At 45.1% G+C, this 60,765-nt stretch overlaps 2 protein-coding genes across 12 annotated transcripts; both read left to right on the top strand.

The window, feature by feature from the left end:
- The first annotated feature begins 21,160 nt into the window (after positions 1-21,160).
- LOC122701318 (glycine N-phenylacetyltransferase) lies at positions 21,161-38,270 on the top strand. 10 transcript variants are annotated; one of them, XM_043914199.1, is made up of 6 exons: positions 21,161-21,649; positions 24,008-24,234; positions 25,813-25,908; positions 33,687-33,813; positions 35,054-35,225; positions 37,411-38,270. In XM_043914199.1, the coding sequence occupies exons 3-6, from the start codon at positions 25,831-25,833 to the stop codon at positions 37,811-37,813; spliced, it is 780 nt and encodes a 259-aa protein (XP_043770134.1). In that variant the 5' UTR covers positions 21,161-21,649; positions 24,008-24,234; positions 25,813-25,830; the 3' UTR covers positions 37,814-38,270. The 10 variants fall into 10 exon arrangements, with proteins under 10 accessions (XP_043770134.1, XP_043770150.1, XP_043770126.1 ...); XM_043914160.1 differs by lacking the exon at positions 24,008-24,234 and adding an exon at positions 32,040-32,147 and having other exon boundaries at positions 21,173-21,526; positions 37,411-38,269; XM_043914144.1 differs by lacking the exon at positions 24,008-24,234 and adding an exon at positions 32,040-32,147 and having other exon boundaries at positions 21,173-21,649; positions 37,411-38,269.
- Positions 38,271-43,953: 5,683 nt separating this feature from the next.
- Positions 43,954-55,564, top strand: GLYAT (glycine-N-acyltransferase). 2 transcript variants are annotated; one of them, XM_043914124.1, is made up of 6 exons: positions 43,954-44,246; positions 47,518-47,612; positions 50,730-50,837; positions 52,254-52,380; positions 54,470-54,641; positions 55,063-55,564. In XM_043914124.1, the coding sequence occupies exons 2-6, from the start codon at positions 47,535-47,537 to the stop codon at positions 55,463-55,465; spliced, it is 888 nt and encodes a 295-aa protein (XP_043770059.1). In that variant the 5' UTR covers positions 43,954-44,246; positions 47,518-47,534; the 3' UTR covers positions 55,466-55,564. The 2 variants fall into 2 exon arrangements, with proteins under 2 accessions (XP_043770059.1, XP_043770052.1); XM_043914117.1 differs by having other exon boundaries at positions 43,956-44,246; positions 47,506-47,612.
- Positions 55,565-60,765: the final 5,201 nt, after the last annotated feature.

The raw sequence follows: 60,765 nt of genomic DNA, 5'->3' as shown, positions 1-60,765 counted from the left end.
CACGTGGAACTCTGTTCAATACATGTGGCGGCTGGATGGGAGGGGAGTTTGGGAGAGAAGGGATCCACTGGGGTGTGGCTGAGTTCCTTCCTTGTTTACCTGGAACTAACGCAACGTTGTTTGTTCATCAGCTATACCTCAATACAAAAGAAAAAGTTTAAGAAGAAAAGGTGAAATCCCAAACAGACGGCTTCCCGAGGCTCACGTGACCCGTTCGTGCAGTTGTTAATAACTGTCATCACGACCACATGGACAGTGGAAACCAGGGAGCGGAGCCTGAGGGACTTGGGACCTCTTCAGAGGGGATGGTTGCTGCGACTCCTACACTTCATTAGTCGTCCGAGAAGCCTGGTGCTGGGCAACACATCTCCTGTAAATCTGGCTGTTTGTTCAGCCCAATGTGCTTGTGCCAGCAGTAAGATCTTTATTAGGAGGATTTGGGGAAGAAGTAACAACTATGGTGAGGACTGAAGATTGAGTATGAATGAGCCAGATTAAAAGAAAAAGTGATGGGAAATCCTAGATGAAGGAGAGAACTCGTTCCACACATGAGCCATTTCTAACCAAAAACTTGTATTATCCACTCAGAATCCCTGATCTTAAAAAAAATAATACACACTTCAGGAACAACACAGACATAGCAATGGCCTCTTTTGACTTTTTTTCCTGACACTGCAACTTCGGTCATTGTGGACATTGCAACTACTGCTTAAAAAAGAAATCTTAACTGAATTGGCTTTGGGTGATTAGCCAATTCCCATCTCTCTATGAAAGGCTTCCCAGGTGGCACTAGTGGTAAAAAGCCAGCCTGCCAATGCAGGAGATGAGAGACATGTGGGTAGGGAAGATCCCCTGGAGGAAGGCATGGCAACCCACTCCAGTATTCTTGTCCATGGGAGAATCCCATGGACAGAGGAGCCTGGTGGGATATGGTCCATAGGGTCTCAAGGAGTCAGACACGTCTGAAACGACTTAGCACATCTCTCTATAAAAAATAGTAAACCTCTATAGAATTTGCTACATTTGGTATGATCTTAAAGGATGAGGTTCCAGCAATTAAAGAATTATATCAGTTAACAAACTTTTTGTAAAAATTTCAAATCACCTAGAAGGCTATGGTAGGTTTGTCACTCACAGCATAGTATAAATCAGTCCACTCAGATTATTAAACTCCTAAGACCTGGCTGAATGTTATACTGACTGAATGAAAGCATACACTGAGAAAGAAAGGAAAGAGATTGTTTTCGATTTCGAAGGGTATAGAAGTCTTAGATTAAAAAAATAATAAATAAAACCAAGAAGTTAGTGCTATATGAAAACAACTATATTCTGGCAATCAACATTCAGAAAACATGGAAGGAGAAAGAAGAGAAAGCAAATAGGTTTTCTGTTTCAAAATGATGCCTCAGGCAGATCTTATATCCAGAGAATAATATTTATTCAAGGGTTTAGGCTCAGACCATCTTAGAACAGACCTGCTGACCTTGAATGGCTCCAGTTAAGACAGTGATTCCAAAACCAATCATGTGCCTGAAATAAACAGCAACAAAAAAGTGGGAAATGGAGTTTTTTTTTTTTTTAATATGGCAAAACTAAGCATATAATTATCAACTTATATATTTTAGTGTGTGTTAGTTGCTCAGTTGGGCCCAGCTCTTTGTGGCCCTGTGGACTGTAGCCCACCAGGCTCCTCTGACCATGGGATTCTCTAGGCAAGATTACTGGAGTGGGTAGCCATTCCCTTCTCCAGGGGATCTTCCTGACCCAGGGATCGAACCTGGCTCTCCTGCATTGCAGGAAGATTCTTTACTGTCTGAGCCACCAGGGAAGCCCATGATTATCAATAATCACAGTTAAAATAGATGAATTAATTTTCCTACTAAAAATGTAGGTCTCATATATTGAGTTAAAAACAAAGTCCAAGAAGCACATATTAGTCTGCTCGGGCAGCAGAATCCCATAGGCTGGGTAGCCTAAACAACAGAAATTATTTCTCACTGTTCTTGAGTCTGAAAAGTCCAAGGTCAAGGTACCAGCAAGGTAAATTCATGCTGAGCCTTTTCTCTTGGCTTGCTGCTGAATGCCATCTCACTATGTTCTCACGTGGAAGAGAAAGAGGAAGACAGAGAGGGCTCTGACCTCCCTTTTTCTACTGAGAAGGACACCAGTCCCATCATGGGGACTCCACTCTCATGACCTCAACTAAACATCCAAAAATCATCACATTGGGGGTTAGGGCTTCAACGCATAAATGCGGGAGGGGAAGGCACAAAAGCATTCAATCCACCCTACGGCACATCTGCAAGAAACAGCATGTGAGGGCTAAAAAGATGGAAAACAGACACACTAGGCAAATGTTAAACTGAAAGCAAGCTAATAACATCAATATCTGAAGGAGAAAAAAGAACTTGAACATTTGATAAACACAGAGTCCTCCCCACAAGATGGGTTATGAAATCCTCCTAACAACACAAGACAGCTATGGTATAATATACAGACGTACAAAGAGTGATTGGTAAGTTCACAGTCAAAGGGGGAGAATTCAGGACACTTTCTGCAGAAAGCAACGGATGGAGTAAATTTTGTTTAAGTAGGATTTATACCATACCATGGTAATTTGAATTTTTCATGATTTCTGGTTTTCTCCTGATGTGTTTGAGAACTGTTCATCTGCTCGTCCATCATAGCTGACCTCCAGGGATGCGTATCCACATGTAGAGCACTGGGCACTTGTTTCTAAGTCTTAGTTCCGGTCCCTGCTTGTGATCATCAACTATCTATTGAGCAAGATCTGTATCTGTAGTCTACTGCTGACAGTCGTTACTTTCACCTACAGATAAATGCTGCTTAGGAGAAACCTGGATGTGAGGATGAAGGAAAGACAGGGGCTTACTAGATATCCTAGGCCATCTCCCACCCAACCGCTTACTTCTGTCATGCCAAACGTGAACTTTGTCTTGTTTTTACAGGTCCTATCTCCACAGCAGTCTGCTCCTGTGAGTGCTCCAGCCTGCTGTTTCGTCTCTGCTCCACCATCTGCTCAAAATGTCAGACTTCATGGCGGTATGTTTTGGGGACAGATTATTGTCTTTGTCTCTTTTTATTTTTCCCATTATCTTATGTAATTATTGGTGTGAAGAAGACGGACATGTGTTCAGTTCACCACCTCGATCCCCTCTCCTGGCCTTCTCTCTCTGCACTCCTTCTCCCAGGCTGGTCCCACCCTCCACATCATACCAGTTCCTTTATATTTACCTTATACCACTGCCCTTACAGTCAGGTGAACCTGGGCCAATCCTGCTTTACTGTGGATACCAACTCCCCTGAAATACTATCTGAGTCTTGGCCTTTACATATGCATCTTCCCAAGAACTAGTGAACAATCTTTTCTTTTACCTTCAGGGAGTGCTTCAGCTTGGGAATATGGGGAGAAGACAGTGGACTATCTATGATACACCCTTTTAGAGTCTTTTGAAAGGGGAGAGGGGATAAGTTACCAGGGACCTTCCCACCTCCCTCCCTCTCCCTAAGAAGCACCCATTTTCACAGAGTTAAAATAGGGGCAGTCCAACATAAGTTCTTGGCAACCAAGCCTTATCTTGTCTCCATGGGATGAGTGGCCTGTGTGTGATGTGTTTAAAAATTTAAGAATGATGCCCAGCATTAATAATAAAAATATTTAAAATGGGTAAAGGATTAACCTTTTAATTTTCGAAAAAGTGCATCTGTTTGTTTGGGTGGAGCTGGGTCTTTGTTGCTGTGTGTGGGCTTCCTCCAGCTGTGGGTAGTGGGGACTACTCGTCCTTGTGGTATGTGGGTGTCTCATCGCAGTGGCTTCTCCTGTCGGGGACTACAGGCTCAAGGGAGCGTGGGCTTCCGTAGTTGCGACATGCAGGCTCGGCAGTTGCAGCTTGAGGGCACGAGAGCGTGGGCTCAGTAGTCGTGGCACACAGGCTCAGCTGCTCCATGACATGCAGGATCTTCCCAGACCAGGGATCAAATCCATGTCCCCTGCATTGGCAGGCAGAGTCTTAACCACTGGACCACCAAAGAAGTACCGGCACCAACCGTTTCAGTTTGTCTTCCCACAGACTACTCCAGGACCTGGAGATCGCAGCTCCTCACTAGCAACCTAACAGCTACCCACCTGTCCTACCTGAACACACGCACCTCTGCTAGCCTCTTTATCTCCTGATCTCATCTAAACTTGGTCTAAATATTTAGCTTTGTGTGTTCCCAAGTCATGCATTATAGAGATTTTGCAATTCCCTTTTTGGCAGAGTCACTGAATGTCTAAAAACTATTCATGACAAATATATCTAAGGTAAGACTTCATTTCCTGCCAGATCAGCCAGTCTTCTTATGTATGAACATTGAACTGCTCAGCGGCCATGAAATATGTTGAAAAGGAGTTATTATGCTTGTATAGTCACTGATTATCCTAGAAAAGGTAATGTCTTGAAAATGAATTTTATTTCCCCTGTATACTTTTTCTCTTTTGAAAATTGTACTCTGTGTCTGGAGAAGGGATGGGCTACCCATTCCAGTATTTTTGGGCTTCTGCTGTGGCTCAGTTGGTAAAGAATCCACCTGCAATGAGGGAGACCTGGGTTCGATCCCTGGGTTGGAAAGATCCCCTGGAGAAGGGAAAGGCTACCCATTCCAGTATTCTGGCCTTTGTCTTAGACTAATTGACCAGAAGTGTGTAGGTTTTCTTCTGAGCTCTCTATTTCATTAATCTGTGACCATTTGTGTGCCAGTACCATACTGTTTTGACTGCTGTAGCTCTGTCATATAGTCTGAAGTCAGAGTACTTGATATTTCCAGTTTTGTTCTTTTTTCTCAAGATTGTTTTGGCAATTCAGGGTCTTTTGTAGTTCCATATAAATTTTAGGATTGTTTATTCCAGTTTTGTGGAAAATGTCATGGGTATTTTCATAGGGATTAAATTTTAAATTTGTAGATTGCTTTGAGTAGTATGGCCATTTTAACAATACTAATTCTTCCATCCGAGGACGCAAAATAACTTTCCATGTATTCATATCATCTTCAATTTCCTTCATCAATGTTTTAAAGTTTTCAAACTATAAGTCTTTCATTTCCTTAATTAAGTTTATTCTTAGGTATTTTATTCTTTTTGATGTGATTTTAAATGGGATTATTTTATTGTTTTGTCTTGCTCATGGTTTATTATTAATATATAGGAAAGTAACAAATACTACCTCCACTAAGGAATCTTATTAATTTACCTATTCACATTCTCTTATTAGTGTTTTTTCAATCAGTAGTGCTCACAGTTGAAATTTCTCTACTGTTATATGTAAACAAAGTACCAGTATTCTCACTCTGCTCCCACTTGCATCCCAATAAGACAATAACTCCCCAAAGATTCATTCTCCTATTCTTGTCCCTCCTTTCACCCAGAAGAGTGTGATGGTAAGACAAAATGCCTCTACAGCTCTATCTGTGGTTCCCTTGAGCCCTACCCTGGCTGTTTCAGCTCCAGATATCCTGAAATTTCCCTTGCAGTCAATCACTTCCATTTAAAGACTCCTTCATTAAAAGTTTTATTACTCATTCCCAGAGAGTGTATCATTGTTCATTTAAAGTTAACTATACAGGCTTCAGCAACACATGAACCATGAACTTCCAGATGTTCAAGCTGGGTTTAGAAAAGGCAGAGGAACCAGAGATCAAATTGCCAATATCCACTGGGTCATCAAAAAAGCAAGACAGTTCCAGAAAAACAGCTATTTCTGCTTTACTGACTATACCAAAGCCTTTGACTGTGTGGATCACAACAAACTGTGGAAAATTCTGAAAGAGATGGGAATACCAGAACATCTGACCTGCCTCTTGAGAAACCTGTATGCAGGTCAGGAAGCAACAGTTAGAACTGGACATGGGACAACAGACTGGTTCCAAATAGAAAAAGGAGTAAGTCAAGGCTGTATATTGTCACCCTGCTTATTTAACTTCTATGAAGAGTACATCATGAGAAACTCTGGGTTGGAAGAAGCACAGCTAGAATCAAGATTGATGGGAGATATATCAATCACCTCAGATATGCAGATGACACCACCCTTATGGCAGAAAGTGAAGAGAAACTAAAAAGCTTCTTGATGAAAGTGAAAGAGGAGAGTGAAAAAATTGGCTTAAAGCTCAACATTCAGAAAACTAAGATCATGGCATCTGGTCCCATCACCTCATGGGAAATAGATGGAGAGACAGTGGAAACAGTGTCAGACTTTATCTCTTTGAGCTCCAAAATCACTGCAGATGGTGACTGCAGCCATGAAATTAAAAGATGCTTACTCCTTGGAAGGAAAGTTATGACCAACCTAGACAGCATATTACAGAGCAGAGACATTACTTTGCCAACCAAGGTCCATCTCGTCAAGGCTATGGTTTTTCCAGTGGTCATGTATGAATGTGAGAGTTGGACTGTGAAGAAAGCTGAGTGCCGAAAAATCGATGCTTTTGAACTGTGGTGTTGGAGAAGACTCTCGAGAGTCCCTTGGACTGCAAGGAGATCCAACCAGTCCATCCTAAAGAGATCAGCCCTGGGTGTTCATTGGAAGGACTGATGCTGAAGCTGAAACTCCAGTACTTTGGCCACCTCAGACAAAAAGTTGACTCACTGGAAAAGACCCTGATCCTGGGAGGGATTGGGGGCAGGAGGAGAAGGGGACGACAGAGGATGAGATGGCTGGATGGCATCACCGACTCGATGGACATGGGTTTGAGTAAACTCCGGGAGTTTGTGATGGACAGGGAGGCCTGGCGTGCTGCGATTCATGGGGTCGCAAACAGTCTGACACGACTCAGCAACTGAACTGAACTGAACTAATCCACTGAACTGACTCAAGTCGCGGGGTAGAGCACGGAAGCTGGGCGAGCCGCCCCGTGCTGCCATTGGCCGTCGTGACTGTCAGTCCGCGCTCAGCGCCACTTTCCCCGCCTCCTTGCCCCGCCCCGTCCCCTGGCTGAGGCTCACGCGGCGTCTGCAGGCCGCCGGCGGGTGTCCATCCGCCCGGAAGCAGTTTTGCCCGCCGCGAATAGTCGCTGGTCTTGCGCTAGTGCCAGGGAGGGCTCGGGAAGGGGCTGCCCGCGCAGACCTGGGTCACAGGCCCCGTGCGGGAGGGTCCCGCAGGGACAGGTTGGGGCAGCAGGAAGCTAGAGGTGCTGGGGTGGGCGGGGGGAGTGGAAGCTGATTAGAACCGCAGAGGATAAGCAAAGTGGGGGCCGCGGGGGATCGGTAAGGTCACGTGCCAGCTGCCCGCGTGCTTAGGAAGTCAGCCTGACTGCTGGTAGCTGTGTGTCTGCAGGCTTGATGTCGCTGGCCACAGTTTTCTTCTGAAATGGGGAATGACTGACGTTACTCCCTAGGGTGTTATGCGGATGAAATTACTTAATGCTTGTGAAGTCCTTAGAGTAGTTTTTGTTCAGTGAAAACGGATGGTCACCAGCAGTTTGAGAAATGCAGGTCACCCCACCCGGCCACACTCCAGCCTTATGGCCTCAGGAGCTCACAGGAGCTCAGAAATGTGTTTCGACAAGATCACTACAGGATCCCCACGAAGTGCTGATCTGAGCTTCTCAGGCAGATCTGTTGATGCCTCTACTGGTTAAAAGATGCAGATTACCAAGCCTCACCTGGTGAATTTACGCTGAGATTGAGTCCCAGAATCTGTGGTTTATTAAAAGCTACGCATGTGATTGAGTTTGAACGCAAATGGTTGGAGAATCACAAATGAACAGATCGTTTTAATTCACAGGTAGGGAATCAAGTCACCCGCCCCCCATACAACCCCCCCCAGCACCCCCGAAACGCAACCGTAGCTTGCCTAAGGTCTCTGTTCAGGGTCCTAAGAAACTGTGAAGCTCTAAGGTTAAACTCCGCCCCGACATCCCTCCGCCTCTGCCCCAACTAGTCCAGTGGGCTCAAAGTATCTTCTTTCCTAATCTGTGAAATGGGGGCAAAAGTCACACCTAGCTCAAGGAGTGACTGCGAAGATCAAATGCAACCCAGAAAAGTGCCCTCTGGGAGTATGGATTGGACAGAAGTGTTCATCCATGTCTGGCCCCAGAGCCTGCAATTCCTGTAGGTGCCTGGGACCCTGCCATTCGCTTGATAAAATAATCCTCCTTGGAAACTCAAGTCAGCAAGTGAGGGGCTTCGGGGAAGATATCCAGGTCTCTTAGTTTGGCCTGAGTCTGGTCCAGCCCAGTTCTGAGCCATCCCCAGAATCGAGACAGGAGCTCAGAGGATGGTTTCCAAGTCACAGTGCGCCTGCGAGGAGGTTTGAATAAAACCACCCAGCTCTCGCTTCCTCTTGGCTCCAGGCAATGGCCACCCCCCCACAGTTCTTTTGCTGGTGAGGAAAAACTCCCTGCTTGCTGACAGCCTCCTTGGAGCATCTGGTGTCCTGCGAGGGAGGGCTTTACTGCCCCCCAAGTGTGTTTTTTCCTAGGACAGGATGGACCAGGGGTCTCTGTAGACAGTTTAGCTGCCAGGCCTTCAGGGCTGACCCTAAGGGGCTGCTAGAAATTTAGAGCCCCCACAACCATCCTCTTTTAAGAAGGGGACAGGGTTGGAGGGGGAGGATCAAGAGGGAGGGGACATATGTATACCTCTGACTGATTCATGTTGACGTGGGGCAGAAAGCAGCATTGTAAACCAATTATCCTCCGATTAAAAATAAATTTTAAAATGTTAAAGTAAAAAAATAAATTGAAATAGATTCACAGACGTAGAAAACAAACTTACAGTTACCAGAGGGGCTGCATGAATGCTCAGTCATGTCCGATTCCTTCCTCTTCCAGGGGGTCTTCCCATCCAGGGATGGAGCCTCGGCTCCCATTTCTCCTGCGTTGCAGGTGGCTTCTTTACCTGCTGAGCCATCAGGGCACCCTGCCAAAGTGGGTGGTGGGGGATAGATGAGAAGTTTGGGACTAACATACACACACTACTACTATACAGAAAGTAGGTCAACCACAAGGACCTACTGTGTAGCACAATAGCCTATGATGGAAAAGAATCTGAAAAATAATATATATATATATATATATATATGTATAACTGAATCATCTTGCTGTACACTTGAAACGACCACAACATAGTCACATAATCCGGGAAGATCCCCTGGAGAAGGACACGGCAACCCACTCCAGTAGTCTTGCCTGAAGAATCACATGGACAAAGGAGCCCAGCGGGCTACAGTCCATGGACTCACAGAGTCAGACACAACTTAGTGACTAAACCACCACATTCACATAACTGTGAATTAATTATGCTTCAATTAAAAAATTAAAAGTTAAAAAAAAGTTTTTTTAAATAAAAGGGAGGGGGCAGCTTCTTAGTTGAAGTAGGCCCACGGTGAACTTATGGGAGACGAGAAGGAGACCATCCCAATGGGCTCTGGCATATTCCAGGACCAGCTCTGGAAGAGGATGTTCAGGCCTTCAACCCTGACTCTTCCCCAGAGGCCAGATCTCCAGCCCTTCACACTGTGTTGCCTTTGTACATCTGATGACAGTTCCCCTGTCAGTTCAGTTCAGTTCAGTCGCTCAGTCATGTCCGACTCTTTGCGACCCCATGAATCGCAGCATGCCAGGCCTCCCTGTCCATCACAAACTCCCGGAGTTTACTCAAACTCATGTCCATCGAGTCGGTGATGCCATCCTGCCATCTCATCCTCTGTCATCCCCTTCTCTTCCTGCCCCCAATCCCTCCCAGCATCAGGGTCTTTTCCAACGAGTCAACTCTTCGCATGAGGTGGCCAGAGTATTGGAGTTTCAGCTTCAGCATCAGTCCTTCCAATGAACACCTGCCAGGCCAGCCGGAAGATTTCAGCGAGCAACACTACGCGTTCCTTTAGGCTAAGAAATAAAGAGACAGAACAGATGGGGTCGAGAGGATCGCTGCAGTCAACGATGATTCTTTATTTATCAGGGTTACATATAAAGTAAAACAAGAAGAGAGGCATCCCAAAGAAAATTCTTCCCCATGTACATCATCTTTAAGATAACAATCACCAGAACTCTCTCATGGCGCCAAAGGCATCCTACTTATCTTAAGGGCAGTCGTGCAAAGCCATCTATCTGCACCTTGTGTGCATTCAAGGCTCACTAATGGTCTGTTAGGAGTTAACTCGGATAGTAAATTCCAGAGGGGTGGCGGGACAGAGAGCTATGTCTGCAAACAGACCCTTGATAATCAATCAAGGCAGCTCCCAGAGTCAGCTCTTTCAAGCCGCTCCCCGCAAACACCCAGGACTGATCTCCTTTAGGATGGACTGGTTGCATCTCCTTGCTGTCCAAGGGACTCTCAAGAGTCTTCTCCAACACCACAGTTCAAAAGCATCGATTTTTCGGCACTCAGCTTTCTTCACAGTCCAACTCTCACATTCATACATGACCACTGGAAAAACCATAGCCTTGACGAGATGGACCTTTGTTGGCAAAGTAATGTCTCTGCTCTGTAATATCCTGTCTAGGTTGGTCATAACTTTCCTTCCAAGGAGTGAGCGTCTTTTAATTTCACAGCAGCAGTCACCATCTGCAGTGATTTTGGAGCTCAAAGAGATAAAGTCTGACACTGTTTCTACTGTCTCCCTATCTATTTCCCATGAGGTAATGGGACCAGATGCCATGATCTTAGTTTTCTGAATGTTGAGCTTTAAGCCAACTTTTTCACTCTCCTCTTTCACTTTCATCAAGAGGCTTTTTAGTTCCTCTTCACTTTCTGCCATAAGGGTGGTGTCATCTGCATATCTGAGGTTATTGATATTTCTCCTGGCAATCTTGATTCCAGCTTGTGCTTCTTCCAACCCAGCGTTTCTCATGATGTACTCTGCATATAAGTTAAATAAGCAGGGTGACAATATACAGCCTTGATGTACTCCTTTTTCTATTTGGAACCAGTCTGTTGTCCCATGTCCAGTTCTAACTGTTGCTTCCTGACCTGCATACAGGTTTCTCAAGAGGCAGGTCAGGTGTTCTGGTATTCCCATCTCCTTCAGAATTTTCCACAGTTTATTGTGATCCACACAGTCAAAGGCTTTGGTGTAGTCAATAAAGCAGAAACAGATGTTTTTCTGGAGTCCCCCTGTAGTCCCCCATAAAACTCCTGCTTGTCCCTCATCCATCAACTTCAAATCTAAATCAATGTTTCTCTCTCCCTCTGAACTTCTCCCTTTCTCTCTTTCTCTCTCATACTCTCCTCGGGTAGAGGAAAGGTGCCATCTTGGCTCCTAGAACATGTTGTTTGCAACTCTAAATACAAAAGTCAGCCTGTGATGTTAAGGACTATTTGAGTGTGGGTGGAGCGTCCCAGGTGGTGCTAGTGGTAAAGAATGCGCCTGCCGGTGCAGGAGACATAAAAGACACAGGTTTGATCCCTGGGTCAGGGAGATCCCCTGGAGAAGGAGATGGCAACCCACTCCAGTATTCTTGCCTAGGAACTCCATTGACAGGGGAGCCTGGTGGGCTACAGTCCATGCGGTCGCAAAAAGCTGGACATGAATGAAGTGACTGAACGTGCGTGCATGGAGTAGAGACATCTTTCAAGGTGTGAGCAGTCTTTATCTCATTATGGGTTTGGTGGTGGTGGTTGTTTATTCCCTAAGTCATGTCCAATTCTTGCAACCCCATGGACTATAGCCTGCCAGGCTCCTCTGTCCATGGGATTCTCCAGGCAAGAATACTGGAGTGGGATGCCATTTCCTTCTCCAATGCATGAGAGTGAAAAGTGAAAGTATACACACTACTATATATAAAATAGATAACTAGTAAGGCCATACGATAGAGCACAGCGAACTCTACATGATACTTTGTAATGGTCTACATGGGAACAGAATCTAAGGAGAATGGATATATGTAAACGTCTAACACATTCACCTTGCTTACACCTGAAACTAATACAAGCTTGTAAATCATGTAAATCAACTATACTGCAATAAAAACTATTTAAAAAATTAAGTGACTTAAAGCAACAATTATTGCCTTATATTTCTGGTAGTCAGAAACTTAAAATGGGTCTTGAAAGTGAAAGTGTGAAAACATTAGTCGCTCAGTCATGTCCAACTCTGTGTGACCCCATGGACTGTGACTCTCTAGGTTCCTCTGTCCATAGAATTCTACAGACCAGAATACTGGAGTGGGTGGCTATTCCCTTCTCCAGGGAATCTTCCTGACCCAGGGACCGAACCCATGTCTCCTTCACTGCAGGAGGATTCTTTGTTTTCTGAGCCACCAGGGAAGCCCTAAATGGGTCTTACGGGATAAAAATAAAAGTGTTGGCAAAGCCAGCTTCTGGAGTCTTTAGGGGAGAATCTATATCCTTGCCTTTTGAGCCTGAAGAAGTTTTCCACATCCCTAGGTTTGTGATCCTACATCACTCTACCTTTTCTCCTTACTTCCATCATCTTTACATAGTCTTCTCTTACGTATTCTAATCTCCTTCTGTGTCCCTCTTACAAGAACATTTGTCATTGCCTTTGCAGGCTATTTGGTCCTGTCCAAGACATTCATAAGACATTTGGTCCATGCCAAATCCCAGGAGAAGTATCAATAGCCTCAGATATGCAGATGACACCACCCTTACAGTAGAAAGTGAAGAACTAAAGAGCCTCTTGATGAAAGTGAAAGAGGAGATTGAAAAAGTTGGCTTAAAGCTTAACATTCGAAAAACTAAGATCATGGCATCTGGTCCCATCACTTCATGGCAAATAGATGGGGAAACAGTGGCTGACTTTATTTGGGGGGGGGCCCTCAAAAATCACTGCAGATGATGACTGCAGCCATGAAATTAAAAGATGCTTACTCCTTGGGAGAAAGGTGATGACCAACCTAGACAGCATATTAAAAAGCAGAGACATTACTTTGCCAACAAAGGTCCATCTTGTCAAGGCTATGGTTTTTCCAGTGGTCATGTATGGATGTGAGAGTTGGACGGTGAAGAAAGCTGAGCACTGAAGAATTGATGCTTTTGAACTGTGGTATTGGAGAAGATGCTTGAGAGTCCCTTGGACTGCAAGGAGATCCAACCAGTCCATCCTGAAGGAGATCAGTCCTGGGTGTTCACTGGAAGGACTGATGCTGAAGCTGAAACTCCAATACTTTGGCCACCTCATGCGAAGAGCTGACTCATTGGAAAAGACCCGGATGCTGGAAGGGATTGGGGGCAGGAGGAGAAGGGGATGACAGAGGATGCGATGGTTGGATGGCATTAGTGACTCAACAGACATGAGTTTGAGTAAACTCTGGGAGTTGGTGATGAACAGGGAAGCCTGGCGTGCTGCAGACACGACTGAGCGACTGAACTGAACTGCAGATCAGGGAAGATGGAAGAAGACTTGAGGAGCTGTGGGGACTGCAGACACGTTTATTCTCTCCAGGCAGCAGCAGCGGCGGCGGCGAGTCTTCAAAGACTACTGATACACTAAGACAGACCAAAGTGGCCCGTGGCCCAGTGGGCGCGCAGGCCCAGTGCTACCCAGGTCAGCAGTATCGTTGTTTACAGAACATAAACATGCAGTGTGAGGCTGTGAGACAGTGGGGCAGGAGGGCCCGACTGAATCCATGTTGTCAGGTCATTTCTCCACAACATTCTGTCTTTAATTAATGTTATCCCACTTCACATCGAATGCAAAGACAATTCCATTCGCTCCCTTTTGTGCCATTGTTACAGTATCATCTTCTGCATTTACTATAACTCTGGTATACAGCTATTACGTTCTTATTGCTTAGTCTCTGAGTTGTGTCCGGCATTCAGTGACCCTGTGTATTGTATACAGCTATTACGTTCTTACTGTTTAGTCTCTAAGTTGTGTCCGGCATTCGGTGACCCTGTGTATTGTAGCCTGCCAGGCTTTTCTGTCCGTGTGATTCTCCAGGCAAGAACACTGCAGTGGGTTGCCATTTCCTGCTCCAAGGGCTCTTCCCGACTCAGGGATCAACCCTGTGTCTTCTGCTTTGACAGGTGGATTGTTTTACCTCTGAGTCATGAGGGAAGCCCCATACAGTTACTATACTTGAATCTAAAATAGTCAATTGTTTGTAAAGAATTTAAGAAAAGAAAGAAACACAGCTTTAAACCACTTTATATTGTCAATAGTCTCTCTAGCTGCAGTTCCAAAATATCACTGAATTTATTTATTTACTTTTTTCATTTATTTTTATTACTTGGAGGCTAATTACTTCACAACATTGCAGTGGGTTTTGTCATACATTGACATGAATCAGCCATGGAGTTACAATATCACTGAATTTAATTTCCTTTTGGTTTCCAGACTATTTTTTTCTTGTAGAGCAGATATGCCTTGTTTATCTGTAACTTTTTTTTTTTTTTTGCTTGTGTTTTGCGAAGACATTTGTTTGATGTGAAATTTCAGGCTTTCAGCATTTTTAAAATGTCATTCTATTGTCATGGGGAAGAACCTTTGTATTCTACTGCAAGTTAATCACTAAAGGGATGTTGCTTATAAGCTTGATTTATACATAATGGCCCATCTCTGGGAACCCAGCCTCTCAGGTAGGGAGTGTTAAGCTAAAATACCTTTGTCCAGCTCATAGGAAGCATCCCTGACCAGGCCCTCCTGTGAGTGGCTGCGGGAAGGAAGAAATTAACACAATCCTTCTAAGTCTGATCTGAACCAGGAAATGTTTGACTTGACTCCCTTCCCTTTTAGTATAAAAACAACCTGAATCCTCACTCAGGAAAGATGATTCTTTGGGGCCTGAGTCCATCATCGTTCTGGTTTGCTGGCTTTCTCTGAATAAAGTCATTCTTCCTTGCCGATTTGTTGGCATCCCGTGCTAGTGAAGGAGGAAACACAAAGGCTCCATCATGAAAGCAGGACGCCATCTCGGGCCGCACTGTGGACTTTGAGTTTTAGGCCCAGTATCTATAGAAACGACATACCACCGCCAGGCGCCCGAAGGAAGACTCGACTCTCCGTGGCCTAAAAGAATACCCTAATGATCTGTGTAACTGAAGAGAATCATAATTTCTTATGAATGCGTGGCTACAACACGGCAGGCAGCGCAAGCTTGGACTGGGCAACAGATTTCGGGAGCCCCCTGGGGCCTTGCTGCCTGTGGCCAGATGCCCCGGTCCCGTTGCCACTGGGAGGTTTCTGGGTGAGACCCTCTTGTAGCCACGCGTTCCGGGAAACAAACTCACCCATTGGGACAATGCAGATCGTGGAGCGCAGTTTATTCACCGGCAGGCCCAAGGCAGAGTCTCCTCTTCGCCAAGGACCCCGACCAGTTTTTGTGAAAACCTTATATACCCTAAGTGTACATGCTCAAACCCACCTCCTCAAATTCCCTGAGACTAGTCTGGACAACGTAAGAGAGATACAATCAAAGTTAACCCATGATTCATGTGTCACAAGACTAGATAAACAGTGGATATTTATCAATAGGCCTGTGGTCATATCCCGATAAACATAATGGAATATACCACTTTGTTCTGTTACAGAGATAATTAGCATATTCTTTAGGCACCTGAGCATCCCAGCCCAAGTCCTGAGGCTCTCTTACCCGGGGTCTGGTTTTCCGTCGGGATGCCGTTTCTATAGACACCGGGCGCAGAGTTCAGAGTCCACTGGGAGGGTGACCACGCGTGTAGCCGATGTTCGCAGCCTGGGCGAAGACGGAGTCCAGCTCTGTCCAGGTCCGCCTTCAGGCCTGGCCGCTGCGGATACCACTCGTCGCTTCAGAATTCCCCAAGGTGGCGCTGGCTGTCCCAGCGCTTGGCAGTTGGAGGAAGGAATCGAGATTGGGGAGAGGACACACTCCCTACAGTGGGGCGGGTCGCTCCAGTGTTTACACCCAGAAGCTTTCCTTCCTCTCTGCTAGGGGCTTTTTCTCCAGAATAGGTCAGTGTGTTTTGTATTCGAGGAGGGGTACCCCGTTGGAAAGAGGAAAGCGTTGTTGAACTTTTACCCACTTTGTGGACCAGTTCTCCGTTTTCTTTCTGAGGCTAGCATTTGTCTGCCATTTGTGTTTGTCTCTCTGGAATGTGTCTTTGAAAGTGGGGAATGTTTCACTGTCCCTAAAGAAGAGCCCCCCAGGCACACGTTGGGTGGGCGAGCTAATGACAGCCGTGAGCCCCTGACTCAGAGGAAGATGTCTGATTGTAACAAGGTGAGGCCGCATTCCTGGGAGGATCTGCATGCGGGCTGTCAGGAGGGCTCATCACGGGATGCGTGTACCGTGTCCTGTCCGCCTCGCTGGGTTACCTGCAGAGTTTGTGCTCTCCTGTGTTGTCGGTGTTTGTAAAACCACAAGACCAGACCTGAAGGTCTCTCTAGGATTTTCTGCTTATCCTTTAGAGGGTTTTGTCTCTTTTCGTTTGGTACCGTTTCTCCAGGGCTTCTTGGGTGGCCCAGTGGTGAAGAATCCGGCTGCCAGTGCAGGAGAGGCAGGTTCAGTCTCTGGGTTGGGTAGATGCCCTGGAGGAGGACATGGCAACCCCTCCAATATTCTTGCCCCTGGAGAATCCCACGGACAGAGGAGCCTGGCCGGCTATATAGTCCATGGGGTCGCAGGAGAGTCAGACATGACTTAATGACTAAACAACAACGTTTTCTCCATTTACAGCCAAATCAATTTTGTGATATTCAGAACTTTTACTGATGTCAAATGAAGGAAAGGTACAGTGGGGGAAATGCTCTTCTTGTCCAAGAGTGGGAAGTTCCCAGGGAAAAGAGAAAGGTTCCATTTAGTTCTTAAAATCACCAAAAGCCCCATCCTCGAATTTTGCCCAGCTGCTTGGTGTCAAAGCAAAAGTGTATCCTTTTAATGGTTAGAAATGACCAATGGCTATTTACAGTTTTACAGATTTTTCCCCCCCTATGGCTCTTTTGTGAAGAATCAAGGAAGAATAATGAAATCCTTTATGTGCAAGCATATGGGCTATTACATCAGGGAAAGTAAGACAATGAAGGAAATGAGCGTGAGGATACGGCGCTTCCAACCTTAACTCCTCTGGTTGAACTAGATGTCTTAGCCGCTCCTGCTGCTCTGCTAATACATCCACCCCTCCCAACACCTTTCCTTCCTATCCTGCCCCAGTTCCAGACACCAGGGCTCAGGACTTCCCCTCCTTATCGGGATCCCTTAGAAAACCCTATGTTAGTTTCTGGGGCACAGAGAATTGGTCTGGTATGACCATCTAAGACCCAACAGGGCAGCCAGTTTGGGCTAAGAGCCACTCCTAGGGCAGGACTGTCTCCTGGCTTTTATCTCAAGCGTGCATGCTCAGTCACTTCAGTCGTGTCTGACTCTTTGCAACCCGATGGACTAGAGCCCACCAGGCTTCTCCATCCATGGGATTCTTCAGGCAAGAGTACTGGAGTGGGTGCCATTTCCTCCTCCAGGGGATCTTATCTCATCAGTTCGGTCACTCAGTCAGGTCCAAATCTTTGCAACCCCACGAACCGCAGCATGGCAGGCTTTCCTATCTATCACCAACGCCCAGACTTTACTCAAACTCACGTCCATTGAGTCGGTGATGCCATCCAACCATCTCATCCCCTGTCATCCCCTTCTCCTCCCACCTTCAATCTTTCTCAGCATCAGAGTCTTTTCCAGTGAGTCAGTTCTTGGCATCAGGTGGCCAAAGCATTGGAGCTTCAGCTTCAGTATCAGTCCTTCCAGTGAATATTCAGGACTGATTTCCTTTAGGATGGACTGGTTGGATCTCCTTGTAGCCCAAGGGACTCTCGAGAGTCTTCACCAACACCACAGTTCAAAAGCATCAATTCTTCGGTACTCAGCTTTCTTTATAGCCCAACTCTCACATCCATACATGACTACTGGAAAAACCATAGCTTTGACTAGACGACCTTAGTCAGTAAAGTAATGTCTATGCTTTCTAATATGCTATCTAGGTTGGTCATAACTTTTCTTCCAAGGAGCAAGCATTCTTTTAATTTCATGGCCACGGTCACCATCTACAGTGATTTTGGAGCCCAAGAAAATAAAGTCTGTTACTGTTTCCACTATTTCCCTATCTATTTCCCATGAAGTGATGGGACCGGATGCCATGATCTTAGTTTTCTGAATGTTGATTTTTAAACCAATTTTTTCACTCTCTCCTTTCACTTTCCACATGGTGGAGAGCTCTGAGAAAACGTGGCCCCTGGAGAAGGCAATGGCGAACCACCTCACTACTCTTGCTTGAGAACGCCATGAATGTCATACAGGAGGCCGAAAGCAGACGACAGCCTGCTGGGTTTCCAGGGCACCTTTAAGGGCTGAGATCACAGCAGGCCTCATAGGGAGGGTCCTCCACACCTCGGGCAAACTTGGCAGTAACCACAGCTGAACCACACTCGGGCCTGAGGAGGGAAGATTGCCCTCGTTAGGGCACCACGTATTAGCACATTGGGGCAGGGCTTTGAAAAGGGAAATCACAGCTAAAGAGTTTGAACAATGTTCAAGAAGTTCAGCAAAACCAATGAAGACCCCTCTGAAGCTTTAGGAAGGATTTATCAACTAACCACAGGGCTTCCCTGGTGGCTCAGCCAGTAAAGAAGCTGCCTGCCCGTGCAGGAGACACACGTTTGACCCCTGGGCCAGGAAGATCCCCTGGAGAAAGAAATGGCAACCCAGTCCAGCATCCTTGCCTGGAGACGCTCAGGGACAGAGGAGCCTGGCGGGCTATAGTCACGGTGTCATGGAGTCAGTCAGGCCTGGGTGACTAACACACAGATGCCGCACGAACGCAGATCCTGAAGCCCCTGGAGATTTTAGAATGGTAACTTTGACCTTTTTTTGAGCAAAGTGCCTTGATCAGGAGAAAGTTGCAAAGATCAGGAGTTACATTTAGAACAAACACTTCTCAATTGGTCGGTGTTGCATATGAAGTGTTCAACAGGGAACAACAGAAGAAAGATGCAAGCAAAATGCCACTTTCCTGGGGGGCAGCATTGAATATCCGAAAGGCAAGTCACCTGGAGGCAGGGAAGGCACTCTTGAGGAAGGAATAATGCACTTATGGCAAGAAAGACAACATGAAGAAATGATTGCCCTAGGCCAAAACATAAGAAGAAAAATGATAAAAGTAGAGAGCCTCTCATACGGTAGAGATGATCACGGTGATCAAGGACAAGGCCCAGGGCTCATTTGGACTTGAGGTGCCTAAATCCCCACAGGACCCCGGGATAAAACGGTGCAGAATGAGCTGATGAACTTTCTGGTGATACACCTCGTCCTGAAGTTTTTCACCAAGACAGCTTGGCGTCAGAGTCACACCAGAGCACGTTTTAAGCCTACAGATGGCACTCATGAAAACCCCAGAAACGGAGACAGAGATCTTCCCCGCTTCACCGACCACCCTCCCTCCCGGGTCTGTGAAAAGATAGCCACTAATATCTGTGGACATTTTTTTCAGTGTGGGTGAAAGCATATATCACTTGGTGAGAAAGTCTCTGAAGAGGATGCCTGGGTCTTGAACAGACTGAAAGCTGAACGCAAGCATAGTATCGCCATTGATATCTGCATGTGGACGTTTGAAACCAGCAAGTGCCTTCACTGCCGCCCCAGGACACAGAGACCTTATCAGAAACGTGGCCACGGGCATCCGAGACTGAAGCTGCTGACCTGACTGCTATTGCAGCCGCTGAATGTGAAGGAGGTGTCTCCACGAATGGGCAGATCCTTGGGCATGCCCTTCTAGCTTCCACTCGGCGTGACTAGCTGCTGGACTTAATGACAGATCCCTCTGAGCCACCTAACAGCCAGGAGAGACGAGGAAGCCACTAGGAAATTCAGCTCCTGCGTTAAGAAAATTGACTCCAGCCCTGACACAGTAGCATCCATGAAATTTCTGGCTAGAACAGCGACAGCGTGATGGAGCCAAGCACTAGCATGCCTTATTTTGAGGCTTGGAAAGTCATCCCTAGAGATGGTAACGCCAGTGGGACAAAGTGCTAAAAGGTTTTATCAGATTCAAACAGCTGTAGATAGAGAAGCAAAGAGGATTTTTACTGCTGACTGAAGATTCTAAGTTTTTTGAAAAGACCCTGATCCTGGGAAAGAGTGAGGGCAGGAGGAGGAGGGGACAACAGAGGATGAGATGGTTGGATGGCATCACCGACTCGATAGACATGAGTTTGGGTGGACTCCAGGTGTTGGTGATGGACAGCGAGGCCTGGAGTGCTGCGGTCCATGGGGTCGCAAAGAGTCAGACACGACTTAGTGACTGAACTGAACTGAAGACTAAGAAACATTCCTCGCCCCATTTGGCAGGAAATAGCCAGAGTGGTCTTAAGCCTTTTCCCCACAAATTTGTGGAATGAACGTTGACAGTGGGAAAACCTACCAGGGAAGAACATTTGTATTCTATTACAAGTTAATCACTAAAGCAGTCCTACCTTTAAGCTTAAACTGTGTCTCTGGGAATGAGAGATGGGGCATTATATATAACTTGCATAATACCCTATTATCTCTGCCTCCCAGATAATGAGCTGCAAGCTAAAAGACTTTTGTTAAGCTCACAGGAAGCATCCTGACCAGACCCACCTGTGAATGACTGTAGGAAGGAGGAAATGAGCACATCCCATCCAGAGGCTGACCCAAACTTGGAAATGCTTGATTTTAATCCCTCCCCCTTAAGTCGAGAAGAAGCCTGAATTCTGCCTCAGCCAGGATGGTTCTCTGGGACGCAGGCCCACTGTCATTTTGGCCTGCTGGCCTTCTGAACTGCTCCTTGCCAGGACTGTGGTCTCTTGATTTCCTAGACTCCCGAGCTGCCAGCAGGCAAGACTGCATCAGTGACAACGCCGTCTCCGACCGTGTGTCCCGACCTTGTGTCCCTTCTGAACGTCAGCCGCTGTTTGTGCCTCTGTTCCCTCATGTGTCGTGCCTGCTTTTCTGTGGCTTCCTGGAAGGTTATCCTTTTATCTGGGATTTTCAACAGTTTAATTATGGTATGTCTGGGGGTGGTCCTCCTTCTGTTTATTCCGTTTGAGGTTTACCGAACTTATTCTAAATGTGGGGGTGGGGGCACTTTCTAGGCCCTTTAGTCTTTCCAAGGAAGTAATTTCTTATGGTTAAAAACAGAGCTCTGCTTCTCTACATGAGTTCTAACAGTGGCTATCTCTTGCTTTTGCGGCAGGTATTCATGAAAAGGGAGGGGATGCGGCAGGCAGGCGTTGCCGGTAGGGATCCTGCCTGCCTCCGGGATCTCAGAGTTCAGAGTTGCTGAGCGCTGGAAGGACTGAAGGACCTCTGGGGTCAGAAAGCAGCTCAGACCTCTGGAAAAGCGAGCCTCAGGGTCAATCTGCCAAGCGCAGGGCCCGGGGGAGGGACTCCCTACGCCCAGCCCCGGAAGAGCAGCCTGCTGCCCGGGTTCAGGCAGGACTCCCCGCTCGGCAGGTTGGGGCTCGCCTGTACGCACACCTCCAGGACCACGGGAGCCAGAGGATACCTGGCTTCCTCTGCAGTGGCCTTCTGCCTGTTGTCCCTGGGGGCATCTCTGCAGAGACTCAGTGGGAAGACAGTGTCACAGGTGAGAGCCACGGGGGATCGCTGCTCTGCGACGCCGCAGCCCCTGGCTCCTCACGGAAGCAAAGGAAGCAAAATGCTGCTGTTGGCCGTGGGTGAGAATTCCTGAGCCCCTCAGTGCTGAGAGGTACGCCGGGCGGAAAGGAGGTGGCTCCCTTCGAGAAATCTGCGGCAGGCATGCACTGTGTGCGGGGCAGTGTCCTGATTCTGTAAGACGTTCTCCCTGGGGAAGGACAGGCTTCTGTTCTGAATTTACATAAATGTGGAGTGATTTGGGAGCTTCCAATAGATGAGGTGCCAGAAAAGGTAACAGCTTCTGGGAAGAAGTATGTGGGTTTGGGTGATGTTTGTGTAACAGTTTGTAGACATGCTGGGCAAACATGATCTTATTCAATTCCCTAGTAATGTTATATGGTAGTCAGACGTTTTTTTCCGCCTTGGATAAGTGATGGCCAGGGAAATTCAGTGCCCTGTTTAAAGTTTCCAGTAGATGAGGTAGGTTGTAGTCAACAGACTTCAATCCAGATGAGATTAATGTTAATGTAAAACCATAAAAAAGAAATGTAATTTTAAAATCTCAGTCATAATGCTCATATATAATTTGGTGTTTCCTTCTAAATTTTCATTGTCTGTGATTTATGTAATATGCACACAAAAAGGCCTCTAGGATTTTTACAGTGTCATGTCCATCCTTTTCATGTTCATCTTTAAGACTCTCATGTGGCCACATATAACCTTCATGTTAAAATGGGTTTTAGAGTAGTAAAATAGTGATAGATCATGTTTACATGAATTATATTTATAGCAGGACACAGAGATTGTGTCCAGTACATCCCTGTGAGTTAATATTGTATTGCTTTCAACCTTTTTCAAAGTTTTTTTCTTCATTTGAACAGTTTTCTTTGGATAAATTCCCAGTACTGGAATGGATTTGTCAAACGTCTCAAACTGTGCTTCACTGGACTTTGGCTGTTATCAAGGCTGGCAACCCCCTAAAATGAGTCTCCTCAGTTTTAGTCAGCTGCATTTATTGGACATTATATTTGTGTTCAATTTGTGTGTGTGTACATATATGCAAGTGCAGAAAGCTTTCCCAAATGTACTTGTCAGAACTTTAATATTCTATCCCCAGTGATCTGGCATCACATTCAGCTTATTTTATTCTCATGCAATCTTTTTGTGAAATGCTCCTCGCTGCTGTCTGAATGGGCTTCCCAGGTGGCACTAACGGTAAAGGGCCCGCCTGCCGATGCAGAGACGTAAGAGACAGGAGCTCGATCCCCGGGTCAGGAAGATCCCCTGGGGGAGGGCCTGGCCGCCCACTCCAGGATTCTTGCCTGGAGAATCCCAAGGACAGAGGGGCCTGGCGGGCCACAGTCCATAGGGTCGCAAGAGTCGGACACAGCTGAAGTAACTTAGCATGCAGGCGATGTCTGATTAATGTTTAGAAATGATACACTTCTACTGTCTTGATATTTTCCAAGATATGGCACAGGTACTTCTATTCTGGTCTGAGTCTTTTTTCAAAGAAACATCTGGTAGGCATGCCCAAGCCCAGAATGTAGTTGGTCTTCTACTGACACCTGTTGAATGAAAGAATGAATCTCTTCCCTCGCTAAGCAGAGTGACTAAAGAGCTCGCTATGTTTAGCAAGCGCGTCGCACACAGAATCAGGAAACTTTCAGTTCCCACTGCGCACCTGAGGTGTTATTACATTAACACATGTACAATTAACATTGTATAACATTGAGAATGTAGAGTAAATTATTTAGGGCATTGCCCAGAGGACTGATAGTCTAGAAGGCATACTGTAAATTGCTGTAACAAGTTTTGACTGAAATGTGTCCATAATCTTTGCGGAGTACAGAGAAGGGAGTGATCTGTTCTGTTTGGATTGAGGAACTAAAGGGAGTCCATAGAGAGAAAAGGGAAATTTGAGTAAGACTTTGAAATGGGAACAAAAGCTGGATTTTGAAGGTCTTCTGGAATTAGGGCCTAAACAAAATGAAGACAGGCCAGAGCTGTTAAATCAGATACTGAGTTAAAGACATATTCTGTGGTCCTGTGTGGGAAAGCAGGACAACAGAGGGGACCAGCACACTTCACCTTATAGTAAAGAAAACATATATTTACAGGACTTAAGTCATTCCTACCAGCCTCCGTGACTGCCCACAGCAGCTACAATCAAGATACAAAGACCACTTCAAAAAATTAACCTAGAATGGATTAAAGGCTTAAATGTATTAGGACCTGAAATCATAAAACTCCTAGAAGAAAACATGGGGGGAAACCTTGAGCGTGGTCTTGGCAATGGTATTTTTGGATATTTCAACAAAAGCTCAAGTATTGAAAGCAGAAAATAAACACGTGGGGCTATATCAAACTAAAAATTTCTGCCCAGCAAAAGAATCGACAAAATGAACAATCTATGGAATGGGAGAAAACATTTGCACACCACTAAGGGGTTACTATTTCCCTGTCCCAGGTGACAGACAGTCTGAAGGCAGACCCAGGGCAGAGAGGAGCACTTGCCAGCCCAGCTACGACCTTACATCTTCAGTTATTGTGCCACGTCCAACTTTGTGCAAACTGCCCGGCTCCTCTGTCCGTGGGGTTTTCCTGCAGAAATACTGGAGTGGGTTGCTATTTCCTCCTCCAAGGGATCTTCCTGACCCAGGGATTGAACCAACGTCTCCTGAGTCTCCTACATTGGTACGCAGATTCTTTATCACGGAGCCACCTGGGCATCCCTGACGTCAGCGGCAGAATGCCCGCTGCTTTAATTCTGCTCTCCGGGTTTTCCACTGGGAAAGACTGGAGGCAGGAGGAGAAGGGGGCAGCAGAGGATGAGATGGTGGGATGGCATCACTGACTCGATGGGCGGGAGTTTGAGCAAACTCCGGGTGATCGTGAAGGACAGGGAAGCCTGGCGTGCTGCCGTCCATGGGTCACAGAGTCAGACAGGACTGAGCAACTGAATGACCACTATCAGATTTTCCAAAGGAATCTCTCCATGCTGTCTGCTTAGCCGCTCAGGCGTGTCTGACTCCGTGTGACCCCGTGGATGGTAGCCCGCCAGGCACCTCTGTCTATGGGGATTCTCCAGGCAAGAATACCGGAGCGGGTTGCCATTCCTTCCTCCAGAGGATCTTCCCAACCCAGGGATCGACCCAGGTCTCCTGCGTTGCAGGTGGATTCTTTACCAGCTGAGCCACAAGGGCAGCCCAAGAATACTGGAGTGCGTGGCCTCTCCCTTCTCCAGGGGATCTTCCCAGCCCAGGAATCGAACTGACCTCTCCTGCATGGCAGGCCGATTCTTTTATCAGCTGAGCTACCAGGGAATCTCTGTGGTCCACCCTAAGTGGAAACATAAAGGGAAGGGAATTCTGGGAAATGTAGTTCAGCCTAGCTGACCTCATTTGTTGAATACAGTTAAGTTCTCAATAAATATTAACACTTAATGAGTGATTGAATAAGTGAATGACTGCATAGATGAATAAATCAATACTTAGAGTCCAGGCTAGTCACTAAAGTCTATTTCAATTATAATGAAACTATACCAACATACCCTGAAATAAAAATCAAAGCCAGACTTTGGTAAGGAGAGACTTTATTTGAAAGGATTATTTCCAGAGGGGAAAGGAGTGCTGAAATAGGAAGAGGGTATTATTTCAACAGAAGAACTCTCAGACGGTAAGATCTACAACCATCTGAAAGGTGAGGCAGAAAAGGGTTATTTTATGGAAAGGAGTCAGCAAAGTTTCATGGAGGATCATTCTGAATGCCAGTGTTGGCTTGGGCTGAGAGTGGATCACAGTGCGGAGGACTGTGTGCAGGAGAGAAGATGATTAATGCTTTGTCAAGCCAATAACCTTTGCCAAGCCTTTAGAACACGTTGTTGCCATTGTTCAGTGGGGATAAGCCGTCCACCTAAGCGTGTCGGAAGGGAGAGCAAACAGAGTCAGAACGAATCCAGTTCTTATACCCTTTCAGTGGGGTGTTTGCCTGTTTGTTTGAGGTTTTTTTCGTTGACTTGTATGAGCTGTTGAAGATGGGGAGTCTGAAGGATTAGTACCTGGCCTTGTCACAGATGACGTGAGGGTCATGGTGAGGCTTAAGCCCAATGGGAGAAGGGCAGCTCCTTGCAGGAAGACACTCAGAAACACGAAGGGAGTGGAGGGGGTTTTGTTTTGGTTTTTAACCGTTGCTGTTTCCCAGGAGACAGGGCTGTGGGCGTCCTTGTGTGTCTTCCAGCACTTCTCATTCCTTGCTTGCTGATCCTCTCTTTAGATTAAGGGACCTGCCAAGATGCTCCAGTTACAAGGCCCCCACCTGCTGAAGATGTTAGAGAAGTCCTTGAGGACGAGTCTCCCTGAGTCCTTAAAGGTGAGAGTGGAACGTCCTTAAGGGACAAGGGCCAGGAGCAGCTTAAGGAGAGGCAGGAAAGGGAACCCCTGAGCGCCTACTCCATGCGAGCTCACTCACCCGGCTGCTCGTTAGTTCACCTCACCTGTCTGCCAGGCAGCTGCGTTGTGTCTGCAGAACCCAGGAGGAAGGGGGGGCTCAGGTAGACGACCTGACCAGGCTCATCATGCCAGCAGTGAGTGGCGACGCAGTGGCTGGAGCCCATCATCATCTTTGCTGTGTGATGACGCCAAAGCTTCCCTCGCGCCCCTTCAACTCATGTTATGTAACCCTGGAAGGTTCTGTTTCCCCAGAATTGGCAAAGCCAATGTTTATTCTTATCAAACAATCAAGTGCCTGATGAAAAGCTATCGATTATTGCCGGAGCCTGCCAGCAAACGAACTGGTCGAGAACACAATTACCAGAGTACCTAGGAAATAAGACTCAAAAAGATGGGGTTGAGAGGGTCGGAGTCAGCTTGCGTCTGACTCCGACAACTTTACTGAAGAATACCACACCTATATATATGCTAACAGGAGTTACTAAGAATAGATCGAGGGTTTGCATATGTGCAGAGCTACAGATGTTTTAAATTCCTACACTTAAGATCAGTAAAGCATTACCCTAGCGCCCAACATGATTAAGATCAATAGAACATTAACTAGATAGAAAACAGGCTTCATCAATAGAACATTAACTAGATAGAAAACAGGCTTCAAGCCTGACGAGTTTATCAGCACCAGGAAAACAGGTGAAAGGTCACCAGGGTGTTTTTTCCCTGAAGGAGACAAATACCAGTCTATACTTTAACAAGAAGGGGAGGCAGGACAAAGAGAGACCCTTTGTTCTCTCTTAGGGCCGTAAGGGGCCTGTACGTTCAGGCCAGCTCCCTGCAGATTATGGTTCTTCTTTGTAAATAATAATCTGTCAAATTCTGTTTTTGTCAACCCCCAAGGATTAGGTTTAACTTCGAATGAGACAGAAATTATGTTTAAGGAATGATCTATGCACAGCAGACACCTAGATCATCACATGTGCCATAGAGAAGTGGAGTGTTTTTTCTTGCAATAATATATATTACAAAGGGAGGAGGCCTTTACTAGAGATAAGGAGTGCCCCTGCATTATGATGAGGGAATCAATGCACCAAGAAGATACAAGAAAGCCTGAAATGTATACACCCAGCAACAGAGGCTCACAGTACATGAGACCAAAACTGATAAAACTGAAAGAAGAAATAGGGAAGCACACAGGGATAAAGAGTCCAACACTTCTCCCGCAGTAATCTGTAGGATAGGCAGATAACCTATAAATACATATATGAACTTACTGTGTATGAAATGAACCAACTTGAATAAATCGACATTTATAGAATACTTCCCACAGCCATGGCAGGGAACTTAATATTTTCAAGTGCATATAGAATGTTTAGCAAAATAGACCATATTTTTAAAATTTTCAGAAGAATTGAAATATAGCAAGTATGTTCTTGAACAATATAGACTTAAACTCAAAAAAAAAAAAAAAAAAAAACCCAAAAACCCTGAAAGGTATCTGGAAAATACCTGAATTTCTAAAAGTATAAAACACACTTCTAAATAAGTCATGCTTTAAATTGCAAGGAAAATTAGAAAGCATTTTAGTTGAATGAAAATAAAAATACAATGTATGAAAAGCTTTGGGATGCAACTAAAGCAGTTGATAACAGAGAAGCAGATAGCATTAAGTGCTTAAACTAAAAAGGATAACAGTCTAGGGGCTTCTCTGGCAGTCCAGTGGTTAAGACTAGGCACTTCCAGTGAAAACAATTTTCAATACTATGAACTTTTTGAAGTCCATTAATTTCACATTGTATATTCTGTGAAAAGCATGACTCACCAAAGGTCACTGAAGAAGAAATATGCAACCTAAATTGCCCTGTATCTATTGGAGAAATTGATTTTGTAGTTTGAAACCTTCCGACAAAGAAAATTCCATGCTCAGATAATGTCAGTGGCAATTTCTACCTCACACAAAAGGAAGAAATAATATCACTTCCACAAAAACCCTTGCAGAATGGAGCAGAGGAGAAAACACTTCCCAAATCATTCTATGAGTCCAGAATTAACCTGATACCAAAAAGAAAACTACAGAATAATATTCTTTGTGGACAGAGATATCCATTAACAAAATAATATCAAGACAAATCCGTCAACATATCAAAAGGATAATACATCACAACCAAGGTAAGTTCATCTTGGAAAGGCAAGGCAGATTCAGCATTCAGAAGTCAATCAGTGCAATTCAATGTTATCAACAGACTGAAGAAAAGCCGTAGATCTTCTCTCAATAGATGCAGAAAAATGTTTGACAGAATGTAATATTTCTGATAAAAATAAAACTATCAGCAGACTAGAAATAGGAGGGAATTTCTTCAACCTGATAAAAAGTGTACTGGAATAATCTATACCTAAGATTATACTAAATAGTGAAAGACTTAATGTTCCTCCTACGGTCAGTAGCAAGGCAAAGATATTCATTCCCACCACTCCTGGTGGGAATGGTACTAGATATTCTAACCAACACAGTAAGATAAGAAAAATATATATTGGAAAAAAATAAAATAGTGCTTATTCACAGATGGTATAATTGTCTAATGAGAAAAACCTTAAGGAATCTACCAAAAGGAAACACAGATTCCCAAAGCTCCTAGATGTATAACTAAGTTTAGCAAAGGCTTTAGGGTGAATATACGAAATACAAAAATTGTTTTTCTGTGTACTAGCAATGGACAATTTGAATTAAAAACCAATACAATTTATACGATACACAAAAACAATAGACAACAACAACAAAAGCCTTAAGTATAAGCTCTGTTAGCATACAGGGCTTGTCTCTAAAATAAATGCTTTTTCTTTTATTGATGAATCACAGCTTCAGACTTCTCAGAGCAGCATGAATATGACGTATAATTTAGTAGAGTTGATTATACTGATCATGCTGATGGGAAACACGGAAGGGATAGCATCATACTACATCCTTTTTTGGCCAGGGTGGGTGAGGTTGGGGGTGGGGGCTTCCGCTGTGACTCAGCTGGTAGAGAATCCGCCTGCAATGCGGGAGACCTGGGTTCAGTCCCTGGGTTGGGAAGATGCCCTGGAGGAGGGAACAGCCACCAACTCCGGTATCCTGGCCTGGAGAATCCCATGGACTCTATAGTCCAAGAGTCACAAAGAGTCGGACACGACGTTTTCCCTGGTGCCCCGACATGTTGGTCAGGGTCTTGTGTAGACTGAGCCACAGGCGCCTGGTGTAGCCCAGGGCACACCACACCGAGGTGGAGGGCGGGGAGCTGTTGAGAGGACCACAGTCAGAGTCAGGCGGCTTTGATCCCACAGACTCATTGTTTTCTGCGTAACACTGCATGAACCTCAGTGGTCTTGCGTGTACAATGAGTAAAACGAGGAAGTAAATACTCTTGGTAGACAGTCCTCAGCCTTAAACGGGGTTGTGTGTGTGTTAGTGACCCAGTCCTGTCTGACTCTTTGAGACCGTGTGGACTGTAGCCTGCCAGTCTCCGCTGTCCATGGGATTCTGCAGGCGAGAATAACGGAGTGGGTTGCCATTTCCTTCTCCAAGGAATCTTCCCAACCCAGGGATCAAACCCAGGTCTCCCACATTGCAGGCAGATGTTTCACCATCTGAAAGACCAGGGAAGTCCTAAGCAGGGCTATCATTACCTTGCAGAGATGTTTGGAGGATTAAATAAGATATGATAAAGTTAATAGCCAATACTTCTTGAACACTTACTGAATATCAGGAATTACACCACGTATTCAACATAACCTCAGAAGTATTTTCTCAGGAGGAGGAGGGGGGGGCACTAAATCAGTTAGGTGCCTGAGTTATTTCTATCTTAAGTGCCTGCTTTGAAAAATTTTCCAAGTTAGATTGTTTTCTTTTATGCTCTGTGTCTGGGGTTTGAATTGTTATTTACTTCGTGTGTTAAGAGGATCCCAACTTTTTGGAGATAATTCTTGGCACTACTAATCTTAGCCCAACTCTACTGTAAGGCAAAATAACTCAATATGAGATCCTCAGTTTTAATGAGGTTCTTTTCCTCTCTACTCACCTGGTTCTTTGATGACATAGCTTTTTTCCCACAAGCAGAATTCCAGGATATTTGTAAAATTTATTCTTGTTACAAATGTATGACCTAAAACTCATTGACTACTTGCTAATAAGTCTCAGATGAGAGAAAAATTTGTGTATTGCAGCCTGAAGGACTGCCCATCTATTTCCCAAGCAGAGGAAACCGAGTAGATTCACCTCACATGTTAATTTCAACTCCTTCACTATGTAGTGGCTACCTGAGTCACTAGGTTCTGGTTAAATGACACTATCATGCACACAGAAATGTGTATATAAATGCCACTGGTTCCAAACGTCACGTTGAAAAACATGTATTTTGTTTTCCTTAAAACTGCATTTAATTTCTATGTTGTGCACCTGCTGATGGCAGAAACCTAATTTATAAAAACTCAGTTGAGTCAAAGTTTGAAAATCAAAGTCAGAGTTTGCCCCCTCCTCTCTCCCCTTAGTCTGACATTGACATTTCATGGCAAGAGTACGGAAGCACAGGGTGAGAGGTGGTCCTTTGTCATTCAAATAGTCACCTTTCCTTTGGGCACTGGTCTTTGGCATTCTTCCGTGCCATCTGCTAAGGCATCTTGTTTCAATGCATCTAGGTCCTACGGTCCACCCTTGTATGGATTGCTGTTTTTCCTCTCCCCAACCACGTGGCTCATTCCAGTTTGGACAATCTCTTTCTCAGCCTCTTCAATGTTGTGAGGGCACCAATGTTTGAACAAGTGGTTGCAAAGATTTAAAAAATTGCCCAATAGGCAATGCCCTTGGACCTTGGCCACCAAAGCTTGTGTTGTTAACACAATGCTCTGTCTCTACTTTTTACATAGATGGGAATTCATTGAACCTTTATGGAGGGTAATTCGGAGGCATGTGCAAGAAAAATAAAATATTTAAACAACAGTTGATGTTTGACCCAGAAATTCCCCTTGTAGAATTTGAAATATCAGACATATTTACCAAGATTTATGCAGAAGCAATGTTCATTGAAAAATAAACTGTTGAAAATTAGGAAACACTGAAATGACCAGCAATAAGGCAGAGTAAACTTGAAGTAGTCCTTCTATATAATGGATATTATGCAACCATTAAAAATGATTATATAGATTTGTGTTTATTGATGCAGAAACATGCTCATGGTATAGTGTGTATGTGTATGTGGCGGTGGGGGGAACAGATGTTAAATTAATATGCATTAGGTAATTAATTTCATGTTTAAAAACTGTGTGTATGTATTAGTCACTCAGTCGTGGTCCGACTCTTTGTGACATCATGGACTGTAGCCCATCAGGCTTCTCTATCCATGGAATTTTCTGGGCAAGAATACTGGAGTGGGTTGCCATTCCCTTCTCCAGGGGCTCTTCCTGACCCAGGGATCAAACCCGGGTCTCTTGCATTGCAGGCAGTTTCTTTACTGACTGAGTCATCAGGGAACCCTGAAGACTATGTGTGTGTGTAAATAAATGGAATAAAATGGAAAGATATGACACTAAATTCTACAATGTGTTAACAGATGATTTTAACTTATTCATTTTATATATCTGGATTTTAAAATATAACAATAAAACATTTGATCTTCCCTGGTGGCTCAGATAGTAAAGAATACGCCTTCAAGGCAGGAGACCTGGGTTCGATTCCTGGGTTGGGAAGATCCCCCAGAGAAGGAAATGGCAACCCACTCCAGTATTCTTGCCTGGAGAACTCCACAGACAGAGGAGCCTGGCGGGCTACAGTCTATGAGGTCAGAAACAGCTGGACATGGCTGAGCAACTAACACACACACACAACATAATATTCTCACTGTTTGACCCAAAGTCTATTTCCATTTGGAATAATAAGGTAGAACCTGAAGACCCTTAAGACCAAAATAAAGGCCCTTTTGGGTACTTAACCTGATTTCATAGAAATGAACCTTGTCCTGACCAAACAAGGTGCTTCACCACCCCTTCCTGATAAGCTGACCCTCTCACTTTCTCGGGACACTGCAGGTTTATGCGACAGTCTTCCACATGAACCAGGGAAACCCCTTTGGTCTAAAGGCCCTGGTGGACAAGTGGCCCGATTTTAAGACAGTGGTTATCCGCCCTCAGGAGCAGGTAAGGGGCCAGGGGTAGAATGAATGTGCATCTGTGTTTGTATTGGCTATGTGCCTGGCAATGTCGTAGACCCTGAGGATACAGAAACGAACAGGGCCCTGTGCTCAAGAACTTAGAGTCTGGAGGGAAACAGACAAGCAAAACAAATACAACAAGGTGTGAAAATATACTGTGAATATTTGAGATACAGGAGTAGCACTGGCCAAGAGATAGACGATTGATGTCAGGACGCAGGGCAAGGACCAGAGAGCTTTCATGGAAGACATTTTGCCAAAAGTGAATTTTGAAGAATAATAGTTTTTGACAGGTTGACAAGAACAGAGGCTGTGTTCTAAGCTGAGAAAGGAACATCCCAACATGTGTGAAGGTAAATATAATAACGTTGTGTGAGAAGCCGCTTCAGTCAAGTCATGTCCAACTCTTTTCGACCCCACGGACTGCAGCCCACCAGGCTCCTCTGGCCATAGGATTCTCCAGGCAAGAACACTGGAGTGGGTTGCCATTTCCTTCTCCGATGATAATGTTAAGGAAATAAAAAGAACAAATTATGATGCTTGTATTTGGGAATATATTTTCAGTACTAGACTTTTAAAAATCACTAAAACTAAGTTGCTAATCTGTTTCAAATATAAATATGTTGTAAGCATATTGAAAATAAAGTATAAAAATTCCCACATGCAAAAATATGTAACTGTATAGTATCATTTGATGAATTATTTGGAAGTAAAATTTAAATGTGTAGTGATTTTTTTTAAAAAGTACCAAATTAAACAGAATACATAAGTAAAGATACTTTAATTATTGAAATCGAAAAAGAATAACATTCACTTTTTTATGTAATCTTTAGAAAACAAATTGCTGGTGCTATGAATGGGGAGAGCATTTCTGGTCAACGATTTCCAGCTATTCTGTCCTTGTTGGGTAGATTTCTCTGGTTTCTTCTCTCAGCTTCAAAATAGTCTCATTTTTTATTTGTTAATTTTGAGACAATCTTTTTGGGCAAATTTTGTGTTTCAGCTTTGTTGGAAATATGAATTATTTTTTAAACAGTGCATTGCAGTTTACATTTTAAAGGCATCCTGGGTCTTCATTCTGTACAGCTTTATGACATGTGAGAATTCTAATGCAAGGTTACCTGTGTCTATTTCAATATGGTCCTCATAATGCATTTGTTCCAAGGCTTTGAAACAGAGTAACTTTTACTCTTGTAACAGAAGCTTGTCTTTAACAAAAATTCATTCTTTCTCCTAAGGATTGTAGAATCACTGAAGAATGCACTCTAAACTGGTAAGTGTTTGGTTGATTTGAAATTGTCATGCAATATAAAAATACCTTCATCAAGTTTTCCTTACTTGTAAGTGGAAGCATTCATTAAATCCCTGACTTAGTTGTGTGGTGAAAATGATTCAGGAATGATGATAGCACACCAAGAAGAATAGCGATATTTAGTTTGTAAAATAGCACTGTATAATGAAATACCAAACAAGTATTCCAATCACTGGATATGAACAATTTGATTTATTTATATTACCCAAACAGGAGATGGCAGATGACTTTGATCACTACACCAACACCTACCAAATCTTTTCTAAGGATCTCAAGAACTGTCAGGAGTCCCTTACCACATCAGATGTCATCAACTGGAAACAACATTTGCAGATCCAAAGTACGTAAGGGGTCTGGGATCTGTCCACTGCAAGGACTGCTCATAGCTATACCTGGAGCGTCACTTTATCCTGAGTACAATCCCCTACGGTCAGTATTTCCTACTAGACCCCAGACACTCAGCTTGATGGTCACTCCCTGTGTCGGCTGACACCATCTCTTCAGTGGAGTTGAATTCAAGGGGATCCTCCCGACCCAGGGATCAAACCTGAGGCTCTTGTGTCTCCTGCATTGGCAGGTGGACTCTTTGCCACTGAGCCACAATCGGAATGATAAGTTCTTGTGCCATAGACCACGTCCCCAGTCACAGGAACATCTGTCACTGTTGGAATCAGACTCCCTTGGGTGACATCCCTGTTCTGCCTATTGCTTGCTTTGTGATCTTGAGCAAGTAGTATAACGTATCTATTATTCAGTTCCCTCACATATAAAAAAATGAAGATAATAGAAGTACCTAAAATTGTGGCTGGGCTTCCCAGGGGGCACAGTGGTAAAGCATCCGCCTGCCCAAGCAGGGGATGTGGGTTCGATCCCTGGGTTGGGGAGAGCCCCTGGAGGAGGAAATGGCAACCCACTCCAGTATTCTTGCCTGGAGAATCCCATGGACAGAGGAGGCTGGCGGGCTGTGGTCCGTGTGGTTGCAAAGAGTTGGACATGACTGAGCATGCGTGCAATACATATGGGTAATGTAAGGATTAGATGCGGCATTAGACCAATAGGGCATGTCATCCGTACACAAGCAAGGCTGGCCACTATTTTTTGATTTATTTTGCTGCGCTGGGTCTTTGCTGCTGTGGGCCCATCTCTCGCTGCAGCAAGTAGGGGCTGCTGTCCGTTGCACTGTGCACGCTTCTCATTGCAGTGGCTCCTCTTGTGGGCCACAAGCTCTAAGAGAGCGGGCTTTGTTGCTCCGAGGCACATGGGATCTGCCCGGATCAGGGATCGAACCCATGTCCTCTGCAGTGGCAGGCGAATTCTTAACCACTGGATGACCAAGGAAGCCCAAGTTTGGCTACGATTTTTTTAAATACCACGTGTCCTTGATTCCACAGTATTTCTAGTCTTATCTCTGTATTGGGTAAGAGCAAACAGCTTTAGGCAGTGATGTGGCCACGGTCTCACGGTCACTTGCAACACCAGAAGCAAAGTTGCTGACTTTAAATCCTGGACTTGTCTGTTGGGAAGCTTCCTGAAGCATCTACAAGGGCAGTTACTCCTCTCCTAACTTTACCCCTCTCTAGGTTCACAGTCCAGCCTGAATGAGGTGATACAGAATCTTGCAGCCGCTAAATTTGTTAAGGTCGAGCACACACAGTGCATTCTCTACGTGATGCCTGAGACAGCGAGGAAACTGCTTCCTTCCCTGCCAGAGACAAAGAACTTACCTGTTGGATATGGTGCACCCAAAGCCATGTGAGTTTGCTGCAATCCATTTCCAGAGCGATGCTTTCAGCGTGTAATGTGGATTACGTCCATTCACCTGCTGGAAAGCCACTGAGGTGGCTCAGCTTGCTGTTCTTGTTCAGTCCCTAAGTCGTGTCTGACTTCTCGACACTCCACAGACTACAGCACGCCAGGCTTCCCTGCCCTTCACCATCTCCAGGAGTTTGCTCAAACTCATGTCCATTGAGTTGGTGATGCTATCCAACCATTTCATCTTCTGTCGTCCCCTTCTCCTCCTGCCCTCAATCTTTCCCAGCATCAGAGTCTTTTCAAATGAGTCAGTTCTTCGCATCGGGAGGCCAAAGTACTGGAGTTTCAGCTTCAGCATCAGTCCTTCCAATGAACACCAGGACTGATCTCTTTTAGGATGGACTGGTTGGATCTCCTTGCAGTCTTAGGGACTCTCAAGAGTCTTTTCCAACATCACAGTTCAAAAGCATCAATTCTTCGGCACTCAGCTTTCATTATAGTCCAACTCTCACATCCATACATGACCACTGGAAAAACCATAGCCTTGACTAGATGGACCTTTGTGAGGAAAGTGGTATCTCTGTTTTTTAATATACTGTTTGGGTTTGTCATAGCTTTTCCTCCAATGAGAAAGAATTTTTTTTTTTTTTTTTTTGGTGACTGCAGTTACCATCTATAGTGATTTTGGAGCCCAAGAAAATAAAATCAAAGTCAAAGTCCTTTATGGACTTCCAAGGTCCAAAAGACCTGGAACGCATCACCTCCTGGACTTTATCCTGTCACTCTTGCTTACTCCTACCAGCAGCTCTGACCCTCTTTATGCAACTTGATCTCACACACCCACACATGGCTTTGGGCCATTGCATTTTCCCTTTGTCTTCCCACAATGTCCTTCCCTCTGATCCTCATATACTTGTCTCTTTAATGTCATTCATACTCTCAAATGCTGTTTCTTCAGAGATGCCCAGTCGTGTGGCCCTCTGTGTGTTAAAATGACTGGAAAAGCTTCACTCGCAGTATCATACATTACTTCCCATGGAGTTCTCCAGGCAAGAATACTGGGGCGGGCTGCCGTGTCCTTCTCTAGTGGATCCTATTTTGTCAGACCTCTTCACTATGACCTGTCCGTTTTGGCTGGCTCTGCACAGCATGGCTCGTAGGTTCATTGGGTTACATAAGCCCCTTCGCCACAACAAGGCTGTGATTCATGACGGGGTGTGGTGGCGGCAGAGGATGATGGTTAGACAGCATCGCTGACTTAATGGGCATGAATTTGAGCGAAATCCACAAGACAGTGGAGGACGGAGGAGCCTGGGGTGCTCCAGTCCATGGAGGCACTAAGGCATGTATGTGACTTAGCGACTGGGCAGCAATCCCGTTACACCTGGACACACCTCCACATCCACAGTCTCACTGGATTCTGCTGTCACCCCGAGGTAGACGAGATAGGAGATCTTATCCTTATTTTCCTGACAGAAACAGGCTCGGATGATGACATAGCTTGTTCGGGTCACATGGATAGTTAAGGGTGTGATGGGATGAGTACAGATCCCCTCGTTCCCCATCAGGAGACCCCTCCCAAACCCCTTTACAGCCTGAAGAGGCTTCAGGTTCAGTGTTCTGTGCCTCGGGGGCTGTCTGCACTCCACACCACTTCCCCTCTCTGGACTCCCGCCCCCACAGTGGCCAGGGCCCTCTGACACCAGCGGTCTATGATTCCATGGTCCCTAAGCTCCGGTTTTACCCGGGTGCTGGCATGTGCTTTCGGGCAATTGTCTTTTCCGTTTGCCTATTTTCCTTATCGCTAAAATGGGGTGTTATCAATTCCCTCTTTAAATGCTGAGTCACTGCTTTGCCGACAGCAACCATACTTAACTTTTAGGTACTTCTTACTGCAGGTAGGCACAAGTCCTGGGTTCTTATGGTGTAATTGCTCTTATATCAGTTTTTGAGGAAGGTGCAATTAATAGGCTCACTTTATAAAGGAAGGAGGCAGAGAGACATTATGTTGCAGGGTTAAAGTCACACGCTTTTGAATTATGAATCTGGGCAGCCTTGCTGCAGAATCTGTGCCTTTGCCTGCGCTCTCAAATGCATCATCTGAAGACAATATGGGGGCAAAAGAATATATAATACTTCACAGTATGTGTGACTTATGAGGGTTTTTTTTTCCTCTTCTCAATAGTAACGAGGAGATGTTTAAGCTCTCATCCATGGATCCTACACATGCCGCTTTGGTGAATAAATTCTGGCATTTTGGTGGCAATAAGAGGAGCCAGAGATTCATCGAGCGCTGTATCCGGGCCTTCCCCACCTTCTGCCTGCTGGGGCCCGAGGGGACCCCTGCGTCCTGGTCCCTGATGGACCAGACGGGAGAGATCCGGATGGGGGCCACCCTGCCCGAGTACCGGGGCCACGGGCTCATCTCCCACACGCTGGCTGTCCACACCCGGGCTCTGGACCAGCTCGGCGTCCCTGCGTATAACCACACAGACAAAACCAACAAAATCATACGGAGAATCAGTGACAACCTGCGTCACATCGCCATCCCCCGTGGTTGGAACCAGTGGAACTGCGTGCCCCTGTGAAGCGGGCCCCCACCCGAGACTGCGCTGGGTGGGCTGGACACGTGGCCAGAGAGGCAGAGGGCTGCGTGGGAAGGAAGACAGACTCGTCATCAGCGGGGAGGCAGCGTGGGCTGTTTGGGGCTGGGCAAGCGGTGAGCGACCCGCAGAACCCCAGAGTCCCTGCTCCCTGCTCACCCGCGGACTTCCCTTCGGGTCCCGCAGACCTTCCTGTTTCCCCCACATTCCAACCCTGGCAACCTCCACTCTACTCTGTGCTTCTATGCATTCAACTTTTTTTCTTTTTAAGACCCCATGTAGTAAGAGGGAGGCGACCTGTGTATAATTATGGCTGATTTGTGCTATTGTATGGCAGAAACCAACACAACGTTGTAAGGCAATTTTCCTCCAATTAAGAAATAAATTTAAAAAATAAAGTTAATGCTTTGAAGAAACGTTAAAAAAACGTCTAAGTGATGTCATCTGGCAGTATTCCTGTTTCTGTCTGGCTTATTTTACAGGCTCATAAGTCTCTTGTAACACATATGGCTGGTAGGAAAGTACCCACAAACAATACAGGATGAACGCAGCTCCCTATTCTAGCGGTGCCCTATTGCTTCCAGCACTGTCGTATTTATCTCTGTTTAGGGTCTATACGGGGCTTCCCCGGTGGCTCAGTGGTAAAGAACCAGCCTGCCAATCCCTGGGTCGGGAAGATCCCCTGGAGAGAAAAGGGCAACCCACTCCAGGATTCTTGCCTGGAGAATTCCATGGACAGAGGAGCCTGGCGGGCTATAACCCATAGGGTCGCAAAGAGCCAGACACGACTGAGTGACTATGCACAGCACAGCACAAAACTTTAAAACAACAAACACATCTCTAGTGAATCAGTGTAACACAGATACGATTATCGGAGAAGAAAGATACTGGGGATGTATCAGTGGTAGAAAAAAAAAAATTCTCCAGGCCGATACATCGAGGAAGAAGTACTTCCTCATTTCAGGAAGATGAACTGAAACTCTGCTGATCTACGACAGGATTTCTTTATCACATCTGTGATCATCATGGCATCACTGGAATTTTCTGAGTACCGAAGACATAAAACAGCGCAGATTCCAGTAACAAATTACATTAACTGCTTATTTTGAAGGATATTTTCACTGAATGTAGAATTTTTTCAGTGTTTCTCCTGAAGCCTTTTTTATGTTGTCAATCCAGTGCTTTCTTTTGTAGTGATAAGAAGCCAACTGCAATCCTTGTTGTTCCCTCAATGAAATATGTCTTTTGTGTCTCTGACTGCTTTGTCCCCCTACTTTTAAATTTTATGTATTTATTTTACTGTGGTTGAAAAATAATATGAGATCTTAACAAATATTTCAGTGTATGGGGCAGCATTGTTGTCTGTGAACACAGTATTGTAGAGCAGACCTCTAGAACTTTTTCATCTTACACAGTGGATGCTCTATACTCAGTGGTAAGCAGCTCATCCTGTTTCCCTCTGCTCTTAACTACCACGCCACTTCTTGTTTCTATGAGCAGCAGGACTTGAGATCCCTCATATAAGTGGAGGCATGCAGTATTTGTCCTGCTGTGACTAGCTTACTTCACTCAGCAGAAAGTCCTCAAGTTTCATCCACATTGTCATATATTGCTGCATTTCCTCCTTCTTTAAGGCTGAGTCATATTCCATTGTAGGTATATGCCACATTGTCTTTATGCATCGTCCTGACATTTAGGTTGCTTCTGTGTCTTGGCTATTGTGAATAATGTTGTAACGAGCATGGGAGCAAAGACAGCCATTCCAGATCTTGGGTCCAGCTCTTTCGTCTGTAGACTCAGAAGCAGGACTGCTGGCTCGTGTGATAGCTCTAGTTTTACGTTTCTGGGAAACTGCTGTATTGCTTTTCATGGCGTCTGCTCTATTTTGCCTTCCTGCCAACAGCGCACAGGTGGTTGGATCTCTACGTCCTTGGGAACACTTCTTAGTGTTTGCTTCTGAGCAAAGCTGGAATTTGGGGTTTGGGGTGCCTGCTTGGCGTTAAACTGTGGGGCGGCCCAGTGCACTAGCGGGAGTGGTGTGGTGGGCCAGTGAGTGTGCACTGGCTCCAGCCAGCGCCTCGTCCTCAGGGTTCCGAACATGGGGCTCTTTCCTCTCGATACTCAGACTCAGGCAAGCTGCAAAGAGAAGTCCCTCCGACTGCTGCTGAGAAGTCGGACCCCTGGCTCTGTGGTCCGGCCGTCTCCTCTCCCCAGGACAGGCGGGGAGCCGGGTCTTCCCCCAGCCCGGGGTGCTGGGCCGCCCGGTGGGGAGGCGATGGCGAGAAGGTGCCGCGTGTCTCTCTGTTGGCCTCAGCGTGCTGGTCTCCCCTCCCCTGGGGCGCGGGACCCTGTCGACTGCTCTCTGCGTTCCTCACAGGGGAATCAGGCTGTTCTTAGCTTCGAGTTGGTGTGTCTACGGTTGGGAGAGTACTTTATAAATAACTGCATTTGTATTGTATCATCTTTATTAGATTCCACGTATAAGCAATATCATATTGTGCTTGTCTTTCTCTGGCTGGCTGACTTCACTTACTGTGATAATCTGCAGGTCCATCCATGGTGCTGCAAATGGTATTATTCCATTCCTCTTATGGCTGAGTAGTACTCATATATATGTATTCCACATTATATGTACGTGTGTGTGTATATACATGTATACTCCACATTATATGTATGTGTGTGTGTATATATACATATATACTCTACATTATATGTATGCATGTATGTGTGTATATATATATACTCCAGATTATATGTATGTATGTGTGTATATATATACATATATACTCCACATTATATGCATGTATGTGTGTGTGTGTATATATATATATACTCCACATTATATGTATGTATGTGTGTGTATATATATACACCACATTATATGCATGTATGTATATGTGTGTATGTAAATACTCCACATTATATGTATGTATGTGTATGTGTGTGTATATGTATATACTCCACATTATATGTATGTGTGTGTGTATATATATACATATATACTCCACATTATATGTATGCATGTATGTGTGTATATATATATACTCCACATAATATGTATGTATGTGTATATATATGCACTCCACATTATATGTATGTATGTGTGTGTGTGTGTGTATATACACACCACATTATATGCATGTATGTATATGTGTGTATGTAAATACTCCACATTATATGTATGTGTGTGTATGTGTGTGTATATGTATATACTCCACATTATATGTATGTATGTGTGTATGTGTATATATATACACTCCACATTATATGCATGTATGTATGTGTGTGTGTATCTATATACTCCACATTATATGTATGTATGTATGTGTGTATATATATATATACTCCACATTATATGCATGTATGTATGTGCATGTATATGTATATACTCCAGATTATATGTATGTATGTGTGTGTATGTGTGTATATACATACTCCACATTATATGCATGTATGTATGTGTGTGTATGTGTATACTTCACATTATATGTATGTGTATATATATATACTCCACATTATATGCATGTATGTGTGTGTATATATATATATATACACTCCACATTATATGTATGTATGTATGTGTGTGTGTATGTATATGCTCCACATTATATGTATGTATGTATGTGTGTATATATATATACTCCACATTATATGCATGTATGTGTGTGTATATATATATATATACACTCCACATTATATGTATGTATGTATGTGTGTGTGTATGTATATACTCCACATTATATGTATGTATGTGTGTGTATATATATACACCACATTATATGCATGTATGTATATGTGAGTATGTAAATACTCCACATTATATGTATGTATGTGTATGTGTGTGTATATGTATATACTCCACATTATATGTATGTGTGTGTGTATGTGTATATATATATACTCCACATTATATGCATGTATGTGTGTGTGTATATATATACACTCCACATTATATGCATGTATGTATGTGTGTGTGTGTATGCATATATACTCCAGATTATATGTATGTATGTGTGTATATATATACATATATACTCCACATTATATGCATGTATGTGTGTGTATATATATACTCCACATTATATGTATGTATGTGTGTGTGTGTATATATATACTCCACATTATATGTTTGCATGCATGTATGTATGTATAGATATACTCATTATATGCATGTATGTGTATATATATACTCCACATTATATGTTTGCATGCATGTATGTATGTATAGATATACTCCACATTATATGCATGTATGTGTGTGTATATATATATATATATATATATACACTCCACATTATATGCATGTATGTATGTGTGTGTATATATATACTCCACATTATATGCATGTATGTATGTGTGTGTATATACGTATATATATACTCCACATTATATGCATGTATGTATGTGTGTGTATATATGTATATATATACTCCACATTATATGTATGTATGTATGAGTGTGTATATACATACTCTACATTATATGTTTCCATGCATGCATGTATGTATAGATATACTCCACATTATATGCATGTATGTATGTGTATGTGTGTATATACATACTCCACATTATATGCATGTATGTATGTGTGTGTGTGTATATATATATATATACACACTCCACATTATATGCATGTATGTATGTGTGTGTATATGTATATACTCTAGAGTGTATGTATGTATGTATGTGTATGTGTATATATATATATACTCCACATTATATGCATGTATCTATGTGTGTGTATATGTGTATACTTCACATTATATGTATGTGTATATATATATACTCCACATCTTCTTCATTTCATCTGTCAATGGACATTTAGTTTGACTCTGTGTCCTGGATACTGTAAATAGTGCTGCCATGAACACTGAGGTGAACGTAGCCTTCTGAAGTAGAGTTTTTGTCTTGTCCGTGTATATGACCACGATGGGATTGCAGGATCATATGGTGGCGCCATTAGTTTTTTTAAGGAACCTCCATACCATCCTCCATGGTGTCTGCATCAATTTACATTCCCACCAAAGTGTAGGACGGCTCCTGTTTCTCCACATTCTCTCCAACGTTTATTTGTAGACATTTTGATGATGGCCATTCTGAGACAAAAGAGCTTCAGTGGCCTTCAACCTTGGAGGAAGGGTAACGAATAATTTAGTAAACTTCAACCCCAGGAGACAAGATGGAGCAATAATATTCTAGGAAGGCAGAGGTAACCATGTGTAAACTTGTGCTGTGCTGGTCTATGGACTGAAGGAGTGTACAAGCTTTTCCGACTTCCTAGACATTAATCACCCTTGTCCTTGCTCCTCTGATCAGAGCGACTCTTTCCTTCCATAAAGAAAGTGTCCATGAACCCATAAACAAGGATAAGAGTGATGAGGACAAGGACCCAGACAATGTCAAACGTCCTTCCCTGGTTGTTTCAGCCAGGGGACTCTCTTTTCTATGAACCCTGCTTTCCTTCCTGAGGATGGTAGGACACGTGTTCAGGTGGGATCCAGGGCACTGTGGAGGGAAAGGCTCTGGACTCACATTCCATCTCACTCAGCCACGCTGAGCCTTCGTGTCATTTTCTATGAAAGGGAAACTCAGGCCCGAGTTGAACCATTGTGGGGATGTTCAAGTGTAGCCTCAGCATGGAGGGGGAAGAGAACACAGCTCATCCTAGGAAAAGGATCCTAACGGCTTTAGGATTCTTGCAAATGATCTTCTGCTCTGCATATATGTAAAGAGAGAGACCAAATTATGCAAATCCCACTGGAGCCCTGTCTTTCCTAACATCTTACTCACTGCAGGTACTTCAGAGTGGGAAGGGCTTCCCTGGTGGTTCAGGGGTAAAGAATGCACCTGCCGATGCGGGAGACGCAGGTTCGATCCCTGGGTGGGGAAGATCCCCTGACGAAGGGAATGGCGACCCACTCCAGCTTCTTGCCTGGACAGAAGAGCCTGGCGGGCTGCAGTCCATGGGGTTGCAGAAGGGTCGGACACGAGTTAGCAACTGAACAACAGCCACAGCAGAGCCCGGGAAGGGGAGGAGGGAGGTGCTGTCTCCTGAGTGTGACCCGGGATCTGGCCTATTGGCTTCATGCAGCTTGGATTTCAGAGTAACTGCAGGGCCTGAGGGCAAAGAGCAGCCTGGTGTTTCAGAAAGAGGAGCTCACATGCACATTCAGAACCCCTTCCTGCAACAGGAGACCCAGAGAGCAAGGGCTGGGTTTCATGAGCACTACACCTAACTGTTTGCCTCAGTGCCAGGTCCACATCGCAAGCCTCCGCTCAGCAAGTTCTGGAGAAAACGTCCCTAAAGGCACTCAGCAAGACACCGCTGAACTGACTGCATCAAAGAGAAATTTCATCGTCTAGAGAGTGCTCCTCTTCAGTTGTTCCTGCAAAGCTTGGTGTGAAGACAGCTTTCCAGGTAAGTACCCGTTCCAAAAACAAAAAGGATAATCATTGCTTTGTGACATCTTCTCCATTTACATGAGTAAGACAAATCAAAGTGCTCATATTGTATTATGCTCAGAATATGATGATAACTATAGGAAAAGGAATAATTTCAACTTAAGAAAAGTGTATCCGGCACCTATTCTGTAAAACGCAACTTGTTAGGTACCATGAAAAAAATCTTGCATTTTCCAGATCTGAACTAATAAAGGAATGAGGAAAGATCTGGGCATTTCCCGGAGGTGTGTGGGTAAAAGGAGCACTTAATATCTGAAGACGCTCTAAACATTACCCTGTTTAATCCTTCTGGTCATATTTTAAGATAAGCAGCTTTTTGTCTCCTTGAATGATATGAAAGTTATTGTGCTTCATGTCAGAGAGGAAGTGAGCAGATGAGAAAGGACAAAGAGTGCAGGACTGATCTGCTGCTCATTTCAACCGTGGAATAAACTTGCTCTAAAGAATTCACTTACTTTGCTACTACCAGAGTCCATCTTTTTGTGTTCTCTTTTGAATTTATGCCTATGTATGTGGCATATGAACTGCTTTATGTCCTACATTTTCTCATTTTAACTGTTTCTCAGCTGTCCCTAAGTATGAAGAATGAGGTGACTCTCATGGAGTTGTATCATAGTTTATATTTCCTTTCTCTGTGGCTGGACACTGGGCTTTTGTTCAGTCTTTGCTTATGTTCATGTAGCTTTATCAGTTTCTGCTGAGAGCTTTTTCTTCCTTTTGGATTGTTTTCTTTGGGTTAATTTCTTCTTCTGGGAGTAACTAAGTCAGAGGTTCGGATTTCACTCCCCAGGACGTCGCCTGTTACCCAGTTCTGCCAGCTCACAGTGAGCTTTGCCAAAGCCCTATAGGGTGTCCAGATCCCTGTTTCGGCTGTTTTCAGCCTACTTGATTTATGAATCTCAGGCTCAGTTCTTTTCAGTACCCCCCAGTTTGGTTGTTGGTTCCCGTGTGCATTCTTGAAGGATGGTTCTAAACCCTATGCTTTCCAGGTAATATGTAATATTACATCCCACAGATTTTTTAAAAACTTTATTGAAGTATAGTTGATTTACGAAGTTGTTTTAATTTCTGGCGTACAGCGAAATTATCCAGTTATACATATTGAATACATATATATTTTTGTATATTCCTTTTCGCATTCCTTTCCACTATAGTTTATCACAGGACGAGGATAGGGCCCTGTGCGGTATGGTAGGGCTTTGCTTTTTACCCTGACATCCTGTATGTGAGCGCTCACCTCTGCTAATCCCGCACTCCCAATCCTGCCCTTCCCGGCCGCCACCGCCCCGACGAACACAGGTCAGTTCTCGACGTCTGTGGGTCAGCTTCTGGTTCATACCTATGTTCCCTCGCGTCACACTTTAGATTTCACTTCCGGGTGATATCACACGGCGGTTATCTTTCTCTTTCTGACTTCCTTTACTTAGTATGATAATTTCTAGACCCGTCCATGTTGCTGCGATGGTATTATTTCATTCTGTTTTATGACTGAATAATGTTCCACTGTATATATATGTGTGTGTGTGTGTGTACATATATCATATCGTATCTTCCTTATCCATTCACCTCTTGATGGACGTTCAGGTTATTTTCACGTCTTTGCTATTGTAAATAGCGCTGTTATGAACATAAGGGTACCTGTATCTTCCTGAATTATAATTTTGTCTGAATATATGCCCACGAGTGGGATTGCTGGATCAAAGAGCAGCCCTGTTTTTAGTTTTTTGAGGAACCTCCATACTGCTTTCCATAGTGGCTGCATCCATTTACATTCCCACCAACAGTAGAGGGGGGCTCGCTTTTCTCCATACCCTCTCCAGCATTTATTATTCATAGACTTTTTAATGATGCCTATTCTGACCTCACCCCACCGGGGTCATCTTATACTCGGGTAACTTCCTTGTGAGTTGCCTCGAGATAAAAGGTAAGATTAGCCTTCAGGAATGCTTCCTTTTTACAGTCCGAAGATCTCCAAATAGGGCTTCTCCGGTGGCTCAGTGGTAAGATTCTGCGCGCCAATGCAGGCGACACGGGTGTTACCCCTGTTCCCGGAAGACCCCACCTGCCATGGGGCAACTAAGCCCGTCACCTCTGCTACTGAGTCTGTGCTCTGGAGCCCGGGCCACAACTACTGAGCCCATGCGCCCTAGAAACCATGCCCTGCACCAGAGAAGCCACTTCAGGGAGAAGCCCGCGCGCTGCAACTTGAGAACAGCCCCGGCTCGCTGCAACTAGAGGAAAGCCTGAAGAGCAGCGAAGACCCAGTACAACCAAAAGTAAATAAATAAAATAAATAAATAAAAATCCTACCATACATGACAAGAGTCTGGACTTTTCTGCAAGACATAACTTAGTACAAAGCAACTGGAAACCTTTCCCACATCCAGCATATATTATGTACTCAATACATATATGTTGATTGGATTAATCAATCTATCTATGTCTCTGGAAGGTGGAGTTACTAAACAGGTAAATACAGCATCTCTTGCATCAAATCATCCTCATCACCCACTTACTGAGAGCATATTATGTGCCAGATGACAGAGGATGAGATGGTTGGATGGCATCACCGACTCAATGGACATGAGTTTGAGTAAACTCCAGGAGTCAGTGATGGACAGGGAGGCCTGGCGTGCTGCACTCCATGGGGTCGCAAAGAGTCGGATACGACTGAGTGACTGAACTGAGCTGAGTGCGATAAAGGTAACAGATAGGATAATAAATAAGATGAGGTTCCTGCCCCAGAGGAGAACACAGTCTGTAAAAGCAAACTCTAGCCCAGAGTAACAAGTTTTGTAATGCAGGTATGCAAAAGCATTTACAAGAGCAGAGAAGAGGGAGGGATTGTTCTGTCTGAACTAAGAAATAAACAGGGATCATCCTCCAGTAGAAAGCATCACAACATTGTCAATCAGCGATACGCCCACAAAAATTGTTAAAAAGAAACACAATGTGAATGAATGAGCCAGTTCTTGGACACATGGATCAAAACAGACATTTCATTTTTAGGTGTTGAAAATGGGACTATGTATTTGTGTGGTTTCTCTATATCAATATGTATATATTGGTTTATAACTAGAGATGATTAGACTAACGCTGTACACGCGTGAGAAATCAGAGAAAGACGCTGAAGAGGGCGCTGGCCATCAGCACAGAACCTGCTGCTCTTGCTCCTCAGTCTCCTCCAGCCCCTCTCACTCACGGCTGTTTCCCAGTTGTCTCTCTAGGCTCAGGTGTCTGCACGATGTTCCCATTGCAAGGCGCCCAGATGCTGCAGATGCTGGAGAAATCCTTGAGGAAGAGCCTTCCTACGTCCTTAAAGGTGAGAATGGCAAATTCTTGGGGAGCTTTCCCCTTGGGGAGTGAGGACTAGGAAGTTCCTGCGAGCGAAGAAGAGAGTCTAGCGTTTGCTGACGGCCTGCTCTGTGCCAGGCCTTAGAGCATGTTTCCTCGGGTTTAATGTGCATAACCTCTCTGCAAGATGATCGCTGTTATGCCCACATCACTGATGTGAGGATGAAGGCTTGGTGAAGTGATTTTGCCCGGTACCCACAGATAGTGAGCTGCAGTGCTATGGTATGAACATTGCTTTTTTCTCCAAGCTGAATCAACAAGTATTCCCTTGCTCCTTTTCAAGAAACATTCCATAACAGCACTGGGAACTTGCCCAGAGCTCTCTAACAAAATTAGCTAAGACTGCATGTTAATTTTTAACTTTTTCTCCCTGAAAGAACAGTTGCCAGATCAAGAGCCTCCTTTGAAATTACCAATTGATCAATTTCTATTTGACTTAAATTTCCCAATTTCTCTGAACATACTGCACATCAGACTATTTTGATAGTCAGGCTGGCACTGAGGATCTCTGTTCACCTAGTACAATTGATCAGAAACGTTAGGATTGAATAGGGCATACTCATAAACGCCCCCATCCAGAGCTGTTCCATAGCAGCTCTGCTGATTGGCCGAGGTCCTCGCCTGTGTTTTTTTTTTAGCAATGAAAGGGATGGTGTCCATTCCAGTGGAATTTAGATGCAACCACGGGTCTGTGTGGACAGGAGTTTGAGCAAACTCTGGGCCATCGAAAAGGACAGGGAGGTCTGGAGTCCTGCAGACCACGGGGTTGCAAAGAGTCAGACACAACTGAATGACTGAACAACAGCGTGTGTGTGTGTGTGTGTGTGTGTGTGAACAATCGTTTTTCCCTGAAATATTTTTTGTTTCTCTGGTCATATTAGAGACTAGATTTCTACTGTTTCATAAGACACTCCCACAAGATACATCCATTTGAGATTAGATAAATGCATTTTTCACCCCCCTCACTCTCTAATAGATTTTTCTGCTCCTTCTTTCAGTATAAAGGTGGAAAATGTTAGCAGTATTTTATTTGTAGAATATATGGCTTCATTTATTAGAAATAGACTAATGAGGGAAGTCCCTGATGGCCCGGTGGTTCAGACACCACACTCCAAGGCGGGGGGCCCAGTCCCGACCCCTGGCCGGGGGACTGGATCCCATGTGCCCAGCTAAGGGGCACAGGCAGCAACTGAGATGCACACGCTGCAACTCAGACCTGGGGCAGCCACGCAAATCAGTATCAATAAAAGAGAAAGAGACTAATGGAACAAGGCACCCTGTCTTTAAATCACTGCCTGAAAATGACTCCAGATCAACTAATTTAAAACTAAAAGCCACCCACTTCAGGGGATCCCACTAAATACAGAATCTCTGTTACCTAGTTTTAGTAACTTCTTTCACTTGAGAAATCCTTAAGATCTGGGCAACCTCTCAGAGAAACGGTCAATTTTTCTTGGCGGTAACATCAGTTATACATCTTAAGAACACTTGCCTAAGATATTTTTTATGGTGAGTAGCTATTTTTGAACATGCTTCAGCCTAAAACTTTCTCCTCAAGTTAAGTGGACCCCAAACATTTTGAGAAAACTGTTGGTGGGTCCTAAGGGCCCTTATTTGGAGCATCTCTGTGTTAAGAAAAGGTGGTCCTCTTAGGTCCCCAGCTTTCATGAAGAAATAGCATTGGTTGTGTATTAGAGATGCACATTTTACCCTAGCTCAAATCTACAGTAGTTGCTTGCCGGGTACTTTTAATGGAACCGTAACCGAGAACTCAATACTTGAGTCTCAGTTCAGAAAATGTCCATCTGTCCTTCTAAGTGTTGGATATTCAGTACATTTTATTGCGTGTGTCAACTCCAGCTGAGTCAATTTAGAGTAGTTGCCTGACTCACTGTGTTCCGTGTTCAATAGAAAAAAGGTTTTAATTAATTCAGCCAGAGGAATAAGAAACAGTAACAGTTACACATATTTTCAGACCTTGTAATGAGTAATATATTAACATAAAACGGTTTTACAGACTTCCCAGGTGGAGCTAGTGGTAAAAAAATCCTGCTGCTAATGCAGGAGACGCAAGAGATGCAGGTTTGATCCCTGGGTCGGGAAGATCCCCTGGAGGAGGAAATGGCAGCTCACTCCAGTATTCTTGCCTGGAGAATCCCATGGACAGAGGACTACAGTCCACGGGGCTGCAGTCAGACATGACTGAGCGACTAAACACAATCACATAACATAGTTTTACAGCCCCAAATGCTGACGTGTAAAAACACCTATATTTTGCCAGACTCCACTGAATTTTAATTTCAAGCCTCCATTCATGGCTGAAAACAATAAATTCAGGTAAGATCAGTCAACACAGATTTTTCTCCTCTTTCTCCATGATCTGACATCAATAGTTCACATGAGGTGGAGAGTAGGGAAAGATGTTGAAAAGTCTGTGGTCATCATTAACCATGGTAGAAGTCGCTCAACTGGATAACTTGGTTTTTTTTCCACCTTTGGTCTCTGGCAGTTTCCATGCTGGTATCTGCAGAGGTTTCATGTCCACAAGAGTCACGAGGCCCATGGTAGAATTTATTCACTGCTGCATTCCCCAACCCATGATCCACGGGTGCCCACATAGATTCTCTTCCTGCTTTCCCAATTTGGAACAAGTCTGTTGTTCCATGTCTAGTTCTAACTGTTGCTTCTTGACCTGCATACAGGTTTCTCAGGAGGCAGGTAAGGTGGTCTGGTATTCCCATCTCTTGAAGAATTTTCCACAGCATATTGTGATCCACATAGTCAAAGGCTTTAGTGTAATCAATGAGGCAGAATTAGATGTTTTCCTGGAATTCTCTTGCTTTTTCTATGATCCAATAGATGTTGGCTATTTTATTTATATTATATGGGAAGAAAAATTTCTCCTTTCAGGTGAAAAAAAAAAAAAAAGGTTTCACATGGAGATTTTTGACATAGATGCCCTATTTGTCTTTTTTCCACTATAAAATTTCATGATTTCATAGAAATAAGCCTTGTCCTGATCAAAGAAGGTACTTTGCCATCCCTTCCTGATAAGCTGACCCTCTCACTTTCTCGGACACTGCAGGTTTATGGGACCGTCACGCACATGAACCATGGAAATCCATTCAATCTAAAGGCCCTGGTGGACAAGTGGCCTGATTTTAATACAGTGGTTATCCGCCCCCAGGAGCAGGTAAGGAGCCAGGTGTGGAATGAATGTGCCATGTTTATATTTGCTGTGTGCTTAGCATGTGCCTGGCAATGTGGTAGACACTGGAGGTGTGGAGATGAAATGCAGTGATAGTGAACAGGTCCCTGTGCTCAAGAACCTCAGAGTCTGGAGGGAAATGTAGATAGATAAACAAATTATAGTTTAGCATAAAGCGTGCAAGAACAGAAAATGTACAGCATACAAAGAAATGAAAACTGATGCGCCATGGAGGTTGCAGACGAAAGTTACAGAATCAGGTGAGAGAGAGGTCTCAATGGATGTTCCATCGGGACTGGGTTTTGTTGATAAATACGTCTTTGTTAGGCCGGAAAAGAACGGAGGACATTCTAACCAGAGAAAGTAGCAAGGACAAAAATAGGAAGGTATAAAACAAGACAGTTAGCTAAGGTGATTATAAAAGCAAACTTATATTAGAATTTCTGTACGCATTTTGGAAAAATATTAAAAAGTAGTAAAACTAAAAAGTTAATATTTTAAGACAAAGCATTCTAGGTTCATTTTTAAAATATATAGTAAAATTATAACTTTATAGAAATATACTTTTCCTGAAAATAATATTATTTAAAAACTGGAAACAAAAATATATATTTAATGAATACATTTATATTGATAATAAAAACTGAACTGAAATAAAATTATTTGATCTTTTATCTTCAATGGGATATTAAGAAACAAAATTTGTTAGTGGTATCATTGCTGAGTTGTGAATTTATTTTTATGAAACATATTCCAAACATTTTTAAAATTCTATAATTCTGCACTAGCTGTGGTTATGTTTTTCTGTGACTTTTTCTTCCAAATAATCTCACCCCTTTTTTAATAATTTGACAGGATTTTTCTACATAAGTGATTTCATTGTTTTTCTGTAATTACAGCTTGTTCAGCTAGTGTATTATGTGAGTAAGCATTTCCAATAGATTTTCCTCTTCTTTATCCTGATTAAATACAGATAGAAATTTCAACCCAGAATTATCAATATCTAAATTTAATACTGTCATCCTCTAGTTGGAACATTTAACAAGTATTTGAAATATGAAACATTTATTCTTGCAACAGAAACTTTTCCTTGTCAATTGCTTTGATCGCTGTTGAGGAAAAGAAAATATAGAAAAGTGCTTTCTAGATGGCTGTGACTTTGTTTGAGCTGAAATTTTGACACAATGTATAATATTCTTCAGTTTTTCATCATAATTTGAATACCTGAATCTCTTATTTTGATCTCATAACTTAAATGATTCAGAAAAATTTGTAATGCGCAAATACAGACAGCAATATTTTAGTGCTTAAAAATCCAGTTTAGTTGATTTTAGGAAAAAAAGTATTACAATTATGAAAAATGTGAAATTAATTTTGTCCCCCATTTCTTTATGATAACAGGACATGAACGATGACCTTGATCACTACACCAATACTTACCATGTCTACTCTGAAGATCTTAAGAATTGTCAGGAACTCCTTGACTTACCAGAAGTCATCAACTGGAAACAACATCTGCAGATCCAAAGTAAGTGAAAGGGATGGAATCCGTGCTGACTCACGTCTCCATCCTAGCGACTTCTTCTTGTCATGGACATCTTCTCTTCAAGCGCCAGACCCTCAGCCTGCTCTCAACTGTGCTGTTGTTCAACCACACCCGTACCTGTGCTGGGGAGAGACACCCTCCAAGCGTGTCTGGGCTTCGTAGAGAGGACTGTACATAATCCCCGGATAGCCGAGCCTCTGTGCCACACTTTGCAGACCCAAGCGGGATGTCTTAGGATGGTTGGGTATCAAAGCAGATTTCCCCAGGGACTTTCCTGTGGCTCAGCCAGTAAAGAATCTGCCTGCAATGTGGGAGACCTGGGTTTGACCCCTGGGTTGGGAAGATCCCCTGGAGAAGGGAACGGCTACCCACTCCATTATTCTGGCCTGGAGAGTCCCATGGACTGTATAGCCCACAGGGTCGCAAATAGTCAGACACGACTGAGCGACTTTCACTTCACTTGCAGACATAACCAAGGTGGCTTAGGGTGGTTAGGGTATCAGAGCAGAGCTTGTCCCAGGGACTTCCAGTCTCAGATCACCTCTCAGGTCACAGAGAGCAGCTGTCATGGTTATGAGCATTCCCTCCAGAGTCAGACCACCTAAGATGGCATTTGCCTGTGACTTTGTTACGTGATCATAGCCAGAGACCATGACCCGAGATCATGATTTATGTATATAGAAATGAGGACAATCAGTTCAGTGCCATTCAGTCGCTCAGTCATGTCCGACTCTTTGCAACCCCATGGACTGCAGCGTGCCAGGCCTCCCTGTCCATCACCAACTCCCGGGGTTCACCCAAACCCATGTCCATCGAGTAGGTGATGCCATCCAACCATCTCATCCTCTGTCATCCCCTTCTCCTCCTGCCCTCAATCTTTCCCAGCATCAGGGTCTTTTCAAACGAGACAGTCCTTCGCATCAGGTGGCCAAAGTATTGGAGTTTCAGCTTCAACATCAGTCCTTCCAATGAAGGACCCAAAACACAGCAGTGTTGAAAAGATTCAATGAAATCTTGAGCAGGAAGTGCCAAGTACAATGCCTGGATGTTTCAGTTCATTTCACTGCCCATAATTCTGTGAACTGACAGATGGGCTGGGCTTGGCAAGGCAGTTGCTCTCTTGGTCTCCTCTGGGTTTACATACGCATCTGCAGTCAGCTGATGGGTGGGCCGCGGGCTGGTTTCTCTAGCATGGCCTCACTTATTATGTCTGACTGATGGTCTGACTGTCGGCTGGCTCCTGGCTGTGGCCATGTCACGGTAGGAGCACACGTCCTCAGCAAGCTAGCCCAGGCTTATTCATGTGGTGTTGATCTCAGGGTAACAGACATGCATAGACATGGTGAGCCCCAATGTGCAGACATTTTTAAGCCTCTCCCTGCATCAGTATACTCTCCCCCATTGATAAAACCAGTCGCATGGTCAAGGTCAGATGCACGGCAGGAGGGGACTATCCCAGGGAATGGATACAAGGACGTGTGGGCAAACTGAGGACCATTCCTGCAATCATCTCTGCAGTCATCTACCACACTGGAAACGCAGTAAGTTCTCCATAGACGGTGGCGATGATACTGATGATGACTTATCTTCTCTGATCATCAGAACCACATGGTTCTGTAGCTCAGGAAACTTAGGTCTTGGCATGACTGTGACTGAATGAATTCCTAGACATGTTTTCAATTTTGTAAAAGCAGAAAAACTGCACGAATCCTGACTACATAACCCCAGACACGCAGCAGCCACACCGCAGTGTGAGCGGTCCAGACCTGCCCAACTCTCTGTGACCCCAGGGACTGTAGATGTCCAGGCTCCTCTGTCAGTGGAATTCTCTAGGCGAGAGCACTGAAGTGGGTGCCATTCCTTTCTCCAGGGGACCTTCCCAACCCCGGGATCGAATCTGGGTCTCCTGCATTGCAGGCAGATTCTTTACTGGCTGAGCCAGCAGGGAAGCCGCCCCAAGCCCATCCCCAAAGTTCTCCGTCTATAACCCCTCAGAACTTCCTACTCCACTGGAGAGCTTTTCCCTAGAATGGACTTAAACCATGGCATGCCTCCTTATAATCCCATCCAGGTACGCAGTCCAGCCTGAATGAAGTAATACAAAATCTCGCAGCCACGAAATCCTTCAAAGTCAAGCGATCAAAAAACATTCTCTATATGGCATTTGAGACAATCAAGGAACTGACTCCGTCCCTGCTGGATGTAAAGAACTTACCAGTCGGCGATGGCAAACCCAAGGACATGTGAGTTTGATAAAAGCTGCTCTGCACCACTTAGACCACTCATTGTGCAAGTAGCCTCCAGCCTTCTCTGCCTGCTTTTACCCTGGCTCCCCACAATCCATCTTCTTCAAAGCAGCCAGAACAAGCTTTTTTTAAAAATGTAATTCAAGCCGTGTTTCTCCCCTGCTTAAAATACGCCACCAGGCCCTCTCCTCCGGAGCGTATCAGGCCTCTGCCGCCCTCTCTGCCCTGTCTGGCCCTTCTAGCTCACTCAGTCCAGCAGCATGGCCTCTCTCTAGTCCTCATCCTGACAAGCTCAGCCACAGTCCGGGACACTGTGCCCCCTCTCTCCTCCGCCTTCCCTGTCTCTCAGGCTAATAGAGGTGGGGACAGGTGCAAACCGCTAAACTCACAGACTGCTTTTCTCTTGGAACACCCACAGCGACCCAGAGATGTTTAAGCCCGCATCTGCGGAGCCTAGCCACGCGGCTTTGGTGAACAGGTTCTGGCTTTTCGGCGGCAATGAGAGGAGCCAGAGGTTCATCGAGCGCTGCATCCGGAACTTCCCCACCTCCTGCTTGCTGGGGCCCGAGGGGACCCCTGTGTCCTGGTCCCTGATGGACCAGACAGGAGAGATGCGGATGGGGGCCACCCTGCCCGAGTACCGGGCCAAGGGGCTTGTCACCTACGTCATCTACCAGCAGGCCCAGTGTCTGCTCGAGCGGGGCTTCCCCGTGTATTCTCACGTGGACCCCAAGAACCAGATCATGCAGAAGATGAGTCAGAGCCTCAATCACATGCCCATGCCCTGCGACTGGAACCAGTGGAACTGTGAGCCTCTGTGACCGGCCCTGAGCGCCAGCCAGGGCGGGGGGGCCTGAGGGTGTGACGGGGGGCAGAGCACAGTGGAGGGAAGAATAAATTGTGGCTGTGATCTCTGTGAAGGCATGTGGCTGCGATCACCGTGAAGGCGTGTGGCTGCGATCTCTGTGAAGGCGTGTGTCTGCGATCACTGGGAAGGCGTGTGTCTGTGATCACTGTCAAGGCGTGTGGCTGCAATCACTGTGAAGGTGTGTGTCTGTGATCACTGTGAAGGCGTGTGTCTGTGATCACCGTGAAGGCGTGTGGCTGCGATCACTGTGAATGCGTGTGTCTGTGATCACTGGGAAGACGTGTGGCTGCGATCACTGGGAAGGCGTGTGGCTGCGATCACTGTGAATGCGTGTGACTGCGATCACTGTGAATGCGTGTGACTGCGATCACTGGGGAAGGCGTGTGTCTGTGATCACTGTGAAGGCGTGTGTCTGTGATCACTGGGAAGGCGTGTGGCTGTGATCACTGTCAAGGCGTGTGGCTGCAATCACTGTGAAGGTGTGTGTCTGTGATCACTGTGAAGGTGTGTGTCTGTGATCACCGTGAAGGCGTGTGGCTGCGATCACCGTGAATGCGTGTGTCTGTGATCACTGTGAAGGCGTGTGGCTGCGATCACCATGAATGCGTGTGTCTGTGATCACTGGGAAGACGTGTGGCTGCGATCACTGTGAAGGCGTGTGTCTGTGATCACTGGGAAGGCGTGTGGCTGTGATCACTGGGAAGGCGTGTGGCTGCGATCACTGTGAATGCGTGTGACTGCGATCACTGTGAATGCATGTGACTGCGATCACTGTGAAGGTGTATGTCTGTGATCACTGTGAAGGCGTGTGTCTGTGATCACTGGGAATACGTGTGACTGCGATCACTGGGAAGGTGTGTGGCTGCAATCACTGTGAAGGTGTGTGTCTGTGATCACCGTGAAGGCGTGTGTCTGCGATCTCTGTGAAGGCGTGGGTGCTTGGGGCCCCGGGGAGGCCGTGTGAATGGCTGGCAGGCCTGCTCCTGCCCCTGCACTCAGGGCGCGATGTGCCTGCCTCAGAGGTCTCCGCATGAGCAGCGGCTGGTCCTTCTGCCACGGGTGCACACATTCTGTTCCCCACTCTCCTGGGATCCCTGCCAACACTTCCTCATCAGCCACGTGTTGCCCCGAACAGATTCCCCTGGGACTTTTAGGGCAGGGGGTGGGGAGAGCCTTTGCACTTTTTCCAGGGAAGGGTATTACCTCCTGGCCTTTATGACCTAGTCGTGACTTTCTGTGGCTTTTCCCTTAGTGAAGAGCAAGTAGACTCTACTCGTTAGGTCTGTAGAAGTTACCTCTCTTATTGCTGCTTCACAGGTACATTAAATATGTTACATACAAAGATAGGCCTTCCCAGGTGGCGCTAGTGATAAAGAAACCTCCTGCCAATGCAGGAGACATGAGAGACGTGGGTTCAATCCCTGGGTCTGGAAGGTCTCCTGGAGGAGGAATTGGCAACCCACTCCAGTGTTCTGGCCTGGAAAATTCCACAGACAGAGGTGTGTGGCCGGCTACGCTCCACGGGGTTGCAAGGAGTCTGACACCACCCAACTGAGCACACGCCTGCCCGGATGTGAGAGACTGTGAGACAGCGTGCGTGATAGAGCAGGGAGAGTTAGCAAGGAAAAGCTAACGTGCAGAGCGTTCAATCCCCACTCTCACTCCGGAGAAAATAATTCACTATCGTTTCTAAAAGCGGAGCCTCTTAAGCCACCAGAAGCCCTCAGACAGTAAAGAGGTGCTGTGTTTAACGTACAAGCTGAAGCTCGGTGGTGCATGATGGGGACAGCATGGTGAGTCTGGGGAGAGGACAGTGGGCACACCCAGACCCCGCGAGGCGGGGACTCACTGAGAATGAAGTGGAGGGCGAGGGTGGCCCAGCGTGCGTTTCTGCTGCTCCTCCTGACCTTGGCACCTCACTGCGGGATGCCCAGGTCTGTGCGGGTCAGACCGTTGTCTCAGGGGAGAGTCTGGCTGCTGGTGCGCGGAGCTGCTCCTCCTGGTCAGGACAGGTTAGGTGGAGAGGTTCCTGCCCCAGCCCTGCCCCAGCCTGAGCACCAGAGCCGGCAGCAAACACCGCCTGCGCGAAGGTGATCCCCTGGGTCAAGAACCTGTTTCCGTTGGTCCATCTAAGCTTGGAATTCAGCTCAGCAATTGGAGGTTAAGGCCTCCACTCACACACACACACACACACACACACACATACACACACACGCACGATTGAGGTTTAATTTCTTGAGTAGTCAAGAGAGCTTCCTTTTTGTATTGGGTGGCTTTTTATATGAGAGTTGGTCTTTTATATTGGGTGAGGGCAGAGTTGTGTCCAGGGCTTGGGCAGGAGGAGTAGCTTAGGTGGTCTTGGCCACCCATTTGGTTTTGTTGTATGCAGGGGGCATGCTCAGTACCCTGCTTTGCCTTCCCAAACCCTGTTTTGTTTTGTTTTTTCACCCTCTGCTCTGTCAGTAAAGAACCTGCCTGCCAATACAGGAGACATAAGAGACATGGGTTTGATCCCTTGGGCAGGGAAGATCCCCTGGAGGCGGGCACGGCAACCCTCTCCAGTGTTCTTTCCTGGAGAATCTCAAGGACAGGGGAACCTGGTGGGCTGTGGTCCATAGGGACGCAACGAGTCGGACACGACAGAACTGACTTAGAAGATAGCACACTTCAGAAGTAGCAACTGGATATTTTTGGTCTTTTCATACCTTTTTGTCCATGTTGCTATTTAGTTGCTCAGTCATGACCGACTCTTTGCAACCCCATGGACCACAGCATGCCAGGCTTCCCTGTCCTTCACCATCTCCTGAAGTTTCAGTCCATGATTTGTCTCAATTGCACATGCACACAGTTATTTTTAGTCCCTTAAAATCTGGTCCCCAAAATAACACCATTGGCATTGCTTGAGAATTCTTAGGCTCCACACAAGACTGCTTTTTTAAACAATATTTATTTTACTTATTTATTTTTGGCTATGTCAGGCTTTAATTGTGGCTCTTGGACGCCTTGTCCACGCACAGGCACCTCTCTAGCTGCTGTGGCCCCTTGGCATGTGGGATCTTATTTCCCTGACCAGGGATCGAACTCTTTTCCACTGTATGGAAGGCAGATTTGCAAACACTGGACCAGCAGGGAAGTCTCAAAGAGCTGCTTGGAACCCCAGAACAAGTACCTTCAGAATTCGTGGTTTGGGCTGAAAGAGCTGTTATAACAGAATAATCTCTACAACAGTGTTGTGGTGTGGGGAGGAGCCAATTCTGACTCGATGTTGGGTCTGTTTCTTTGGCTTTAATCTTTGCTTGTCATTGCTCTTGTTATTATAATCACACTTAATAGCCTACCTTGGGGAACCTGCCCCTGCACCTGACTATTAAACTGAAGTGCCTTTGTTCAGCTCACAGAGAGACTCTCAAGAGAGACTCAAGAGACAGACTCAGGGTGACCTAGCTTACCTTGAGAAAAGAAGAAATTAACACATCCCCCACCCCTGATTTGGCAAGATTAATGACCTTTTTAGTTTACTTTCTCCCTCCCCTCCCTCTCTGTCCTATAAAAGAACCTGGCATCCAGACCCCTTAAGATGGTTATTTTGAGACATTAGTCTGCCATCTTCTTGGTCTGCTGGCTTTCTGAATAAACTCACACTCCCTGCCTCAACATCTCATCTCCGATGTTGTCGGCGTGTTCTGTGAACACAGAGTGAGCTTGGGCTCAGTAAAGACAGCAGCCGGTTCCTCCTCCCTTCTCCTGCACTCTATGGACCCTTTTCAAATGAGCATCATTGGCACTCTTTTCGGACCCCTTCATCTGAAGTCAGCTGACTGATAAACGTAAAGCCAACCTTTCTCTCCACAGATAGCAATCCCCCTACAGCCTGAGGAGCACGATGCTTAGCTTCCCTCTCTCTCCTTGTCTGGTATCATGAGGTCTTTTCTTCTTTACTGAGTGTCGTGACGTCTCCTCTCCCTACTGCAGGGTCCCCGAGCCCCTCTTCCCTTGCTGACTTCAGGGCCTTTCTGGGGGCGATGCTTTAGCTGGTGCTCAACTATAGAAAGCGGAGCTCTTATTCTGATGTGTTAAGAAAGCTGTGGTGTGCTGCTAAGGACCGTGGTGGTCCCAAGTCTTAAACTGGTATCATTCTATTTCCTCTGTTTTCCTTCAAGCAGGCCCTCTTCCTCTGGCAGTGTTGGGACAGTCTTCCCAGAGAGACTCGGAGATGAATCATCTGGTGGCCTCACCAGTGAGACTCTCACGAGACCCTTAGTCACGTTACAGAGGGCTCAAATATCTTGCAATAATGTGCTGCTGTCAAGTGAGACCCCAGTCTCCTCCCTACACAGAGCCTCCCCGACTCTGTCCCTGGTAGTCCAAGCTCCTCTCTCTGGTCCAAGTGCACACAGCCCCTCCTCTCCCCATGCTGCTTCCATGGACCATGTAGATTAAGCTTCCACAACCAAACAGAGAATCTCTTGGTTATATGTGGACTGGAGGACGGGGATTAAGAAAGCTCAGCTTTCAAAAATCTCAACTAAAAACTGTCACTTGCTATCTGGTTCTAAAGGATGGTCATTAGCCATCATAGTTGCTGACCTTCAACACATCCCTTGAAAAAATTTCAGGGTGGAGATCAAGAATGAGGCACTTATACTCTGGGAAAGTGGGCAGAACAGGTCTTCAGAGAGTTAGACATTTTCAGGGGAAACTTTCATGAATCCTAATTCTTGCATCTTTCCATACTGAGAAAAGCACTAAAGTCATTCACCGCGGTATCTGTCCATCATGCCTAACAGTGATCTACCAAGAAGTGTGCTTGCTCACAAGTACCCCTGCTCTAAAATCACATACATGCTGACCTTCCCCTTTAGCTTTTCATTTTTTAAAACTTTTTATTTTGGTTTGGAGTATAATTGATTGGACTGCAAGGAGATCAAACCAGTCAATCTTAAAGGAAATCAGTCCTGCATATTCATTGGAAGGACTGATGCTGAAGCTGAAACTCCAATACTTTGGCCACCTGATGCGAAGAACTGTCTCACTAGAAAAGATCCTGATGCTGGGAAAGATTGAAGGCAGGAGGAGAAGGGGATGACAGAAGATGAGATGGTTGGATGGCATCACTGACTCAATGGACATGAGTTCGAGTAAACTCCAGAAGGTGGTGATGGACAGGGAGGCCTGGTGTGCTGCAGTCCATGGGGTTGCAAAGAGTCAGACACAACTGAGCGACTGAACTGAACTGATTATGTTAGTTTCAGT

The sequence above is a fragment of the Cervus elaphus genome, chromosome 1 (assembly GCF_910594005.1).
Source record: "Cervus elaphus chromosome 1, mCerEla1.1, whole genome shotgun sequence".
In the NCBI taxonomy this organism is placed as follows: Eukaryota; Metazoa; Chordata; class Mammalia; order Artiodactyla; family Cervidae; genus Cervus; species Cervus elaphus.
The sequence above is the reverse complement of the archived record's forward strand: the minus strand, read 5'-3'. Positions and strand labels throughout refer to the sequence as shown.

Bases quoted from the DNA above. Each gene is read 5' to 3' on its own strand.
- LOC122701318 (XM_043914160.1), top strand. From the start codon at position 25,831: ATGCTCCAGTTACAAGGCCCCCACCTGCTGAAGATGTTAGAGAAGTCC. The intron at 33,814-35,053 runs GTACGTAAGGGG...ACCCCTCTCTAG, and splicing joins ACAACATTTGCAGATCCAAA to GTTCACAGTCCAGCCTGAAT. The intron at 35,226-37,410 runs GTGAGTTTGCTG...TCTTCTCAATAG, and splicing joins TATGGTGCACCCAAAGCCAT to TAACGAGGAGATGTTTAAGC.
- GLYAT (XM_043914124.1), top strand. From the start codon at position 47,535: ATGTTCCCATTGCAAGGCGCCCAGATGCTGCAGATGCTGGAGAAATCC. The intron at 47,613-50,729 runs GTGAGAATGGCA...CGGACACTGCAG, and splicing joins GCCTTCCTACGTCCTTAAAG to GTTTATGGGACCGTCACGCA. The intron at 50,838-52,253 runs GTAAGGAGCCAG...TTATGATAACAG, and splicing joins TTATCCGCCCCCAGGAGCAG to GACATGAACGATGACCTTGA.